This window comes from Telopea speciosissima, unplaced genomic scaffold (genome assembly GCF_018873765.1).
Source record: "Telopea speciosissima isolate NSW1024214 ecotype Mountain lineage unplaced genomic scaffold, Tspe_v1 Tspe_v1.0079, whole genome shotgun sequence".
NCBI classification, from domain to species: domain Eukaryota; kingdom Viridiplantae; phylum Streptophyta; class Magnoliopsida; order Proteales; family Proteaceae; genus Telopea; species Telopea speciosissima.
This window is the reverse complement of record NW_025317415.1, coordinates 22,120-94,208: the sequence shown is the minus strand read 5'-3', so window position 1 is coordinate 94,208 and position 72,089 is coordinate 22,120. Positions and strand designations below refer to the sequence as shown.

General features: G+C 40.8%; 1 protein-coding gene and 5 pseudogenes across 1 annotated transcript; 1 reads left to right on the top strand and 5 right to left on the bottom strand.

Moving 5' to 3' along the window:
• Positions 1-11,473: 11,473 nt before the first annotated feature.
• LOC122647585 lies at positions 11,474-13,790 on the bottom strand (annotated as a pseudogene).
• Positions 13,791-17,298: 3,508 nt separating this feature from the next.
• On the bottom strand, positions 17,299-19,364 carry LOC122647584 (annotated as a pseudogene).
• A 773-nt stretch (positions 19,365-20,137) lies between these two features.
• On the bottom strand, positions 20,138-22,435 carry LOC122647583 (annotated as a pseudogene).
• Positions 22,436-30,031: 7,596 nt separating this feature from the next.
• Positions 30,032-35,110, bottom strand: LOC122647582 (annotated as a pseudogene).
• A 932-nt stretch (positions 35,111-36,042) lies between these two features.
• Positions 36,043-46,479, bottom strand: LOC122647580 (annotated as a pseudogene).
• A 3,960-nt stretch (positions 46,480-50,439) lies between these two features.
• On the top strand, positions 50,440-50,874 carry LOC122647579 (uncharacterized mitochondrial protein AtMg00810-like). The gene has a single exon (XM_043840944.1). It carries the CDS (start codon positions 50,440-50,442, stop codon positions 50,872-50,874), a length of 435 nt encoding a protein of 144 aa, XP_043696879.1.
• Positions 50,875-72,089: the final 21,215 nt, after the last annotated feature.

Below are 72,089 nucleotides of genomic sequence, written 5' to 3'. Positions count from 1 at the left end.
TTTGAATCGTTTTTTGGTAAGGAACAATACTCATCGTTACTCCGTGGTTGTTTGATCAGTTTTTAGGGATTTAAAGGCCTATTTTCAGGCTATTTATCTCTGTTTTTCCTGGTTTTCTATTGCTGTATTTGTGGGACTGTTGTTGTGGTTGAGATATTTGTTATTTGGGCCTATCAAGTGTTTGATTAAAGGTCAAAATGGGTGAAAAAGATGCTGCAACACCCCTGCCTCTCTTGTAGACACAGCCCAAACAGCCCCATTTCTTCCTTGCTCCTTTGAGAGTCCCAATATCCAACTCCCTATTGCCAAACTTGAGAACCACAACTATTTGGATTGGTCCCGGTCCATGAAATTGATTCTCCGGTGTAGGGGAAAGATGGGTTACATCAATGGTAGTATACAGGCCCCTCTTCCGACTGAGCAAGGGTATCCAAAGTGGGACTCTGAGAATTCCCTGGTGATGGCCTGGCTTCTTTTCTCCATGAAGCCTGAGATTGGAAGAAGATTTATGGGCAAGGAGACTGCCAAGGACATTTGGGATAGTGTGGCCCGTATTTTTGATCGGGTTGGGGACTTTACTAAGGTGTACCAACTTCTCCAACAGATTGTCAGCTTGCGCCAGGGTGAGAGAAGTATCTCTGAATACTATAGCTTTGTTGTGGGCCTGTGGGAAGAGTATGACCATTATAGAGATCTCCAGTTATGCCCTACTGATGAGGTCAAGGTGCATCGGTTGTTTGAGAGAGAGAGGGTCTTATTTCTTCTTGGAAGTCTTAATGCTGATTTTGAGCCTCTTAGGGTGCAAATCCTTGGCCGTCCAAGTCTTCCCTCACTGGAGGAGGTGTGTGGATATCTACAGAGTGAGGAGACCCATAGGGGTGCTATGGGGACTGCCCCCACTATTGAGCACTCTGCACTTGTTTCTTCCATCCCTCAGGACTCCACCAAGGGGGCCGATAAGGGGGTTGCTAAGGGAGCTCTGAAGGGTCGATTCCTATGTGACCATTGTGGCAAGAATGGGCATACTAAGGATTTTTGCTGGGATCTCCATGGGAAGCCCCCTGCTGGTTCATTTGGAGGGCCAGGACAGTGGAAGAAAGGGCCTAAGGCTCATGTTCGAGTTGTTGAATCTAATGAATCGTCTCTTTCCAAGGAGGACATTGCTGCATTTCGCTGGATTGTGGCTCATTTGGATGATTCCTCTGCCACTTCCTCAGGTTCCTCTGCCACCGGTTCTTCCACTGCACTGCAGGCTTCCTCCTCCGGCCTCACCTCTTGGGTCATTGACTCAGGTGCCATAGATCATATGACTGGTAGGTCACAGCTATATAATTCCTATTCTGTTTGTTCTGGGAAAGATAAGGTAAAAATTGCTAATGGTACCTTCTCTTCTATTTCTGGTAAGGGAGATATCCAGGTTGCACCTTTTTAACCCTTGAACTCTGTTTTTCATGTTCCCAACTTTGCCACTAACCTTCTTTCTATTAGTCAATTGACTAGATCTTTGAACTGCTTTGTCACCTTCTTTCCTACCCATTGTCTTTTTCAGGATTTGGTGACGAAGAGGGTGATTGGCAGTGGTCGTGAAGCTAATGGCTTGTATGTTTTGGAGACTGGTACTTCCCCTGTTCTGCAAGCTCAGTCCTCTGTTTGTGGGCAAGACGGTGGACGTACTCAGGAGGATATTCTGCTATGGCACCGTCGCTTGGGGCACCCCTCCTTTTCTGTTATGAGGAAACAATTGCCATATTTGTTTACTTCTTTTCCTGTTTCGCATGTTTTTCATTGTGAACCTTGTCTATTTGTCAAAAGTTGTAAAACAGTTTATGCATCTAATGGTAATAGATCTTCACCTTTTCATCTTATCCATACTGATGTTTGGGGGCCCTCCCCTGTTACTTCTTTGCGTGGCTTCCGCTACTTTGTTTCTTTTATTGATGACTTTTCTCGGGTTACTTGGGTTTTTCTTTTGAAACATAAGAGTGATGTCCATGTTGCATTTACAAACTTTTATGAGTTAGTGTATACCCAATTTCAAACTCGGATCCAAATTGTCCGCTCAGACAAAGGTGGGGAGTATATGTATAGTGGTTTGGAAACCTTTTTTTCTGACCATGGCATTATTCATCAGGTGGCTTGTGTTGATACTCCTCAACAAAATGGGGTGGCTGAAAGAAAAAATCGCCATCTCCTTGAAGTGGCTAGATCACTTTGGTTTACCATGCATGTTCCAAAAACTTTTTGGTCTGATGCTTTACTCACTGCTGTCTTTCTTATTAATCACATGCCTTCTAGTGTCTTGAACTTCCAGGTTCCTCTTGATCTCTTGCCTTCAAGGTCCTCTTCTTTTTCTCTCCCTCCAAGGGTGTTTGGGTGTATTTGCTATGTCCATATTAGCAAATCTGCCCACACTAAATTGGATCCTAAGGCCCTAAAATGCATCTTTCTTGGGTATTCCTCCACCTCAAAGGGGTATAAATGCTATCATCCTCCTACCCATCGGTGGCTCCTCTCCAAGGATGTTCATTTCTTTGAAAACATTTCGTATTTTCAGTCCCCTCTTCAGGGGGAGTGTGGTGGTGGTGTTGAAGGTGAAGAGGTTCCCGGGTTTGTGTCATTTCCTTTCTCCTCTCTTGTTCCTATTTCTCCTTTCCAGCTTGACAAAGGGAAGAAAAATTATATGGATATTGTTGTTGAGGGGGAGCTTCCTAGTGCACAGGAAAACAGAGAACAGGGGGAGTTATTGGTGTATACGAAGGATAGGAGAAATCCTGCTTCATGGCTTCCTATAAAGAAGACTTGCCAAAATCCTTCTTCGTCTCCTCATCCTGAGCCTTCATCAGTTGAGACAGGTATACCTTCCTCTAATTCTCCATTCTCAGACTTAGATCTTCTTATTGCTTACCGAAAGGGAACTCGGGCATGCACTAATCCTATTACCAAGTTTGTTTCCTATGATTCTATCTCCTTTACAGGTAAAGCCTTTACTGTGGCTATCTCATCCATCTCTATTCCCAAGAATGTAACAGAGGCTATGGCAGATCCAAAATGGAGCGAAGCAATGAACACAGAGATGTTGGCTCTTGAGAAGAATCACACTTGGGATCTTGTTGAACTCCCTAAAGGGAGAATCCCGGTTGGGTGCAGATGGGTATTCACAGTCAAGTTCAAGTCTGATGGTACTGTGGAAAGGTATAAGGCAAGACTTGTGGCCAAGGGGTATACACAGGTGTATGGCATTGACTATCAGGAAACCTTTGCTCCAGTGGCCAAGCATAACTCCATCCGTGTACTTCTCTCAATGGCTGCAAATCTTGATTGGCCATTGTACCAACTTGATGTGAAGAATGCATTCTTACATGGTGACCTAGAAGAAGTATATATGTACTCTCCTCCTGGGTTCAAGTATCCTGGTGATAATGGGAAAGTGTGTCGACTTAGGAAGGCTCTCTATGGACTCAAACAGTCTCCTAAGGCTTGGTTTGAGAGGTTCAGATAAGCCCTCCTACAGAATGGCTACACTCAAAGTCAAGCTGACCACACATTGTTTATACAGAGGAAGGGCAACACTATTACAGCTCTCATTGTTTATGTTGATGACATTGTGGTCACGGGAAACAGTGAAGCTGAAATCTTAAAGCTTACGCTTTATTTGGCTCGGTAGTTTGAGATCAAAGATCTTGGTCTATTGAAGTATTTTCTAGGGATTGAAGTTTCAAGATCTAAGCAAGGGATCAATGTTTGCCAAAGGAAGTTTGTTCTTGATCTACTTAAGGAGACAGGCTACTTAGGATGCAAACCAATCTCCTCCCCTATTGAGCAAAACCATAAACTAGGGGAAGATTGTGGTGAACCTTTGGTGGATGCTGAAAAGTATCAGAGGCTAGTAGGTAAACTTATCTACCTTTCACTCACCCGACCTGACATCACCTATGCTGTTGGAGTAGTGAGTCAGTTTATGCATGCACCCAAGATGGGACATCTTGATGCAGTTTATAGGATCCTCAGGTATTTGAAGTCATGCCCTGGAAAAGGTCTTCTCTTCTCTAGGAATGGTCACTTGAGAATTGAAGTATATACAGATGCTGATTGGGCTGGGTCTATCGCTAATAGGAGATCCACATCTGGATACTGTACCTTTGTTGGAGGCAATTTGGTCACCTGGAGGAGTAAGAAACAACCAGTGGCAGCCAGGTCAAGTGCTGAAGCAGAGTTTAGAGCCATGGCTCATGGTGTGTGTGAAGTCTTGTGGTTGAAGAAGCTTGTCCAAGAATTGGGGTTTGAGACAACTGAACCTATGAGTCTATATTGCGACAACAAGGCAACCATCAGTATTGCTCACAACCCAGTTCAACATGACAGGACAAAGCATGTTGAGGTTGACAGACACTTTATTAAGGAGAAAATAGACTCTAAGGCTATTTGTACTCCCTTTGTGAAGACGAATGAACAAGTGGCTGATATCTTCACCAAAGGACTTGGCTCCAATCACTTTAGTTTTATGTTAGACAAGCTGGGTATGTATGACATATACCACCCAGTTTAAGGGGGAGTGTTAAGAATGGTTGTATTGTATCAGGGGTATATGTGTAAATATCCCTTTGTATTATTTTCTTATTTTTTGTCATTTGTATAAGGCCAAGGGCCTAGGTGTAATTTATCATTCTTTTCAATATAAGCATGTTAGTCTCTAGGTTAGAGACATAACACTTGAACACCAAAACCGTGGCTGCTCTCTTCTCTTTCTTCTCTTCTCCTTCTTCAACCTAAAATCTAACATCCCGGTAGATATCATCAGGGATGGAATCCAAGCAATTATCTGCAGGAATGTTTACTTGGAAGAGGAAATTTTAGAGCATTGAACTCTGAATACTTCACACAAATGAAGAATTAGAACAACACAGCAAATAAGAAATAAAACTTACATGAGATCCACTCAAAGGAAGTGTTGGTACTCCTGCAGCTTAAGCAATTACTGACGAACCAATGTTATCTCCCAATGCTCCCATTGATGCAGCAGGTGGCCCCAGGAATATCATGCCCTTTGAATTCAGTGCATCTCTGGCAGCTGAGGGTTCTCTGATGCATAGCCCCAACCAGGCCAAACCGCATTACCATGTGTTATCTCTGCCTTTTAAAGATCAGAAAATGCTTAGAGCAAGCATACTAAAATATAAAACAGGTTTACTGAAGTTCAGAATTTAATTTAACCAATTAAACCCTGAAAGGAAGAGAAATCAGATGAGATCAACTGCTACTCAGCTACCTAGCTAGAACCATAGTAAACAAAAACCAGAACTGGGATGGAAAATCATAGATGGTTAATTTTTCCAAATTGTGCTTGTGCGGTAATAGACTGACGTTACTTTTTCTTATTTATGATTTCATCAACCATTTGCTAGTTTAATAATTTAGGTCTTCTAGTTAAAGTTTCCTAGCCATTTGAAGTTCAAATAATAAATAAATATTATCAAAACTTGCCAAATAAGGCAACACCTCAATAAGAGATTCATCACTCTTCAATTTTTCTTGTCTATCAATAAACAGAAAATAAATGCAATATGAATACGCACCTCCACAATGAGCTGCACATTAGCATAGTTGTTATTTTTGGTCCCACCAGGAACTTCCACAAACTGATCAGCAATTCGGATATGCTCAGCTTTGATTCTCATGTCTCTACGGTAGCCATGGCCACCAAAAGGATTGCCTTCTCAGTTTCGAAGGTCTTATAGGCCCATGTCCTGACACTACACATAAACTTTACTGCTGCCATTCCATTGTTTGCGATGCAGATGTTGTGGATGGGATTCTTCGCACCAAGGGCATAACAGAACTCATCAACCTCAGTTGATGCAAGTGGATGCTTGATTGAGACTGTTCCATTTATAACTCCATTCCCACGCAAAACTCCAGCCATTGGAGGACCCTTCTGAGATTTACACATATTGCATAGACAGAAAATTATGACCAAGTTCAATTCCAAGGATAGGAAATTTAGTACTGAACTTAATTACTGGTTTACTTTATCCTCGTTACAATTTTGTGCGACCATCTTCAAGACAAAAAGAAATTCGTTGATTTAAAGACAAAAAAATAATTCTAGAAAGGCAGCAGAGAGATCCTAGCAACAAAGAATGCATTAGAATGGAAATTCGTTGATTTCAAAGGAACATAAGCAACAAAATTAGAATGGAATTTTTTATTTATTTCAAAGGAACTAAGCAACAAAGGTAGAAGAAGTTAAAACCTACCAATTTCGTTGATCACCAAGCAAGCAAATAAAACCTATGAACGAATTAAAATGGAAATTGGTCAAAAACAGATTTATATTAAAAGAAAAAAAGAACATAAAATTGCATGTGTGTGCGGCCATTGGGTTTCAGGATGTCAACCCTAGGATCAAAGAGAAAATGAAAGAGGAAAAGGAAAGCATATAAAAATCCCAAAAGAGATGGTCTTCAAACATCCGTACGACCAGACAAAGATTGTATTTTAGTTGCATTTGTTCAATTAAGTTTCATCGTGAACAAATAATGTGTATTCCAGAAAATGCATCCCCACTTACTTTGTCAAAGGCAACTTCTGAGTGAAGAATTCCTATCTGATTTAGACAAAACCTCTATTTTTTCCTAACCAAAATCACCAATTTTTCCGTGAGAAAAATAACACATGCAATTATAACCCTTCGTAGGAATCTAAATGAAGCAAATCAAGCAATGCCTGAAAAGGTAAAAAAATGAAGAATAAGCAAAGAAACCATCTACCAACCACTGAAATTTACAAACAAGAGTAGAAGGAAAAGCAGAGAGATATTAGAGATAAGTGAAGAAATCCAACTGGAATCAAGACAAAACTCACCCATTGACAATAGTGATTTCTCAATCAATATGTTCAAATCTGCATAACCAAGAAAGAAAAGATAAGGCAAATTTTCCTTTTCATAAAAAAAAACAAAAAAGAAAGAAAGAAAAGATATAATCAACAAAAAAAATTGATAAAAGACAAATTCAAAGAAGGGGAAAAAAGGGTCCACAATACCTTCACTGATTTCAAATGTTTTCTTTAGTTGGGCTCTTTAGGATTCCATTTAATTAGGTCAATGCCTCAGACTGATGAGAAAAGAAAATGTCAAATCCCACCTCTGGAGTTGCAGAGCACAACTCCACAAAGCATGCACACACACACACACACACTCACATTACCTATGTATTTGCAGACTTACCTCTCATCTGATTGCGGTGGGAGTAGGAGAGAAACGTAGACTACCTGCCCAGCTACGCTAACAGGGCGAACATGGATAATAAGTGAGGCTGTCGAAGTGCCCATCGTCTTTATGCTTTGAAATCAGATCCTCGGCGTTGATTGTTTTATTGTTGCTTCCCATTGTCTCCACTGGAAATTTCTCACAATTTTTAGAGCATCAACGCAACCTAAGATGCTTCAAGCTGAGATAATTTCCGCAAAACTCAATATGTGATATAATCGCAATTGTCCCAACCCCGAAAGTTTTGTTCATTCTCTTAAAAAATACCCTTCTCTCACTTATAAAAATGGAAAAAAGAATATAGTTTAAAAAATGCTGTTTTTTAAACTCTTTTTGGAACCCATTCTTATGGAATGGTTTATATCTAGTATGCTGTTTTTTTTAAATTCTGTTTTGACTGCATTTCATGTGTTCATTTAATACACTGTTATGCTGTATTTTAAATTCTGTTTTTGGCTTCATCTCATGTTACCATTTAATGCATCGTTATGCTATGTCTAAAATTCTGTTTTGGGCTACATCTCATGTATCCATTTAATACACTTTTATATTGTTTTAATTTCTGTTTTAGCTTCATTTTCAAGAATCCATTCAATATATTGTTATGTTTCTTTTAAAATTCTGTTTTGGCTTTATTTTCATGTAACTGTTTAATACACTGATATGGTGTTTTTCAAACTCTTTTGGAGTCTATTCCTATGTAACTATTTTGATGACTCTTTGTTGCTTTACTCTATTATGTTTGAGAAAACTTTTGGAGCAGAAAATGGGGCTGGTTTACTAGTCCTTGGGAGTGGCTGCCCAGAAAGATGGATTATGGTCCTATCGGTAGAGTCCCTTTTGTTGCTTCTCACTAGAAACCCCATGTGACGGTATAGGAGGCGAAAGCCTTTTGTCTTTGATTCTGATTTTCTTTGCAAGTCCTATACCACCTTATGACGGGTAAGGAACCGGAATAGGCCGGCATTAGTATTCATACCGTCTTAGTATTGTAGCCTACTGGGCTATACTCGTATCACTAGTTATTTTGATGATCGTAGCCCGTCTCTGTAAGTATAAAAGAAAGATTTACATGCAATTGCTTTTGTTTTGGAAATGGGGTTTTACCTATTTTTGCCGAGTTATATTTTCTATGGCTATTGCTTTTGATAGACAAACTATACGAAATTTAGTATAGTTGTTAATTCGAGATTTGATTTGGATTTTGGTTTGTGTTACATGAGCATTCAAACTATGGTTAATTTATTGGATATGGAATTTCACACTTGTCTATACTATATTTCGTTTCTCCATTAAACCATGAACCATTGTTATCATGTCTTTACAAGCATTACTTTTTAAGGTAGCTTATTGAGTTTCCAAAACTCAGGCAAGATGTGATGTTTTGCAGATGAGGACGTAGGTCTAGCCAAGGATATCGGGAACGTGTAGTCTTGAGCGCGTGTGATCGTGAAGAACCTTCCCAAGGGCATCATCATTTTATTTAGTTTATCTCCTGTTAGTACTTTTAGTTTTCTTTAGTTGGAGAGTTCATGTTGAACTATTTTTCTATTTCAGTTTAGATGGTTTGGACCATTAGTTATGTTACCCTCTTTTGAAGACAAGAATATTTATTTTGGTTTTAATTCAATAATTATTAAGATGGGAATTTTATTTTAGAAGACTAACATGTTACACTGATGGTTAGCCTATGGATATGAGTTAACAGCTCGAAATCCGACTGTTCGGGGTTTTAAGGCGTTACAGAGAGAGAGAGAATTAGAGATACGAGAATAAAGATGTTAATCATCTTGATCCCATTGTGGATTCTCATATGGTTGTAGATGAGGATGATGGCAATCAATATAGAGATTTTATTGCAACAAGGAAAAATGGATTTAAAAGTAATGATGAGGTAGAGATTGAGTTGGGAAAGGACTCTTTATTTTCAAATAAGGATTTTAAAAGTAATGAGGAGGTGGAGATTGAGTTGGGAAAGGAGTCTTTATATTCAAATAAGGAGCGATCTTCTCACGTAGATGGGTCGGATGGAGTGGATTCGGGCCTAAATATGGGTATGGGTTCTGCTTGTGTATCTGGGTCAGAATCGTCAGATGTGGATGGGTCGGATTATGACCAATTTGATCATGAGGAGATGCAAGGTGGGTGGACTCAGGTGTTGGGTTGGAAAAATCGTGATGGCCGTAGGAATGCCCCTCGAGGTGGTCGCATGGGTGGTCGTATGGCAACTCCAGTTATTGGTAGAACTCGTCATCAAAAGAAGGCAAAGCCTGGTGTTAAAGCGGTGGACACGGGAGTAGAACAATCCCTGGTTGAAAAGGAGACTTCATCTCCCTTTTCACCAGAGCAGGTGGCTCTTTTGGCTCGTGTGGCTTTTGATCGACCTGGTGTATATGCTGAGATCCCCCGACGATCAAATAGGACAAGGACCCCCTCGGTGCGCCTCGCAGATCCCCCGTACGCTTGTTTTATTATTTTTCTCGGGTTAGCGAGTGGCTTGAAGCCCTCGCCAATATGGTTTAGGACTACGTTCCCCCTTTTTTAAGCTTTAGCATTCTTTGCCAATATTTTGTCATAGGCTTGTTTGCCTCCTTTTATATATTCAATAAAATTTCTATTTTCAAAAAAAATAAATAAATAAAAATTGATATTGTTGAAATATTTAATTCGAAAGCTTAAGAAAAAAGAATAAAGAGAGATCACTAAGATAGAAAGAGAGAGATGTGGAATGGAAAGGGAATCTCGACTTTCCTAAAACTGAAAGGGAATTGTAAATTTTTATATCGTAAGAAAAATCTAAAACAAATTACGACCAAGGGTATTAAGAATATGAGAAACTAATAAGAAAAGGCATGAAGAATGATAAGGGAAAAAGAGAATTTAAATAAAAAGAATAAGGAGAATGGAAGAAAGGAGGTGGGTTTTTGGACTTAGATCAGAATAGGGTTTTAGGGTTTAGCTCTGATACCATGTTAGCAAGACAGAAATTAGGAGAATGGCTTAAGTGAGTAGTTTGTTCACTCAGCCCCTTCATTTATATCTTTCAATAATAAGGCAAAATTACAAGAATGTCCATGGACAGCCGACGATGCTAATAAAAGGGAATAAACAAGGAAAAAAACCCAAAAATACCCTTATCGGGTTACATAACTCAATAGTTTGTTATGGTTTGAAGATGGAAACTTTCATTTAAGTATCACACATTGAAAATCTTCTGAATCCAAATAAAATTGCTCATTTAGTATGATCATGGGCATTTGTCCTGTCACTTCCTTTTGGATAAAAGAGTTGAACTATTCACTGAGTAGGAGACAGAGTCCTAGAGGCCTTAAGGAGTACTAGTGAATATATGTACTCATTGGTTAGAGGTTATAATTTTCGAATGTTGTTGTTCCTAGACAATTATTTTAGCTACCAAGTAAACTTGGTACAAGTCATACCAGAAGGAAAATGAGAGGGGGACCATACCATTTGTGTTTGTTACCTGCTTATGGGTTTATGCTGTTAAGAGACCGATGCTACCATCCAATAGGCACGATTTGATTTCTTTCCGCTGTTTATATCTTCTCCTGCCCCATTTCTTTTGTTATTGGGCTACCAACTCCTTATAATTATAAAATTTATGCAGTGTTAATTTCAATTATTCGAGGATGCACTTTGATTTTGGGTAATCTAAATGCATGAATAGAGTAACCATAATGACTTACCTAGTAGTGTTGTTTTATCTTACAGTGACGACTTTGCTTGATATGAATGCAGAGAGAAAGAGAGAGAGAGAGTGTGTTCACAAGTTTCTACATGACCTTCACGCCGGTATCCCCACCACCTTGCTTTCTAGTTGGGTTGGAATAGTAATTTAAAAAAACTTCTGCTGCTGAGATCTTTAAAATAAGCGAGGGAATAAAAATTATTGATTGAAGATGGATCGATAGCAATGAATATATAAGTTATCAAAATTATTAAGCAACTGCACATGCTTAATATAAGGTCTTTTCCAAAAGAAAAACTGCAGTTAGTAGCCTGTTCTTACCTCCAAACTCACCTAACCTCTGGTGTTTAAAGACAAAAGGAAAAGGGTTAATAGAAAAAAAGGATCGAGGAAAGCAATATGCATGACTTCAGACTTAAATATTGGTGATATTATCAAGGGATTCGATCTACACTTCAGTTTCCTCCATAACCTTTCAAATGGTTTCAATTCTCAATTCAAAATAAAAAGAGACTTGAAGCATGCATTCTATTAGCTAGTTCACTAAGAGTAGTCTGAGAAATGCAATAATGTAAAGATATGGTCAGAGTAATCACCTCCAAGTTCCACCAACAAAATCTAATCTGCTCTTAAGGGTTCAAAGATATATAGCACAAAAGATGCACTAATTTCTATTGAGAACAGAACACAAAGAACCACTAACCTGTAATCGGGGGTTGAGTTCTAAGAAATACTACTCGCCAGCATCCATACTATATCAATAGCAGCACCAATATAATTCACCCACTTAGCTAGCCTTCTAGCTGCCTGCTCCAGCTCCTTCACTATTTCTAGAGGCCCTACTGTAATCGGACCCTCCTCAATGATCTATTCGACATAAAATATTGTATCAACACATTTTGATGACAGTAAGCTCATAAGGATGCTTGGAATTAAAATAAAACAAACCCCATATTCTTATGAGAGCATGCTTGTACCAATAAATCAAGAAGAAAGTAAGATACTTGTCAAGCATCTAGGGAAGAATTTGCCTTTTGGTGTCGCCTCTGAACACTACAATCATGACTATGTAAAACTGCAACGTTACCATACGTATCACAAAGTAGCTGGACTTCTAAATGCCGGCCCTGAGGAAACCAAAATTATCATCAACATAAAATTTCGATCCAAATTACAGGGGAAAAGAATTCTTTCATTGCTCAGGTGGGAATTGAAGTTGATCTCACCTAGGAAGCAACCTTCGTTATAAATATTGAAGAACCAGGAACTTCACCCTGAACTTGCTTGACCAATGCCTTGACTTCATCATCATTATGAACCTGAATGGTTAAAAGTGAATAAAAAGTGTTAGTTCAAACATGAGAAGAAGGCCCATGTGACCTGAAAAACCTCACATTTGCATTATGATTAACATGATTTTTTTAATATATGGTGCTTGAGCAAGATATCAAGTAGATTCATCCTACATGGAAAGTCCCTATACAAGTATGAAAGAAACCTTTCTTATGCCATTCCCGCCACTACCCCCCAAAATACCTTGATCATTGCAGGGTAACCCACTACCTGGCAGCTAGCCACTGCCTCCTCTGTTGTATATACACATGCTTCCCGGAAGATATTATCAGGGATGGAATCCAAGCAACTCTCTGGAGGAATGTTTACCTCGAAGAGGAAATTTTAGAGCATTGAACTCTGAATACCTCGCAGAAATGAAGAATTAGAACAAAACAGCAAATAAGAAATAAGACGTACATGCGATCCACTCAATGGAAGCATTGGTACTCCTGCTGCTTAAGCAATTATAGACGAACAAATCTTATCTCCCAATGCTCCAATTGATGCAGCAGGTGGCCCCAGGAATATCATGCCCTTTGAATTCAGTGCATCTGTGGCAGCTGGAGGTTCTCTTATGCATGGCCCCAACCAGGCCAAACCACATTAATATGTGTTATCTCTGCCATCGAAAGATCAGAAAATGCTTAGAGCAAGCATACTAAAATATAAAACAGGTTTACTGAAGTTCAGAATTTAATTTAACCAATTAAACCCTGAAAGGAAGAGAAATCAGATGAGATCAAATGCAACCCAGTTGCCTAGCAAGAACCATAGTTTATAAAAACCAGAACTGGGGTGGAAAATCATAGATGGTTAATTTTGCCAGATTGTGCTTGTGCAGTAATGGACTGAAGTTACTTTTTCTTATTTATGATTTCATCAACTTTTTGCTAGTTTAATTCTTTAGGTCTTCTAGTTAGAGTTTCCTAACCATTTGAAGTTCAAATAATAAACAAAATAATATCAAACTTGCCAAATAAGGCATTTACACCTCAATCAGAGATTCATCACTCTTTAATTTTTCATGTCTCCTCATTTATTTTCAACATAATTCAGTAATTATGATATCAATAAACAGAAAATAAATGCAATATGAATACGCACCTCCATAATGAGCTGCACATTAGCATAGTTGTTATTGTTGGTCCCACCAGGAACTTCCACAAACTGATCAGCAATTTGGATATGCTCAGCATTGATTCTCATGTCTCTAAGGTAGCCGTGGCGACCAAAAGGATTGCCTTCTCAGTTTCGAAGGTCTTATCTTATAGGCCCATGTCCTGACACTGCATATAAACTTCACTGCTGCCATTCCATTGCGATTAAGATGTCGTGGATGGAATTCTTCCCACCAAGGGCATAACAGAACTCATCAACTTCAGTTGATGCAGATGGATGCTTGATTGAGACTGTTCCATTTATAACTCCATTCCCATGCAAAACTCTAGCCATTGGAGGACCCTTCTGAGATTTACACATATTGCATAGATAGAAAATTATCACCAAGTTCAATTCCAAGGGTAGGAAATTTAGTACTGAACTTAGTTACAGGTTTACTTTATCCCCACTACAATTTTGTGCGACCATCTTAAAGACAAAAAGAAATTCGTTGATTTAAAGACAAAAAGAAATTCTAGGAAGGAAGCAGAGAGACCCTGGCAACAGAGAATGCATTAGAATGGAAATTTGTTGATTTCAAAAGAACATAAGCAACAGAATTAGAATGGAATTTTTTTTTATTTTAAAGGAACTAAGCAACAAAGGTAGAAGAAGTTTAAACCTACCAATTTAGTTGATCACCAAGCAAGCAAATAAAACCTATGAATGTATTAGAATGGAAATTGGTCAAAAACAGATTTATATTAAAAAAAAAAAAAAGAACATAAAATTGCATGTGTGTGCTGCCATAGGGTTTCAGGATGTAAACCCTAGGATCAAAGAGATATAAAAATCCCAAAAAAGATGGTCTTCAGACATCCGTACGACCAAACAAAGAATGTATTTTAGTTGCATTTGCTCAATAAGTTTCATCGTGAAGAAATAATGTATATTATTCCTTTGCAATAGATTGAAACTTTCCAGAAAATGCATCCCCACTAACTTTGTCAAAGGCAACTTCGGATTGAAGAATTCCCATCTGATTTAGACAAAAACTCTAATCTTTCCTAACCAAAATCACCAAATTTTCCGTGAGAAAAATGACACATGCAATTATAACCCTTCGTAGGAATCCAAATGAAGCAAATCAAGCAATGCCCGGAAATGTAAAAAAAACAGAAGGATAAGCAAAGAAAACATCTACAAACCACTGAAATTTGCAAACAAAAATAGAAGGAAAAGCAGAGAGATCTTTGAGATAAGTGAAGAAATCCAACTGGAATCAAGACAAAACTCAAATCCCATTCAAAATAGTGATTGCTCAATCAATATGTTCGAATCTGCATAACCAAGAAAGAAAAGCTAAGGCAAATTTTCCTTTTCATTAAAAAAACAAAAAAGAAAGAAAGAAAAGTTGATAATCAAAAAAAGAATTGATAAAAGACAAATTCAAAGAAGGGGGAAAAAGGGGTCCACAATACCTTCACTGATTTCAAATGTTTTCTTTAGTTGGGCTCTTTAGGATTCCATTTAATTAGGTCAATCAGACTGATCGGAAAAGAAAATGTCAAATCCCACCTCTGGAGTTGCAGAGCACAACTCCACAAAGCATGCACGCACACACATTACTTATGTATTTGCAGACTTACCTCTCATCTGATTGCGGTGGGTGTAGGAGAGAAACGTAAGCCACCTGCCCAGCTACGCTAACAGGGTGAATAGGGATAATAAGTGAGGCTGTCAAAGTGCCCATCGTCCTTAAGCTTTGAAATCACATCCTCGGTGTTGATTCTTTGATTGTTGCTTTCCATTGTCTCCACTGGAAATTTCTCACAGAATTCTCAGAGCATCAATGCAACCTGAGATGCTTCAAGCTGAGGTAATTTCTGCAAAACTCAATATGTGATATAATCGCAATTGTCCAAAACCCGACAGTTTTGTTCAGTCTCTTAAAAAATACCCTTCTCTCACTTATAAAAATGGAAAAAAGAATATAGTTTCCCATGGAAGGGGATTCATTTTACATTTCTTACTAATTAAGGTTGAGAAGAGAAAAGAGAGAGAGAGAGAGAGAGAGAGAGAGAGAGAGATGTAGAGATACGAGACTAGAAGAGAGATTGCTAAGATAGAGAGAGAGAGAGAGAGATGTGGAATGGAAGGGGAATCTAGGCTTTCCTAAAACTGAAAGGGAATTGTTAATTTCTATATCCTAAGAAAAATCTAAAACAAATTACGACCAAGAGTATTAAGAATATGAGAAACTAATACGAAAAGACATGTAGAATGATAAGGGAAAAAGAGAATTTAAATAAAAAGAATAAGGAGAATGGAAGAAAGGAGGTGGGTTTTTGGACTTAGATCAGAATAGGATTTTAGGGTTTAGCTCTGATACCATGTTAGCAAGACAGAAATTAGGAGAATGGCTTAAGTGAGTAGTTTGTTCACTCAGCCCCTTCATTTATATCTTTCAATAATAAGGCAGAATTACAAGAATGTCCATGTACAGCCGACTATGCTAATAACAGGGAATAAACAAGGAAAAATACCCAAAAATCCCCTTATAGGGTTACATAACTCAACAGTTTGTTATGGTTTGAAGATGGAAACCTTCATTCATTTAAGTATCACACTTTGAAAATCTTCTAAATCCAAATTAAATTGCTCATTTATTCGTATGATCATGGGTATCTGTCCTGTCACTTCCTTTTGGATAGAAGTGTTGAACTATTCTCTGAGTAGGAGACAGAGTCCAAGAGGCCTTAAGGAGTGCTAGTGAATGTATGAACTCACTGCTTAGAGGTTATAATTTTCTAATAATGTTGTTCCTAGAAAATTATTTTGGCTACCAAGTTAACTTGGTTCAGGTTATATACCCGAAGGAAAATGAGAGGGGGACCATACCATTTGTGTTTGCTAACTGTTTATGGGTATATGTTGTTAAGAGACCGATGCTATCATCAAATAGGCACGATTTGATTTCTTCCGCTGTTTATATTTTCTCCTCCCCCATTTCTTTTGTTATTGGGCTACCAACTCCTTATAATTATAAAATTTATGCTGTGTTAATTTCAATTATTCGTGGATGCACTTTGATTATGGGTACTCTAAATGCCTGAATAGAGTAACTAGAATGACTTACCTGGTAGTGTTGCTTTATCTTACAGTAATGACTTTGCTTGATATGAATGCAAAAAGAGAGAGAGAGAGAGAGTGAGTTCACCAGTTTGTACAGAAACTTCATGCCGTTATCCCTACCATCTTGCTTTCTAGTTGGTGTTCACCAGTTTGTACAGGAACTTCATGCCGTTATCCCTACCACCTTGCTTTCTAGTTGGGTTGGAATAATAATTTAAAAAAACATATGCTGCTGAGATCTTTAAAAGAAGCAAGAGAATAAAAATTATCAATTGAAGATGGATCGATAGCAATGAATATATAAGTTCTCAAAATTATTAAGCAACTGCACCTTCTTAATATAAGGTCTTTTTCAAAAGAAAAACTGCCGTTAGTATCTTCTTATTACCCCCACCCCCACCTAAGCTTTGGTGTTTAAAGATAAAAGGAAAAGGGTTAACAGAATAAAAGGATCGAGTAAAGCAAATATGTATGACTTCAGACCTGAATATTGGTGATATTATCAAGGGATTCGATCTACACTTCATTTTCGTACATAATCTTTCGACTGGTTTCAATTCTCAATTCAAAATTGTATTAGCTAGTTTACTAAGAGTAGTATGAGAAATGCAATAATATAAAGATACGGTCCGAGTAATCACTTCCAAGTTCCACCAAAAAAATCTAATCTGCTCTTATTGTTTCAAAGATATATAGCACAAAAGATGCACTAATTTCTATTGAAAACAGAACACAAAGAACCACTAACCTATAATCAAGGGTTGAGTTCTAAGAAATAGTACTCGCTATTGTCCATACTATATAGATACTCAACAATAGCAGCACCAATATAATTCACGCACTTAGCTAGCCTTCTAGCTGCCTGCTCCAGCCCCTTCACTGTTTCTTGAGGTGCTACTATAATCGGATCCTCCCCAATGATCTATTCGACATAAAATACTGTATCAACAAATTTCAATGATAGTAAGCTCATAAGGATGCTTGGAATGAAAATAAAACAAACCCCATATTCTTATGAGAGCATGCTTGTACCAATAAATCAAGAAGAAAGTAAGATACTTGGCAAGCATCTAGGGAAGAATTTACCTTTTGGTGTCGCCTCTGAACACTACCATCACGACTATGTAAACTGCAACATTGCCATTTGATCACAAAGTAGCTGGACTTCTAAATGTCGGCCCTGAGGAAACCAAAATTATCATCAACATAGAATTCCCATCCAAATTACAGGAGAAAAGAATCCTTTCATTGCTCAGGTGGGAATTGAAGTTGATCTCACCTAGGAAGCGACCTTCATTATAAATATTGGAGAACCAAGAACCTCACCCTGAACTTGCTTGACCAATGCCTTGACTTCATCATCATTATGAACCTGAATGGTTAAAAGTGAGTAAAAAGTGTTAGTTCAAACATGAGAAGTAGGCCCTTGTGCCCTGGAAAACTTACATTTGCATTACGATTACCATGATTCCTATAATATATGGTGCTTGAGCAAGATATCAAGTAGATTCATCCTCCATGAAAAGTCAACAATACAAGTATGAAAGAAACCTTTCTTATGCCATTACCGCCACCACCCCAAGATGCCTTGATCATTGCAGGGTAACCCACTACCTGGCAGCTAGCCACTGCCTCCTCTGTTATATATACACAGGCTTCCCGGAAGATATCATCAGGGATGGAATCTAAGCAACTCTCTGGAGGAATGTTTACCTGGAAGAGGAAATTTTAGAGCATTGAACTCTGAATACCTCGCACAAATTAGGAATTAGAACAAAACAACAAATAAGAAATAAGACTTAAATGAGACCCACTCACTGGTAGTGTTGGTACTCCTGCTGCTTAAGCAATTAGTGGCGAACCAATCTTATGTCCCAATGCTCCCATTGATGCAGCAGGTGGCTCTGGGAATATCATACCCTTTTAATTCAGCGCATCTCTGGCAGTCGGGGGTTCTCTGATGCATGGCCCCAACCAGACCAAACCGCATTAACATGTGTTATCTCTGCCATCTAAAGATCAGAAAATGCTTAGAGCAAGCATACTAAAATATAAAACTGGTTTACTGAAGTTCAGAATTTAATTTAACCAATTAAACCCTGAAAGGAAGAGAAATCAGATGAGATCAAATGCTACTCAGCTACCTAGCAAGAAACATAGTTAACAAAAACTAGACCTGGGGTGGAAAATCATAGATGGTTAATTTAGCCAGATTGTGCTTGTGGAGCAATGGACTAAAGTTACTTTTTTTTATTTATGATTTCATCAACCTTTTGCTAGTTTAATTCTTTAGGTCTTCTAGTTAGAGTTTCCTAACCATTTCAAATAAATATTATCAAAACTTGCCCAATAAGGCCTCAATAAGAGATTCATCACTCTTCAATTTTTCTTGTCTCCTCATTTTTTTCAACATAATTCAGCAATTATGATATCAATAAACAGAAAATAAATGCAATATGAATATGCACCTCCACAATAAGCTGCACATTAGCATAGTTGTTATTGTTGGTCACACCAGGAACTTCCACAAACTGATCAGCAATTCGGATATGCTCAGCATTGATTCTCATGTCTCTAGGGAAGCAAAGGCCACCAAAAGGATTGCCTTCTCAGTTCGAAGGTCTTATCTTATAGGCCCATGTCCTGACACTGCACATAAACTTCACTGCTGCCATTCCATTGTTTGCGATTAAGATGTTTGTGGATGGGGTTCTTCCCACCAAGGGCATAACAGAACTCATCAACCTCAGTTGATGCGGATGGAGGCTTGATTGAGACTGTTCCATTTATAACTCCATTCCCATGCAAAATTTTAGCCATTGGAGGACCCTTCTAAGATTTACACATGTTGCATAGATAGAAAATTATCACCAAGTTCAATTCCAAGGATAGGAAATTTAGTAATGAACTTAATTACTGGTTTAATTTATCCCCGTTACAATTTTGTGCTACCATCTTAAAGACAAAAAGAAATTTGTTGATTTAAAGACAAAAAGAAATTCTAGGAAGGAAGCAGACCCTCGAAACAGAGAATGCATTAGAATGGAAATTCGTTGATTTCAAAGGAACATAAGCAACAGAATTAGAAGGGATTTTTTTTTTTTAATTTCAAAGGAACTAAGCAACAAAGGTAGAAGAAGTTAAAACCTACCAATTTCATTGATCACCAAGCAAGCAAATAAAACCTATGAATGTATTAGAATAGAAATTGGTCAAAAACGGATTTATATTTAAAAAAGTACATAAAATTACATGTGTTCTGCCATAAGGTTTCAGGATGTAAATCCTAGGATTAAAGAGATAATGAAAGAGGAAAAGGAGAGCATATAAACATCCCAAAAAAGATGGTCTTCAGACATCCGTATGACCAGACAAAGAATGTATTTTAGGTGCATTTGCTCAATAAGTTTCATTGTGAACAAATAATGTATATTATTCCTTTGCAATAGAGTGAAACATTCCAGAAAATGCATCCCCACTTACTTTGTCAAAGGCAACTTCTGATTGAAGAATTTCCATCAGATTTAGAGAAAAACTCTATTCTTTCCTAACCAAAATTACCAATTTTTCCATGAGAAAAAAAACACATGCAATTATAGCCCTTCGTAGGAATCCAAATGAAGCAAATCAAGCAATGCCTGAAAAGGTAAAAAAAATGAAGGATAAGCAAAAACCATCTACCAACCACTGAAATTTACAAACAAGAGTAGAAGGAAAAGCAGAGAGATATTTGAGATAAGTGAAGAAATCCAACTGGAATCAAGACAAAACTCAAATCCCAATCACAATACTGATTGCTCAATCAATATGTTCGAATCTGCATAACCAAGAAAGAAAAAATAAGGCAAATTTTCCTTTTCATAAGAAAAAAACAAAAACAAAAACAAAAAAAGAAAAAGAAAGAAAGAAAAGATGATAATCAAAAAAAGAATTGATAAGACAAATTCAAAGAAGGGGAAAAAAGGGGTCCACAATACCTTCACTGATTTGAGATGTTTTCTTTAGTTGGGCTCTTTAGGATTCCATTTAATTAGGTCAATGTCTCAGACTGATGAGCAAAGAAAATGTCAAATCCCACCTCTGGATTTGCAGAGCACAACTCCACAGCATGCGTGCAAACACATTAACTATGTATTTGCAGACTTATTTCTTATCTGATTGCGGTGGATGTAGGAGAGAAAAGTAGGCCATATGCCCAGCTATGCTAACAGGGCGAACAGAGATAATAAGTGAGGTTGTCGAAGTGCCCATCATCCTTAAGCTTTGAAATCACATCCTCGGCGTTGATTCTTTGATTGTTGCTTCCCATTGTCTCCATTGGAAATTTCTAAAAGAATTCTCAAAGCGTCAACGCAATCTGAGATGCTTCAAGCTGAGGTAATTTCCGCAAAACTCAATATGTGATATAATCGCTACCATCCAATCCCCGAAAATTTTGTTCATTCTCTTAAAAAATACCCTTTTCTCACTTATAAAAATGGAAAAAAAGAATATAGTTTCCCATGGAAGGGGATTCAATTTACATTTCTTACTAATTAAGGTTGAGAAGAGAAGATAGATAGAGAGAGAGAGAGAGAGAGAGAGTGAATTAGAGATACGAGAATAGAAGAGAGATTGCTAAGATAGAAAGAGAGAGATGTGGAATGGAAGGGGAATCTAGACTTTCCTAAAACTGAAAGGAAACTGTTAATTTTTATATCCTAAGAAAAATCTAAAACAAATTACGACCAACGGTATTAAGAATATGAGAAACTAATAAGAAAAGACAATGAGAATTATAAGGTAAAAAGAGAATTTAAATAAAAAGAATAAGGAGCATGGAAGGAAGGATGTAGGTTTTTGGACTTGGATCAAAATAGGGTTTTAGGGTTTAGCTCTGATACCATGTTTGCAAGACAGAAATTAGGAGAATGGCTTAAGTAAGTAGTTTGTTCACTCAGCCACTTCATTTATATCTTTCAATAATAAGGCAGAATTACAAGAATGCCCTTGCATCCTCTTATTAAAGCTGCAACGTTGCCATACTGATCACAAAGTAGCTAGACTTCTAAATGTCGGCTTTGAGGAAACCAAAATTATCATCAACATAAAATTTCCATCCAAATTACAGGGGAAAAGAATTCTTTCATTGCTCAGGTGGGAATTGAAGTTGATCTCACCTAGGAAGCAACCTTCATTATAAATATTGGAGAACCAGGAACCTCACCCTGAACTTGCTTGACCAATGCCTTGACTTCATCATCATTATGAACCTGAATGGTTAAAAGTGAATAAAAAGTGTTAGTTCAAACATGAGAAGAAGGCCCATGTGACCTGAAAAACTCACATTTGCATTACGAATAACATGATTTTTTTAATATATGGTGCTTGAGGAAGATATCAAGTAGATTCATCCTACATGGAAAGTCCCTATACAAGTATGAAAGAAACCTTTCTTATGCCAATACCGCCACCACCCCCAAGATGCCTTTATCATTGCAGGGTAACCCACTACCTGGCAGCTAGCCACTGCCTCCTCTGTTATATATACACAGGCTTCCCGGAAGATATCATCAGGGATGGAATCTAAGCAACTCTCTGGAGGAATGTTTACCTGGAAGAGGAAATTTTAGAGCATTGAACTCTTAATACCTCGCACAAATGAAAAATTAGAACGAAACAGAAAATAAGAAATAAGACATACATGAGATCCACTCAATGGAAGTGTTGGTACTCCTGCTGCTTAAGCAATTAGTGATGAACCAATCTTATCTCCAATGCTCCCATTGATGCAGCAGGTGGCCCTAGGAATATCATGCCCTTTGAATTCAGTGCATCTCTAGCAGCTGGGGGATCTCTGACGCATGGCCCCAACCAGACCAAACCGCATTAACATGTGTTATCTCTGCCATCTAAAGATCAGAAAATGCTTAGAGCAAGCATGCTAAAATATAAAATAGGTTTACTGAAGTTCAGAATTTAATTTAACCAATTAATCCCCGAAACAAAGAGAAATCAGATGAGATCAAATGCTACTCAGCTACCTAGCAAGAACCATAGTTGACAAAAAGCAGAACTGGGTAGAAAATCATAGATGGTTAATTTTGCCAGATTGTCCTTGTGCAGTAATGGACTGAAGGTTTTTTTTTGGGTGAATAAAAAATTTTCATTACCAAAGAGAGAGAAGAAAATGTACAAGGGCCCCCCTAGGGGGAAGAAACAATCAGCCAACTCAAAGAAGAGGGCCAGAATCTACAAGAGAGACAGAAGAGAGACCCCAGGATACAACAATGTGCCTTTTCCTTGGGGAGTCAATACAAGAAGGAGGAGCAGACGATAATTTCGCTTTAATTTCAAAGGAAATGGAATCCCAAATCTGATTGTAGGACCGAGAGTTGGAGGTCCATTTCCTGATATTAAGCTCCATCCAAATATGGTTCAGAGTTGCACAAAAATCTATCTTGCCAACCGAGTCACAGATAGAAGAGCCACCAAAAATCTATCTTGTCATATCCATCCAAATCCACTCTCTAGAGAAAGGAAGGATTCTTCTAGATAGATGAAGGCCAGCATTTGGCCAAGATTCCTTTCCAAATGGTAGTAGCAGTAGGGCACACAAAGTAGAGATGGTGCAAGTCTTCAAAACTGTTCCAACAGAGGCAGCAAGAGGAGGAGACTAAAATCTGGTGGCTGCGAAGAAAGGCCTGAGTAGGAAGGCAGTTAGAGAAGATCCTCCAGGCTGTGAAGCAGTGGCTGGGGATATGATATTTGAACCAAAAAAGCTTCCTCCAAGGGACTAAAGGGCCTTTCAGTCGGACTAAATTCCAGGTTGCTTTAGCGGAGAAGGAGGTAGAATTGTTTGAGGACCAAGAAACACAATCACCTCTGTCCGGTGGTCTTCTGGAGATGAGATGAAGGTCATTCCAAAGAAAATTCAGCACAGGAATGGAAGGAGGAGGAGACCAACCAGCCTGGCCAATGATATCAGCAACCAAAGAGAGCTTGTGGAGGCCAAAAGCATAAATGATTCTGGGAGTGGCTGAGTGAAGGAGGATCTCTTTTGGGTGCCAGTGGTCCAACCAAAAGAACGAAGATAGACCATCCCCAATCTGAGAATGAATGGAATGAATCACCAAATGATGGGTAGCAAGGATCTTACGCCAAATCCCAAAAAGCATCTGACAAGTCTGAAGAAGTCCAAATACAGTCTTGATGGGGAGGCCCCGAGTAAATCCAATCAACCCAGATGCTTTTCTTTTTTGTAGCGATCTTCCAGATTAGCTTGATAATACCTGCAGTGTTCACATCTTTGATCCTTCTGATTCCCAAGCCACCTTCCTACTTAGGTAAGCAAACGACAGCCCAACTCAGAGGATGAAGGAAATCTAGAAGAATCATTGCCCTTCCAAAGAAAAGAAGTCAGGAGAGATTCCAATGACTTGATAGTGGATTGCGGGAGACCATAGATACCAGACCAGGAGATATAAGAAGCCTCCAGAATTGATTTGATAAGAACCAATCTGCCTGGACTGAAGTTACTTTTACTTATTTATGATTTCATCAACCTTTTGCTAGTTTAATTCTTTAGGTCTTCTAGTTAGAGTTTCCTAACCATTTGAAGTTCAAATAATAAATAAATTATTATCAAAATTTGCCGAATAAGGCATTTACACCTCAATTAGAGATTCATCACTCTTCATTTTTCTTGTCTTATCTAGAATTTGTGGACACAATGTAGTCCAGAAGAGTGCTCACCGGACTGAGTTGTCCACAATACAGATCCTTGCCACATACTGTCTCTATACAGGATACCAGATCTGCCTTCTTGATGCCATCATGCGTACCATGGCACACCTGCATGATAACCCTGGGCGTGGAAATCTGTTACTGGGGAGGCTACTCACCAAGGTATTTCCCAGCTTTAGTGTAAACCTATTGAATGAGGTGGCTTCGGGGGTGAAGTCTTCGAAGATCAATCGGATTACCCCAATGAAGATGGGTATAGAACTTCAACCTTTTTCTCCAGAACTTGGTCATCCTGACTGCACCGACAGAGGACATACAGACTGCACGCGAGGATGCTACAGAGAGAGGACATACAGAGGCACGCAAAGATCCACTTCCTCCTCCTCGACACCCTTCACATGGTCATGCGGGTGCTTCTTCCTCGTCTGTTGCGGCTGTTCCTGCAGATGGTACTCCCTGGGGACAGCTCTTTAGCCGGTTTGAGGGCTTAGAGAGATCCATGGCATAGGGATTTGATGGCATGAGGAAAGACTTCACTCATGTTAGCAGCCGTGTCTAGGTAGTGGAGACTGGGCCAGTGGAGATCCTGGGACCTGTGGGTTATGGGCCCACCACCACCACAGTAGTGATGACTTATGCATCCCAGTCTAGCTTTTACTTTACTTTCCTCAGTTGTTCTTTGTTGAACCTTGTACTTAAAGTCTGTAAAAACTTGTAACCATTGTACTGAAGACTCAGCTTATTTATAAAGTTTTTAATTTCTATTTAATATCTCTTGTGTTGTATAATAATTTTTTTTTTTTATTTAATTAATATATTTATTTACTTTTTAGTTGTAGCTTTTAGTTGAAGCTTTTATTTATCCTAAGTAGACTCACCTTCAGATCAATGAGTCTAAGAGCTGCTGTACTGTGAACTTGATTGTAAATAGGAGTAGAGCACAAAGGCTCTGATACCACTTAAATGTCACACCCCGGCCCGGTTATTAAGGGCCAAGTGTGGCGGGATGTCTCTGACATCCAACCAATCCCCAAGGATCACAAGTGCAGTACCCTATTCACAATCATTGCTCACGATCTGATGTCGAGGCAAAACAATTTAATTAATAGAGATAACATCATTAGTAAGAGAAGTCTAAATGATATTTCATTTATATAAATGATAAGGCTTGTGATACAACTATACGATTCTCAAAGGTAGCACAGAGTAAAAGTATACAAGAAACTATTCTATAAATATATAAAGCATAAAAGAGTGGGGAGGTTGCCCAATCATCACGTGCGCACGAAGTATCGTGCACTTCAAACTCCAGCGCCGCAAATCCAACATTAAGTAACTAAATCACTGAAAAATAAGGATATCCACAGTGAGCTCAACCGAGCCCGTAGGGGGGTCAAGCATACAAACACAATAAATCCACGATCGTATGCTAAACTAAGCGTGTTCTAGACAGATACTAAGTCTCATGGGTATAAGATCGCTACTAGTGGTAGATGCTAACCTCGGTCCCGAACTAACCCTTCGGTCACCCGAGCGAAACCATTCTACCACGAGGACCCGCCAGTTCCGAAAATAACACATCGGACCCCGACAGACCCCTAAATGACCAACCCTGTCTGTTTATTCCCATAGCGGAATTAGGGACCCGCTAACATGGGACAGAAGATGGCATCCCGGAACTAACACATCGGTCTCTGCCACGGGTTGTCCAACACCTTTCCCCCTGTTGGTAAGGGGCGCAGTACTGGGTAATGAATATCAACCTAACCTAGTGCAGTCTAATTATGATGATACAAGCATGGATTGAGTTATAGAGTACTGATTTCCGCCTTCAACAATTTCCACATAATAAAAATATCAATGCAGTGCAATGCGGTATGCCAATGTGCAGCCTAATTCACATGCATTCTAATGCATTAAATCATAAGCTAGAAAACTATATGCATCAGTATATTTGTAATGATGCATGACATGGCATTTAGCATAACAGTGAAATTAAAATCATAAACACACTTAAATTAAGGTCAAGGTCCCCTTACTTGTAGTTGTAGCTAGCCTAGGTGAATAAACTCCAATAGGCAGGCAAGAACAAACCAAGACAGTCCTAAATATGAGACAAGAATATTATAGATTAGTTATAGAAGGAATCCTAGGTCAGTTACCCACCAACAATCCAACAAACCGACTAGAAAACAGTAGAAACAACCCTAAACAACCTACCAAACACCATGCAATAGGTTCTGGGATGGGCCAAGGTCAAGTCCTAAGGGGTCTAGGTCATAAGGGCACAAAAATGGGGGAGCCGGATGCAGACTTCAGGGAGCCGGTCAACCGCCCCGGCTGCGGCAAGATCCGGTCGATGTCCGAATTTGGGGGTTTTGCTTCAATTGGTCAGATCTTTGCATGTATGGCCTAAATTAGGAGTTTTAACATTAATTCAAGGTGGGTCAATCTATTTTGGGTTCCAATTTCATAATTAGTTAGTTAATTTAGAAATTTCTTCAATTAAACCTAAATTTCTTAGCTAGGGTTCATGGACTAGTTACTGGGAGCAGAAATTGGGCTTATTAGAGGTACTGCCATGGAGATTCAGGCATAACTGAACCTAGATGGCAGCAGGACAACATTATAAATAGTAAAATCTATAAAAGTCAAGCTCAAATTAGAGCTTTAATGGCAGGTATTTACTTGGACAGCACCTAGGCTATACTAGGATGAACTTAGGGTAGATTTAGAAGAAATTTTAAGGAAAAGAAGGTAATTACAGCAAGGGATTCACCAAGGCTTACCTGAAATTGTAATTGCAGCCTTCTAATGGAAGCTTTAAGCCCGAAATTAGGTGCAAGAGATAAGCCTTCAAGAACAGCCTCTAATCCCTCTTCTTCTCTTCTCTTTTCCCTTTTCTTTCTTCCTTCTCCAAGCTGGAACGATTCTGGTTCCTCTTCTCTTTGTTGGTGAATAATGAATAGTGTAAAGAGGGTTATATTTATAGAAACTTAAGCACTAAGGGGCAGAATGGTCATTTGATCATAAATTATTTCTAAAATTGATTCTTTTGTATTTATTACCTTATTCCAGCTACAGAATGATGTCATGCGACATCAGGGATGATCCGGATACGGGTAACTGTCCGGAATTACATTCCCCACTGGGGAACTGGGTCCCACAAAGGCAATTTTACTAAAATACCCTTCTAACTCTATTTGGTTGTACAAAACGTTATATAAATATATTTTAAATTATACTTACATTGAGTTTAACTAAGGGGGAGGTCCTGCAGCCTGTCCAGCTAGCAGACCCGACACAGGTAGCTCTGGTGCGGGGTCCCACAAGGTAAAAATTACTATTCTGCCCCTAATACACTAATTAATTAAAAATACAACATATATACATATAAAATGGGATTCTTACCTGGGATTCGGCCTAAGACAAAGAGAGGCTTCGCAGGCCATCAAACCAGCATGCCAAGCACAGGAAAAAGATGTGATGCTGCCCATAGCTTGAGGTTAGCATGGGAAATATTGAACCAAAATCTGAAATCACTCGGGTTCCAAAAGTTAAAATTTTTTTTTTTTTTTTTTTTGCGGGTTTTCACACTCTCACTTATAAAAATAGAAAAAAGAATATAGTTTCCCATGGAAGGAGATTCATTTTACATTTCTTACTAATTAAGGTTGAGAAGAGAAGAGAAGAGAGAGAGAATTAGAAATACGAGAATAAAAGAGAGATAGCTAAGATAGAGAGAGAGAGATGTGGAATGGAAGGGCAATCAACACTTTCCTAAAACAGAAAGGGAATTTTTAATTTTTATATCCTAAGAAAAATCTAAAACAAATTACAACCAAGGGTATTAAGAATATGAGAAACTAATAAGAAAAGACATGAAAAATGATAAGGGAAAAGGAGAATTTAAATGAAAAGAATAAGGAGAATGGAAGGAAGGAGGTGGGTTTTTGGACTAAGATCAGAATACGGTTTTAGGGTTTAGCTCTGATACCATGTTAGCAAGACAGAATCTAGGAGAATGGCTCAAGTGACTAGTTTGTTCACTCAGCCACTTCATTTATATCTTTCAATATTAAGGCAGAATTACAAGAATGTCCATGTACAGCCAACTATGTTAATAAGAAGGAATAAACAAGGGAAAAAACCCAAAAATACCCTTATCGGGTTACATAACTCAACAGTTTGTTATGGTTTGAAGATGGAAACCTTCATTTAAGTATCACACATTGAAAATCTTCTAAATCCAAATTAAGTTGCTCATTTAGTCGTATAATCATGAGCATCTGTCCTGTTACTTCCTTTTGGACAGAAGTGTTGAACTATTCACTGAGTAGGAGCAGAGGCCTTAAGGAGTGCTAGTGAATGTAAGAACTCACTGCCTAAAGGCTATAATTTTTTAATATTGTTGTTCCTAGACAATTATTTTAGCTACCAAGTAAACTTGGTACAGGTCATACCGGAAGGAAAATGAGAGGGGGGACCATACCATTTGAATTTGCTACCTGTTTATGGGTATATGCTGTTAAGGGACCGAAGCTTCCACCCAATTGGCACGATTTAATTTCTTTCCGCTGTTTATATCTTCTCCTACCCCATTTCTTTTGTTATTGGGCTACCAACTCCTTATTATTATAAAATTTATGCAGTGTTAATTTCAATTATTCGAGGATGCACTTTGATTATGGGTACTCTAAATGCATGAATAGAGTAACCATAATGACTTATGTAGTAGTGTTGTTTTATCTTACAGTAATGACCTTGCTTGATATGAATGCAAAAAGAAAGCGAGAGAGAGTGTGTTCACCAGTTTGTACAGGAACTTCATGCCGTTGTCCCTACCACCTTGCTTTCTAGTTGGGTTGGAATAATAATTTAAAAAAACATATGCTGCTGAGATCTTTTAAAAGAAGTAAGAGAATAAAAATTATCAATTGAAGATGGATTGATAGATAAGGTCTTTACCAAAAGAAAAACTGCTGTTAATATCCTCTTATTACCCCCGCCCCCACCTAACCTCTGGTGTTTAAAGATAAAAGGAAAAGGGTTAACAGAATAAAAGGACCAAGGAAAGCAATATGCATGACTTCAGACCTGAATATTGGTGATATTATCAATGGATTCGATCTACTCTTCATTTTCCCACATAACCTTTCAACTGGTTTCAATTCTCAATTCAAAATAAAAAGGGACTTGAAGCATGCATTGTATTAGCTAGTTCACTAAGTGTAGTCTGAGAAATGTAATAATGTAAAGATATGGTCAGAGTAATCACTTCCAAGTTCCACCAACAAAATGTAATCTGCTCTTATTGTTTCAAAGATATATAGCACAAAAGATGGACTAATTTTTATTGAAAACAGAACACAAAGAACCATTAACCTGTAATCGATGGTTGAGTTCTAAGAAATAGTGCTCGCCAGTGTCCATACTATATAGATACTCAACAATAGCAGCACAAATATAATTCACGCACTTAGCTTGCCTTCTATCTGCCTGCTCCAGCTCCTTCACTGTTTCTAGAGGCGCTACTCTAATCGGACCCTCCTCAATGACCTATTCGACATAAAATACTGTATCAACACATTTCAATGACAGTAAGCTCATAAGGATGCTTGGAATTAAAATAAAACAAACCCCATATTCTTATGAGAGCATGTTTGTACCAATAAATCAAGAAGAAAGTCACTTGGCAAGTATCTAGGGAAGAAGGCTCTAAGGAAACCAAAATTATCATCAACATAAAATTTCCATCCAAATTACAGGGGAAAAGAATTCTTTCATTGCTCAGGTGGGAATTGAAGTTGATCTCACCTGGGAAGCAACCTTCATTATAAATATTAGAGAACCAGGAACCTCACCCTGAACTTGCTTGACCAATGCCTTGACTTCATCATTATTATGAACCTGAATGGTTAAAAGTGAATAAAAAGTGTTAGTTCAAAAATGAGTAGTAGGCCCATGTGCCCTGGAAAACTCACATTTGCATTACAATTAACATGATTCTTTTAATATATGGTGCTTGATCAAGATATCAAGTAGATTCATCCTACATGGAAAGTCCCTATATAAGTATGAGAGAAACCTTTCTTATGCCATTACTGCCACCTCCCCAAGATGCCTTGATCATTGCAGGGTAACCCACTACCTGGCAGCTAGCCACTGCCTCCTCTGTTGTATATACACATGCTTCCCGGTAGATATCATCAGGGATGGAATCCAAGCAACTCTCTAGAGGAATGTTTACCTCGAAGAGGAAATTTTAGAGCATTGAACTCTTAATACCTTGTACGAATGAAGAATTAGAACAAAACAGCAAATAAGAAATAAGACATACATGAGATCCACTCAATGGAAGTGTTGGTACTCCTGCTGCTTAAGCAATTAGTGACGAACCAATCTTCTCTCCCAATGCTCCCATTGATGCAGCAGGTGGCCCCAGGAATATCATGCCCTTTGAATTCGGTGCATCTCTGGCAGCCAGGGGTTCTCTGATGCATGGCCCCAACCAGGCTAAACCGCATTAACATGTGTTATCTCTGCCATCTAAAGATCAGAAAATGCTTAAAGCAAGCATACTAAAATATAAAACAGGTTTACTGAAGTTCAGAATTTAATTTAACCAATTAAACCCTGAAAGGAAGAGAAATCAAATGAGAACAAATGCTACTCAGCAACCTAGCAAGAACCATAGTTAACAAAAACCAGAACTGAGGTGGAAAATCATAGATGGTTAATTTTGCCAGATTGTGCTTGTGCACTAATGGACTGAAGTTTTTTCTACTACCAAAAGGAGAAAGAGAGGGGGGGGGGGAAGGATACAAGCAAAGCCGACACTAATCACTACCAAGAGCAAGGACAAGACAAAGGCCAAAGCACAACCCAAATAAAAACTCAAAAATATAAAATTTGGAAGATAAGACAGGGAACCAAAGAACCAAGGCCAGCTCGCAAAGAGCAATAGTTGGGCAATTCCAAGCACTAGATAACCCGGGTCAATCGGCTCACCACTTAGAGCAAAGTTTCTGAAATCTGAATTGAGCGGCGAATGCAACTCCGGGGCAGGCAGGGAGTAAGAAAGGTAGGGACGCTTCTTAGGGAAAGGAGGGGAGTTGGGGTTTCAACGACCGAAAACGAGGGGATAAAGGGAGACAGCAAGGAGGGGAGGCTGGGTAGAAATAATGGTTGAGAGAGGAGGGGGGACTGGCCCATTAGAACTAGATGGGCCAGGGAGAGAGGAGCAAGGGGTTGGCTGGGTCGAAGAGGAAAAGGGAATGGAAGAGGGAGCTAGCCCATTAGCACCTGATGGGCTGACCCGACAAGGACCAGTAGTGGGATGGGCTATAGAGGGGATCAAAACCGGGAAGCCCACCACGAAGGAGGGGAGAATCAAGGAGATAGAAGGCAAAAGGGGGGTAAAACTCTTAGTTACCGATTTGAGAAAAGAGGATATCCCAAGGTGAGAGGGGAGTGATTTTAGGGAAGGGATCAGAGGAGCGACAGGCTGAGGCATAGCATGGGCAACAGAAGCAGGGACAGTGGAGACTGACATAGGCAGAGAGGCCAGCTCACCGGGGGAGGGGAAAGCTGCATCACATAGGAGAGAGAAATGATTGGAACAAGCGATGTCAGGGGGGACCATTTGTTCAACATGGTAAGGATGGCGGGGAGATGTCGATGCTGGGAGATCCCTCTGGCAATTTCTCGAATGGCGGTTTCTTCTCCGGCCACGACTGGGGCTCCTCAGCTCAGAGGCTGCCTGAAGAGAAGCGGCGGCTTCAACTGGATAGCAATGATCAGAGACTTTGGCTAGGCTGCACTGCTTAGGGACTTCCGTAAGAGAGACAGGGTTTCGACTGGGTTGCGTTGATCAGGGGCTGCCGTAGGAGAAACATGGACTTCGACTGGGGGGTTGCTTAGATCCAAGTTAGGGCTGAGACCTTCGATGGCAGATGGCATAGCAGAGGAAACATCATCTAAGGCTTCTCTCCTAGCAGGAGGGCATTCTTTGGTCAGATGGCCAAAGACCATGCAAGAAAAGCACTGAGGAGGGGTCCAATCGTAGCAGACAGCCTGGTGGAAGGAGAACCCTTCGTCATCAACAACAAGAATGGAAGCTGGCAGGGGGGAATCTGAAACTTCCACGCAGATTCTGGCGAAGGCGAGACGATCTTGGACCTTTGTTTTGCCATCAAAGTATAGTGGATTTCCAAGGACTGAGCCAATCACGCTCAGACCTTCCTTAAACCAAAAATGCAAGGGGAGCCCAGGGAAAGAGATCCAGAGAGGAAGAGAACTGAGATCGAGCCTATGCATCTGAAGATATCGGTGCCAATGCCGTAAAAAGAGAGGTTTTCTTCCAACATTCCAGGGGCCACTAGCCAAAACTCTACCTTTGTCTTCGACTTCAGCAAACATAAAGATAAAAAGGCCATTGTCGAGCAGGTAAGTTTCGAAGGAGCCCTTTGTTTTCCATTGCTTGGTAAGAGAGGCTTTCATAAGGGGGAAGTGGGGTCGGGTTCCCATAAAGTGCCCCACTAAGCAATTGTCCCATTTCTTAGCTTCATGGAGAAGGAGATCAGCTTCGTAATAGGCTGCCTTGGAGCCACTAATGAAGGTGGGAGGGACAAAATGTAGGGGGAAGCCATCGCGAGATTGGGGGTTTTGGGAAGGGAAGAGAGAGGTCCAAGGTCGAGGTTCAGGGGTGGGGAGGAGGGAATCCCTGGTTGGCTACGGTCGGCACCACCCCTGGAAAGTCGGACATGGAGGTTCTCTCAAGGAAGATCGGACATTTTTTATGACTTGATGTGACCTAATGTGGCTTAATGTAATGGACTGAAGTTACTTTTTCTTATTTATGATTTCATCAACCTTTTGCTAATTTAATTCTTTAGGTCTTCTAGTGAGAGTTTCCTAACCATTTGAAGTTCAAATAGCAAATAAATTATTATCAAAATTTGCCAAACAAGACATTTACACCTCAGTTAGAGATTCATCACTCTTCAATTTTTCTTGTCTCCTCATTTATTTTCAACATAATTCAGTAATTATGATATTAATAAACAGAAAATAAACGCAATATGAATACACACCACCATAATGAGTTGCTCATTAGCATAGTTGTTATTGTTGGTCCAACCAGGAACTTCCAAAAACTGATCAGCAATTCGGATGTGCTCAGCATTGGTTCTCATGACTTTGGGGTAGCCGTGGCCACCAAAAGGATTGCCTTCTCAGTTTCGAAGGGCTTATAGGCTCATGTCCTGACACTGCACATAAACTTCACCGCTGCCATTCCATTGTTTGCGATTAAAATTTTGTGGATGGGATTCTTCCCACGAAGGGCATAACAGAACTCATCAACCTCAGTTGATGCGGATGGAGGCCTGATTGAGACTGTTCCATTTAAAACTCCATTCCCACGCAAAACTCCAGCCATTGGAGGACCCTTCTGAGATTTACAAATGCTGCACAGACAGAAAATTATCACCAAGTTCAATTCCAAGGATAGGAAATTTAGTACTGAACTTAATTACTGGTTTACTTTATCCCCGTTACAATTGTGTGCGACCATCTTAAAGACAAAAAGAAATTCGTTGATTTAAAGACAAAAAGAAATACTAGGAAGGAAGTAGAGAGACCCCAGCAACAGAGAATGCATTAAAATGGAAATTCATTGATTTCAAAGGAACATAAGTACCAGAATTAGAATGGAGTTCTTTTTATTTCAAAGGAACTAAGCACAAAGGTAGAAGAAGTTAAAACTACCAATTTCGTTGATCACCAAGCAAGCAAATAAAACCTATGAATGTATTAGAATGAAAATTGGTCAAAAATGGATTTACATAAAATTGCATGTGTGTGCTGCCATAGGGTTTCAGGATCTACACCCTAGGATCAAAGAGAAAATGAAAGAGGAAAAGGAGAGCATATAAAAATCCCCAAAAAGATGGTTTTCAGACATCCATACAACCAGACAAAGAATGTATTTTACTTGCATTGGTTCAATTAAGTTTCTCGTGAACAAATAATGTGTATTATTCCTTTGCAATAGAGTGAAACATTCCAGAAAATGCATCCCCACTTACTTTGTCAAAGGCAACTTCTGATTGAAGAATTCCCATCTGATTTAGACAAAAACTCTGTTCTTTCCTAACCAAAATCACCAATTTTTCCGGGAGAAAAATAACACATGCAATTATAATCCTTCTTGGGAATCCAAATCAAGCAAATCAAGCAATGCCCAAAAAGGTAAAAAAATGAAGGATAAGCAAAGAAACCATCTACCAACCACTAAAATTTACAAACAAGAGTAGAAGGAAAAGTAGAGAGATATTTGAGATAAGTGAAGAAATCCAACTGGAATCAAGACAAAACTCAAATCCCATTCACAATAGTGATTGCTCAATCAATATGTTCGAATCTGCATAACCAAGAAAGAAAAGATAAGGCAAATTTTCCTTTTCATCAATAAAGAAAAAAGAAAGAAAGAAAAGATGATAATAAAAAAAAGAATTGATAAAAAACAAATTCAAAGAAGGGGAAAAAAGGGGGTCCACAATACCTTCACTGATTTGAGATGTTTTCTTTAGTTGGGCACTTTAGGATTCCATTTAATTAGGTCAATGTCTAAGACTGATGAGAAAAGAAAATGTCAAAACCCACCTCTGGAGTTGCAGAGCATAACTCCACAAAGCATGCGCGCACACACATTACCTATGTATTTGCAGACTTACCTCGTATCTTATTGCGGTGGGTGCAGGAGAAACGTAGGCTACCTGCCCAGCCACGCTAACAGGGCAAATAGTGATAATAAGTGAAGCAGTCGAAGTCCCCATCATCCTTAAGCTTTGAAATAACATCCTCGGCGTTGATTCTTTGACTGTTGCTTCCCATTGTCTCCAATGGAAATTTCTCGCAGAATTCTCAGTGCATCAACACAACGTGAGATGCTTCAAGCTGAGGTAATTTCCGCAAAACTCAATATGAGATATAATCCCAATTGTCCAAACCCCGAAAGTTTTGTTCATTCTCTTAAAAAATACCCTTCTCTCACATATAAAAATGGAAAAAAGAATATAGTTTCCCATGGAAGGGGATTTATCTTAATGACTTACCTGGTTGTGTTGCTTTATCTTACAGTAATGACTTTGCTTGATATGAATGCAGAGAGAAAGAGAGAGAGTGTGTTCACCAGTTTGTACACGAACTTCATGCCAGTATCCCCACCACCTTGCTTTCTAGTTGGGTTGGAATAATAAATTAAGAAAACGTATGCTGCTGAGATCTTTAAAAGAAGCATGAGAATAAAAATTATCAATTGAAGATGGATCGATAGCAATGACTATATAAGTTCTTTTAAGCAACTGCACATGCCTAATATAAGCTCTTTTCCAAAAAAAATCTGCTGTTAGTATCCTCTTATTACCCCCACCCCCACCTAACCTCTGGTGTTTAAAGATAAAAGGAAAAGGGTTAATAGAATAAAGGATCAAGGAAAGCAATATGCATGACTTCAGACCTGAATATTGGTGATATTATAAAGGGATTCGATCTAAACTTCATTTTCCTAAATAACCTTACAACTGGTTTCAATTCTCAATTCAAAATAAAAAGGGACTTGAAGCATGCATTTTAATAGCTAGTTCACTAAGAGTAGTCCGAGAAATGCAATAATGTAAAGATATGGTCAGATCAATCACTTCCAAGTTCCACCAACAAAATGTAATCTGCTCTTTTTGTTTCAAAGATACATAGCACAAAAGATGGACTAATTTCTATTGAAAACAGAACACAAAGAACCATTAACCTGTAATCGAGGGTTGAGTTCTAAGAAATAGTGCTCGCCAGTGTCCATACTATATAGATACTCAACAATAGCAGCACAAATATAATTCACGCACTTAGCTTGCCTTCTAGCTACCAGCTCCAGCTCCTTAACTGTTTCTAGAGGTGCTACTGTAATCGGACTCTCCTAGTCTCCTCAATGACCTATTTGACATAAAATATTGTATCAACACATTTCAATGACAGTAAGCTCATAAGGATGCTTGGAATTAAAATAAAAGAAACCATATATTCTTATGACAGCATGCTTGTACCAATAAATCAAGAAGAAAGTCACTTGGCAAGAATCGAGGGAAGAATTTACCTGTTGGTGTCGCCTCTAAACACTACAATCACGACAATGTAAAGCTGCAATGTTGCCATATTGATCACAAAGTAACCGGACTTCTAAATGCTGGCTCTGAGGGAACCAGTTATCATCAACATAAAATTTCCATCCAAATTACAGGGGAAAAGAATTCTTTCATTGCTCAGGTGGGAATTGAAGTTGGTCTCACCTGGGAAGCAACCTTCATTATAAATATTGGAGAACCAGGAACCTCACCCGGAACTTGCTTGACCAATGCTTTGACTTCATCATCATTATGAACCTGAATGGTTAAAAGTGAATAAAAAGTGTTAGTTCAAAGATGAGTAGTAGGCCCATGTGCCCTGGAAAACTCACATTTGCATTACAATTAACATGATTTAATATATGGTACTTGAGCATGATTTCAAGTAGATTCATCCTACATGGAAAGTCCCTATATAAGTATGAGAGAAACCTTTCTTATGCCATTACCGCCACCACCCCAATATGCCTTGATCATTGCAGAGTAACCCACTACCTGGCAGCTAGGCACTGCCTCCTCTGTTGTATATACACATGCTTCCCAGTAGATATCATCAGGGATGGAACCCAAGCAACTCTCTAGAGGAATGTTCACCTGGAAGAAGAAATTTTAAAGAATTGAACTCTGAATACCTCGCATAAATGAAGAATTAGAACAAAACAGCAAATAAGAAATAAGACTTACATGAGATCCACTAAATGGAAGTGTTAGTACTCCTACTGCTTAAGCAATTAGTGACGAACCAATCTTATCTCCCAATGCTCCCATTGATGCAGCAGGTGGCCCCAGGAATATCATGCCCTTTGAATTCTGTGCATCTCTTGCAGCTCGGGGTTCTCTGATGCATGGCCCCAACCAGGCCAAACCGCATTAACATGTGTTATCTCTGCCATCTAAAGAAAATGCATAGAGCAAGCAAACTAAAATATAAAACAGGTTTACTGGACCAGAACTGGGGTGGAAAATCATAGATGGGTTAATTTTGCCAGATTGTGCTTGTGCAGTAATGGACTGAAGTTTTTTTTTTTTGGATGAATAAAAATTTAAATTACGAAGAAAGGAGGGGGGGAATATACAAGCCCGAGGGCCAACAAACCGAAGCCAAAGACTAGCTAGGGCGAAGAATGGCGGTAGGGAGACCCCAGGAGACAACAATCAACCTGTTCCTTGGGGTATCCAAAACACTACCCAGGGGGAGGGAATGAGCTTTAGAAGAAACATCAAAGAAGATGGCCTTCCTAATCTTGTCGTAAGAACGGGAGTTGGATGTCCATCTTCTAAGGTTATGTTCCATCCAAATGTGGGAAATAGTAGCACAAAAGGCAAGCTTGCCAACCATGTCACAAATCGAATTACCACCAAAAGTCATATCAATCCAAACCCATTCATGAGGAAGGGAGAGGGGAGTTCTCCGAGCAGGCCAGCAGTAACGAAGAACCCGGTTCCAGATGGAGGCATCAAAGGGGCAAGAGAAGAACAGATGGTCTGTATCTTCATGCCCATTCCAACAAAGGCAGCAGCTGGTGGAGACTTGCATGTGACGATGGATGAGAAAAGCTTGGGTTGGAAGGCAATTACCTAGGGCACGCCAAGTGGTGAAGCTCTGCTAAGGGATGTGCCCTTTGAACCAAACCACTTTGTGCCAAGGACAAGGTGTCCCTCTTTGTCTAACCAAGTCCCAAGCGGAGTGGGAGCTGAAAGTGCCAGAGGTGGAGGGGAGCCACAAGATGGTGTCACCTCTTCCTCTGTGCCCGGGGGGGATAGGGGGGAGGGAGCTCCACAGATCTGCAAGGGGCGGGGGGGAGGGAGGGGGGGACCACGAGCCACTGGTGATAATGGAAGCCACAAGGGTAAATCTGTCCAGGCCGGAAGCAGATATGGCACGGGGGCTGACAATGGAGGCAAGGACACCTGAAGGATGCCAGTTGTCGAGCCAAAGGTAGGTCTGGGACCCATCATCTATCCTGTAAGAAATAGCTCCCCTGACTAATGGACTGAAGTTACTTTTTCTAATTTATGATTTCATCAACCTTTTGCTAGTTTAATTCTTTAGATCTTCTAGTTTGAGTTTCCTAACCATTTAAAGTTCAAATAATAAACAAATTATTATCAAAATTTGCTAAATAAGGCATTTACACCTCAATTAATAGTGGAAGTTGAGATGAGGAGGGGTGCGCAGGTTTGGCTCTGATGGCGCAGGTTTAGCTTCGACTTTCCCGTGGGTTTGGCGATGGAGGATCCCACCAGGGATATCCTGCCCCCCGATCCCCAACAACGCCATGGGATTACTGGTGGTGGGGCACCCTCTTTTGCTGCTGTCGTGTCTCGCTCTTTGTCGCTTCCAACAGTGGAGGTGGAGATTAAGAAGGCTTCTTCTCATTATGGTTGTCCTGCGATCTTCTTCTCCAAAGAAGAACTTGTTCGATCGAAAATGACGTTTGCGACTTCTCTCATCGCGAAGTACAACTACGGCAAGCCGTCGCTATTTGTCATCAAGGAGAGCATTCGAAAGGTGTTGCACCTGCAAGGGGACGTGGTGGTGTCGACGTTGGGCCCTCGACATGTCCTGTTGCGCTTCGCTGTTCCGGCAAACTTCGTCAAGGTGTGGATGAAAGAGCAGATGCATATTCAAGGGTTTCTGTTCTGTTTTATGAAGTGGACATCAGACTTTGTTTCTGGTTGGGAATCCCCCTTTGTGCCTGTATGGATTTCGCTGCCGGGGCTGCCGGTGAACTTGTATCAGGGGAACTACTTATTGTCGATCGTAGGGGCTGTAGGCAGGGTTTTAAAGGTGGATGGCGAGACTGCTAATTGCACTTGCACAATGGCAGCTCGTGTTTGTATTGAGGTTGACCTGCGTGTGCAGTTGTCGGCGAAGATTTGGGTAGGCTGTGTGGCGACAGTGGCTTCCACCAGTCTATGGTGTATGAGAAGTTGCCCCTTTATTGCAGCCAGTGTTCGAAGATTGGCCATTCGAAGGAGTTGTGCAGGAAGTCGCAGCGTCGGAGGTCGGATGTTGCAGCGGCATCGATTCCAATAGGGGCTGAGCAATGACGGTCGTAAAGGAGGGGAGAAATGGCAATGGTGTCTTCATTCCTCGTGGAGAAGGCACGTCTGCTGGTGCTGGCCGTAAGGATGTGGGAAGCCCAGGACGGCAGCAAAGCAGGCCCTCGCGCAAGGGGACGGGTTGTTGGAGGCCTTTGGCAGCAGGCTCAGTGGAAACCCAGGCACCTGAAAATGTTGATGGTGGAGGAGTGGGGGCACCTCTTGATGAACAAGTGGGCCTTACAGGTGGGGAGGCAGGCGATGCCATTCCTAGTGTTGATACAGCTTTAACAGAGCCTAATGTCCCGGCGGTAGGGCCGCAGGCGATGGCTGTCGTGGAGAGTAGAGCGGTGGTGCCTTTGGATGCTCCGGAAGAGGCTGGCGGTGGGGGCGAGGTGTCTAGCCAAGAATGGAGGTAGCCAAGAGCGGCCTCGGTGGTGGGTGACAGGCCAGCCTTTTTTGTTAATAGTGCTGCCCCAGCAGGTTCGAAAGATGACTGACAGGTACCAAGCGCTACACCAGTAGTGGCAAATCGTATGGAGATGATGGAAAGCCTTAGGGCGTTTAACGCCTCTCTTACAAGGAGGGTGAACAGGTTGGTGGAGAGACTGGCTGAATCGCGTTTGGCCGTTATTCCAAGCCCAGTGATAGTGCCAGACTGCCAGTGGCTCAAGCAGGGGCTGTTCAGGGGGGTCATCGTGGCAGAAGGCGTTTGTAGCCGAGGGCCCCTTGCCTTGGTGCAGCCTTGGTCCATAAGCACAAGAAAATGAAGAAGGCTGCAGCGGGAAGGAGGAACAGAGATGGGTCGTAAAGAAGGGTCACGAGATCGATGAGATCGGCAGTAGCAGCGTTAAACTTTGAACAATGAATTGCATATATTGGAATGCAAGGGGGGTTGGAAATAAGCCTACATATAGGTAATTGAAAGCTCTTGTTAGAGCTAATAAGGTGGATTTGGTGGCGGTGGCTGAACCAAAGGCTCAAGCTGCAAAGGCGCATGTGGTTAGGAGGAGGATCGGTTTGGACTCTATACTCTGTTCGAACAGGCCTTGGGTTTTTTGGAGGGCTTCGGTGCAGGCTTGTATGGTGGAAGAAGGCGACCAGTTTGTGACCTTGGAGTGTGTGGGGGCAGCGCAGGTTTCTTTCTCATTTCTTTTGTGCATGGATTTTGTGAGAGGATGGAGAGGAGGGTCCTGTGGGAGAGGCTTGAGGAGTTCTCCCGGTCTGTTTCCACTCCTTGGGCGGTAGGGAGTGACTTTAATGTTGTTGTGGCACTGCTAGAAATGGTGGGTGGGAGGCCAGCTTGCTCTCTCTCGTTGGAGGACTTTGGAGGCTTCGTTAATAGGGCGGCTCTTATAGATGCAGGGTATGTTGAAAATATGTTCACCTGGTCCAACAACCAGAATGGTGCAGGTAGGGTGATGGCTCGGCTGGACAGATTTTTGGTGAATGCAGAGTGGGCGAATGTGTTTACCAGGTGCTCAGTGACTCACTTTAGCAGGATTTGCTCTGACCATGCGCCTCTTAGCCTCTCATTTGGTGTGGAAGGGCGCCGTCCTTCGTCAAGATTCAAGTTCCAACAGATGTGGCTCCAACACCCTGAGTTTCTTTCGTTTGTGAAGGAGCATTGGGATAAGCCGGTGCTGGGGTCTGCCTTGAATGTACTTTTCTTGAAGCTTAAAGGGCTTCGCTCTGCCCTCTGTAGCTGGAACAGGGAGTTGTTTGGCAACATACATCAACATGTTAGGGATGCAGAGGATGCGGTGTGTAGAGCTGAAACTGACTTTGACTCGCGGGATGATGCGACGACCAGGGCAGCTCTGGGGATGGCTAGGGATACTCTCCAGGAGGTGCTGTTGCAGGAGGAGATCTTCTAGAGGCAGAAGTCCAGGGTTTACTGGCTTAGGGAGGGGGACCGCAATACAAAGTTCTTCCATTCGATGGTCAATGTTAAGAGGAGGATTGCTTGTGTGGAGCACATCAGAGGGGCCAATGGCGAGTGGATCTCCGATGTGGAGGGGGTACAAGAAGAGGCCGTGCGATATTTTTCAGGCATTTTTTACCTCACAGGGCTGTATGGTGGATGAGTGGTTGTTATCGGTGATCCCTGCAGTGGTGTCCGAGGCTGATAATGTGGCTCTGCTGGAGGCCCGGTCCTTGGAGGAAGTTAAGGGTGTTGTCTTTGCTTTGTCTGCAGACAGTACACCTGGGCCTGATGGGTTCTCGGGCTATTTCTTCACGGCCTGCTGGGAGGTGGTGGGAGCTGATGTGTAGGCTGCGGTACAAGAATTTTTTGCAGGTGGATCTCTCCCTAAGAGCAACACTGCTGCCAACTTGGTCCTGATTCCAAAAAAGGACAACCCTGAGGTGATGGCTGATTTGAGGCCTATTAGCCTGTGCAACTTCTCCTATAAAGTAATTGCGAAGATTATGACTTCTATAGACTCGCAGGTCTGCTGCCTACCCTGGTAGCGGAGGAGCAGGGTGCTTTTGTGCAGGGGAGATGTATTCATGATAACATTTCTTTGGTGCAAGAGGTTACACACGAGTTAAATAGGAAGGCGAGGGGGGGAAATGTGATCCTTAAGTTGGATATGGCCAAGGCCTATGACCGGCTTGAGTGGGAGTTTCTGTGGAGTGTGCTCTTGAAGTTTGGGTTCTGTAGGGAGTGGGTCAATTTGGTCAGGAGGACAGTCGAGAATTATTGGTTCTCGGTGGTGCTTGGGGGCAGGCAGTCAGGCTTCTTCAAATCTTCCAGGGGGGTGCGACAAGGGGATCCTTTGTCGCCTACGTTGTTCATTTTGGCAGAGGAGGTGCTTAGCAGGGGAATCAAGGAGTTATTTGTTGAGGGTCATGCCTCCTGCTTCAGGTTGCCGAAAGGGTGCCCAGGGATCTCTTATAGCCTATTTGCTGACGACACCATCATCTTCTCCAGGGGTCTCAAGAGCTCTCTTAAGCAGATCATGGGGTTCCTCAACAGATATGAAGGTTTTTTCCGGCCAGCTTGTCAATAAACAGAAGAGCTGTTTTGTGGTTGGACACAAGGCTACGCCGGCCCAAGCTAGGGTGGTGGAAGCGGTCACTGACTTTAATCAGAAGGCTCTTCCACTCATTTATTTAGGGGCCCCTCTTCACTGTGGTAGGCTCAAGATTAGCTTCTTTGATGGTCTAGTTGATAAAATCAGCAACAAGGTGGCAAGATGGAAGGGTAAGCTCCTCTTTGCTGGGGGCCGGGTTACTCTGCTGAAGCATGTCCTCTCCTCTATCCCTATCCATGTCCTGGCCACGCTGGATCCTCCTAAAGCTGTGTTGCGAAGGCTGTATGGCATCTTTGCTGATTTTCTCTGGGGAACCTCGGAATGGGGGAAGCGGAGGCACTGGGTTAGCTGGCAGAAGGCGTGTAAGCCGCAGGAGGAAGGTGGCCTTGGTGTTAGGCTGCTAGAAGAGGTTGGGCTCTCGTTGAGGCTTAAGGGGCTTTGGCAGGTGCTGACGGAGCATTCCTTATGGAGCAGCTTTTTCAAGGCCAAGTTCTTCAAGGGTCTCCATGTGGTACTGATTGAGCCACAGGGGGTGAGCTCTAGGTCTTGGAGGAATGTGCTGGCGTTTAGGGGAATGATCCTGGAGAGGTCTCGGTGGCTGGTTGGCACTGGGGAGGTCTTATTTTGGCTGGATAACTGGTCTGGGGCGGGTCCTTTGATTGATGCAGTGGACAATGCCCTCCTGGTTGATGTAGAACTGCGGGTGAAAGATGTCATTGAGGGGGATGGCTCTTGGAGGCAAGACATCTTGGATCACATTGATGATGAGGACATCCAGCAGGCGATTGCCTTTGGAAAGTTTCACATCTCTGACAGGCTTGATGTACTAGTGTGGACACCGACAAGTGATGGCTGTTTTTCGACCAAATTGGTTTGGAATGAGATCAGGGCGGTGGGGCCAGTAGCTCCCTATGCAAAGTGGATATGGAACCCCTCTCTCCCAACCAAGGTGGCTTTCTTCTCTTGGCAGCTGCTGAATGGCAAGATTCCTACGGAGGTTACCTTAATGACTGTAGGGATTCCTTTGGCTTCTCGATGTTACTGCTGCCGAAGCCCCCAGAGCGAAACTACAGATCACAGCCTAGTTGATGGTGTTACTGCAGCAAAGGTGTGGGGTTTCTTTTCTCGCCTATTTGACATGGTGCCTCACCCAGGTCAGGACGTTAGGAGTCAGATAGCGCTTTGGCATGGGTTGGCGAGCTTCCGGTGCATAACTGATTACATAGCTGGGCTGCTGCCTGCTCTGATAGTGTGGGAGCTATGGAAAGAAAAGAACAGCAGGAGGCATGGGGAGTCTAGGCGTACTGCTGCCACAATCATTGAATGCATTAGAAGGTGGGTGAAAGAGCTCCCGCTCCCTTCAAAGGTTGGCAGACGGGGGTCTGCAAGGGATGGGCTGATTCAGCAGTGGTTTGAGCTAGTGGTAGCTCCGGTCAAAGGCACACGGCCCTTCCCTGTCTATTGGTGTCCCCCCTCAGTCGCTGTTTCGGGGGAGGGGGGTCATCCGAAACAATAAGGGAGCAGTCCTGGCAGCCTTTTCTAACAGCTATGGGAGGTGCACTAATGCTATTGCAGAGCTGAGAGCCTTTTTTTGGACGGCCTTCGCTTATGCCATGACCTGGGGTACAAGGATGTGATTGTTCACTCAGACTCGGATACCACGGTTAGACAGATAAATCATAAGAGGTGTAGCCTGTGGCAGGGATGGTACTGGTTCGATGAGATCCTCCAGCTGATTGAAGCAACGAGGGCGATGGTGGCTTTTGCTTACAGGGAGAGCAATAGGGCTGCTGATTGGTTGGCCAAGCAGGCGTGTTCCTTCCATAACCTTCCAGCCAGATAACTTGCCGCTAGGCGGCTTTCGATGTATAGTGAGGGAGGATAGAGAGGGCCTGCCGGTCCTTAAAGCTTAGGGCTTAGTTTTGTTTGTGTGAGCTGATTTGCTTTGGGCTGGGGTAAGGCGGGACGTCCCCCCCTGTATTCTTTATTCTTTTTTGTCGTAATAAAATTTAGGGGCTGGCCCGGGTCCCAGAGAAGTTCGGGTTAAAAAAAAAAAAAAAAAAGGCATTTACACCTCAATTAGAGATTCATCACTCTTCAATTTTTCTTGTCTCCTCATTTATTTTCAACATAATTCAGTAATTATGATATCAATAAACAAAAAATAAACGCAATATGAATACTCACCTCCACAATGAGCTCCAAGTTAGCATAGTTGTTATTGTTGGTCCCACCAGGAACTGCCACAAACTAATCAGCAATTCGGATACGCTCAGCATTGATTCTCATGACTCTGGGTACCAATGGCCACTAAAAGGATTGCCTTCTCAGTTTCGAAGGTCTTATAGGCCCCTGTCCTGACACTGCACATAAAACTTCATTTCTGCCTTTCCATTGTTTACGATTAAAATTTTGTGGAAGGGATTCTTCCCACCAAGGGCATAACAGAACTCATCAACCTCAGTTGATGCGGATGGATGCCTGATTGAGACTGTTCCATTTGTAACTCCATTCCCAAGCAAAACTCCAGCCTTTGGAGGACCCTTCTAAGATTTACACATGCTGCATAGATAGAAAATTATCACCAAGTTCAATTCCAAGCATAGGAAATTTAGTACTGAACTTAATTACTGGTTTACTTTATCCCTGTTACAATTTTGTGCGACCATCTTAAAGACAAAAAGAAATTCGTTGATTTAAAGGCAAAAAGAAATTCTAGGAAGGAAGCAGAGAGACCCTAGCAACAGAGAACACATTAGAATGGAAATTCGTTGATTTCAAAGAAAATAAGTAACAAAATTAGAATGGAATTCTTTTTATTTCAAAGGAACTAAGCAACAAAGGTAGAAGAAGTTAAAACCTACCAATTTCGTTCATCACCAAGCAAGCAAATAAAACCAATGAATGTATTAGAATGAAAATTGGTTGAAAACAGATTTATATTATAAAAAACAAAACAACATAAAATTGTATGTGTGTGCTGCCATAGGGTTTTAGGATGTAAACCCTAGGATCAAAGAGAAAATGAAAGAGGAAAAGGAGAGCATATAAAAATCCCAAAAAAGATGGTCTTCAGACATCCGTACGACCAGACAAAGAATGTATTTTAGTTGCATTTGTTCAATTAAGTTTCATCGTGAACAAATAATGTATATTATTCCTTTCAAATAGAGTGAAACATTCCAGAGTTGCATCCCCACTTACTTTGTCAAAGGCAACTTCTGATTGAAGAATTCCCATCAGATTTAGACAAAAACTCTAATCTTTCCTAACCAAAACTACCAATTTTTCCGTGAGAAAAAAAACACATGCAATTATAACCCTTCGTGGGAATCCAAATCAAGCAAATCAAGCAATGCCCTAAAAGGTAAAAAAATGAAGGATAAGCAAAGAAACCATCTACCAACTACCAAAATTTACATACAATAGTAGAAGGAAAAGCAGAGAGATATTTGAGATAAGTAAAGAAATCCAACTGGAATCAAGACAAAATTCAAATCCCATTCACAACAGTGATTGCTCAATCAATATCTTTGAATCTGCATAACCAAGAAAGAAAAGATAAGGCAAATTTTCCTTTTCATCAAAAAAGAAAGAAAAGATGATAATCAAAAAAAGAATTGATAAAAAACAAATTCAAAGTTGGGGAAAAAAGGGGTCCACAATACCTTCACTGATTTGAGATGTTTTCTTTAGTTGGGCTCTTTTAGGATTCCATTTAATTAGGTCAATGTCTCAGACTGATGAGAAAAGATAATATCAAAACCCACCTCTGGAGTTTCAGAGCACAACTCCACAAAGCATGCACGCACACACATTACCTATGTATTTGCAGACTTACCTCTTATCTGATTGCGGTGGGTGTAGGAGAGAAACGTAGGCCACCTGCCCAGCTACGTTAACAGGGCGAATAGTGATAATAAGTGAGGCTGACGAAGTCCCCATCGTCCTTAAGCTTTGAAATCACATCCTCGGCATTGATTCTTTGACTGTTGCTTCCCATTGTCTCCACTGGAAATTTCTCGCAGAATTCTCAGAGAGCATCAACGCAACCTGAGATGCTTCAAGCTGAGGTAATTTCCGCACAACTCAATATGTGATATAATCGCAATTGTCCAAACCCCGAAAGTTTTGTTCATTCTCTTAAAAAATACCCTTCTCCGACTTATAAAATGGAAAAAAGAATATAATTTCCCATGGAAGGGGATTCATTTTGTTAAGGAATTAGATAGGAATTCAAATTTTAAATTAAGCTTTGACCACTTCAAAGCTTATCCAATAATTCTGTTGTAACTTCCTTTTAAATTCAAATTGTAAAACAGATAATACTTATCTTATTGTAACAGAATTATATTATAAAAGAAATCACAATCCAACCTGAAGGGTAAGCGAGATTCCTCTCTACTCTCGTATTCTCTCATGGTATCATCTGACCATTAAGTTTCCTGGACGAAATGTCTTCCTCATTATCCTCTTCCGCTATCTCATCATCCACCACCAATCCACCCAGCACGCATCAACACCTCAGTCTTAAACTCAGTAGTGATAACTTCCTTCTCTGGAAGACACAACTGATTCCCCTACTTCGAAGCCAGGACCTAATCGGCTTCATCGATGGTAGCCTTGTCTGCCCCTCCCCTACAACCACTCAGACGGGAAACACCGCAACAGCAACAGCTGCTGCTCCTATTATTGTTACAAACCCATGCTTCTCTGATTGGGTTCGTAAAGACCAGCTGGTACTCAGCTGGATTATCTCCTCTCTTACGCCGGAGGTTCTGCCCTATGTTGTCAGATTAGGTACCACTGCTGATGTATGGAATGCCCTCCAAACGGCATTCGGAACTCTATCCCGCACAAGTATCCTTCAACTTCACATGCAGTTGCAGAATACTTCTAAAGGAAACAACTCGATCTCTACATATCTGCGTGAGGTGAAAATTATCTCTGACCAGCTTGCTGCTGCAAACCAGCCACTGGCCATTGAGGAACTCAACGCTGTAGGTTTTCGCAATCTGGGATCAGACTATAGCGACATCGTGGCAGCTTTGGCTACAAAATCAGAGGCTGTATCATTTCATGACCTTCATCATCTATTACTAAGCCACGAGCATGCTTGAAGAGTGCAGCACAATCCCCACTTGAAGCGAATCTCACACACATTCCTCAACAGCAACTTCAAGTGCCACAGCAGCCTCAATCTACCCAGCAGCCTCATGCCACATCTTACCCATCTGCGAATGGCACCACCACAAATAATCGAGGGTTCAATCAAAAATCTCTCCGGCAGACCCGTTGCCAGATCCGCAATAAATACAATCATACAGCGAGTCGATGCTATTTTTGATACTCGAATTCCTCCAATGCTGCTCCTTCCGCCACTGCAAACATGGCTGGAATCTTACCCACTCCACCATCCTCTATGACCGAGTGGTTCCCTGACACTGCAGCAACGCACCATTTTACTCCCGATCTCTTCAATTTACAGATATCATCTGGGTACAATGGTAATAATTTATTGCATGTAGGAAACGGTGTTGGTTTGCCTATTAGGAGAGTTGGTTCCTCTAAGCTTCTTTCTCCATCTAATAAATCCTTTAATTTCTGCAATATTCTCCATGTTCCAAAAATCACCAAGAATTTATTGTCTGTTCATCATTTTACCAAAGACAATAATTGTTTCTTTGAGTTTCACCCGTTTCATTTTGTTGTGAAGGATCAGGTAACAAAGGCGCCACTGCTTCAAGGATCCCTTAAAGACGGTCTCTATCAGTTATCTAGCTTCCATTTTTCTTCTCCTCCTTCGGCCAACACTGCTCATTGTAATGTTCAACCGAATGCTGAGGCCTGTCATGCTCGTTTAGGCCATCCTCAACATCGGACTGTTCGCAAAGTGCTTTCCTCTCACTCATTGCCATGTTCATCTACTTCTTCAAATAAATGTTCATCATGTTTCATTAGGAAATTACATAAAATTTCTTTACCACTTACTGGGAGTCTAAGTACTGTACCTCTTGACTTGGTATTTAGTGATAGTTGGGGGTCCTGCACCAATCACTTCCACAACTGCACATACTTATTTTATAATTTTTATTGATGATTATTCCAAGTTTACATGGTACTATCCTCTCTCTTGTCGATCTCAACTTCACATCATTTTCGAACAATTCAAAGTAATGGTAGAAAAGCAATTCTCAGGCCCCATAAAAGCTTTCCAATCTGACTGGGGTGGGGAGTTTCGCAAACTAAACCAGTTTCTCAATAAATGTGGCATTGTTCATAGAGTAGCTTGTCCACATACGCATGAACAAAATGGCGCTGCAGAGCGCAAAATACGCTATATAGTTGACACTGGGCTCACCCTCCTATCTCATGCCTCTCTACCATTACAGTTTTGGAACTATGCTTTTGAGACAGCAACTTATCTCATTAACAGGTTACCCACACCAGTTCTACAAATGTCTCTACTTTCAGATCCTGTACAAATGTTTACCCAATTATGGAGTTCTAAAAGTATTCGGCTGTGCAGCATATCCTCTCCTAAGACCTTATAATTTCCATAAGTTTGCACCCAGGACCACTACATGTATTTTTCTAGGGTACAGCCGAATGCACCTTGGTTATCGATGCTTAGATATCAAAACAGGGAGGATATATATTGCACGCCATGTGCAATTCATTGAAGATTCAATTCCATTCAACTCCATTAAAAATAATTCACCTACTCCAACTGCTTCATCATCCCCATGGCTGACTATTTCTTCCACTCTAACCGTCTCTACAAGGGTTCTTGATCCAGCTGGTATGTCTATCACTACACCCTCCACATCACCCACCCCATTATCTCCCACTATACCACCACCTCCTAGTCCCACCGACCATGCTAATGCACCACATTTGTTACCTAATGTCTCTGTTTCAGATGATGTGCATATGACAGGTGTTGCTAATGAAGAACAAAGGGAAGGTAATGCTAATGCTGCTGATGTCTCACCAATTGACCAAAGGTCTGCCCCATCTCAAATGCCCATGTTGCGTACTCACCATATCCAGCTACGCTCTAATCCTCGGCCATCCACAAAGTATCCATTACCATCTGCTGATTTATCTCAATATCACACTGAAACCGAGCCTACTTCATTCACAGAAGCAAATAAGCAAGCTCATTGGCGTGAAGCAATGCTATTGGAATTCAACGCACTGCTCAAAAATGGAACTTGGTCTTTAATTCCATCCTCTCCAAATAAAAATGTTGTTGGTTCGAAATGGGTATTCCGTATTAAATGGAAAGCAGACGGCACCATAGAGTGATACAAAGCTCAGTTAGTGGCTAAAGGATATACTCAGCAAGAGGGAATCGATTATACAAAGACATTCAGCCCGGTTGTTAAACCAACCACTGTTCATACAGTTCTATCAGTAGCCACTGCCAATAACTGGTCGTTGCATCAACTTGATGTAAGCAACGCGTTTCTTCATGGAACACTCAACGAAGAAGTGTACATGTCCCAACCAGCGGGATTTGTTGATCCAGAACAGCCCCATCATATTTGTTGCCTTCATTATTCCTTGTATGCTTTGAAACAGGCGCCACGTGCCTGGTTCCATAAATTGAGCTCATTCCTTCAGTCATTGAGGTTCGAAGGTTCAAAGACAGATACTTCTTTGTTCATTCTCAAGCATGGCTCTCAATATGTATATATTCTAGTGTATATCGACGACATTGTCATCACCGGCTCAGACTACACTCTCTTACAAAATACTATTGCAGCCTTGAGTCGGGAGTTTGCTATTCGCGATTTGGGGAACCTACACTACTTTCTCGGTGTAGAAGTATTACCACATGTGGCTGGATTATTGCTTTCATAACAAAATTATATAAGAGATCTTTTACAATGAACCGGCATGGATGGGGTCAAACCAGTGCAAACACCAATGGCCACTTCGGCTCAACTATCTCAATCCACCGGCAAACCACATGAGGATGCTACTCTATACCGCAGTACTGTTGGAGCATTGCAGTACGCTACCCTAACAAGGCCGGACATCTCTTACTTAGTAAACAAAGTATGCATATTTTTAAAAGCCCCAACAGATGACCATTGGCAGGCAGTCAAGAGCATTCTGCGATATCTCAAAGCCACTGTGTCGCATGGTTTGCTTCTCTCTCGCAGTTCATCCAATCGCCTAATGGCCTACAGTGATGTAGATTGGGCCGGATGCATTGATGATCGGAAATCAACAGGTGGGTTCGCCATTTTCATGGGCGAAAATCTAATATCATGGTCTGCTCGAAAGCAACCTACCATAGCTCAGTCTTCAACTGAGTTCAAGTATTGAGCATTAACTAATGCCACTGCCAAACTAATATGGCTAAAATCCTTGCTTCAAGAACTGGGCATCCCCATTTCTAATCCACCAGTGTTATGGTGTGATAACCTTGGAGCAACATACCTCACAGCAAATCCTCTATTTCATGCCCGAACCAAGCATATCGAAGTCGACTTTCACTTTGTACGATACTTGGTAGCACAGAAACAGCTAGAGGTGAAGTTTATTTCCACACGAGATCAGCTGACAGACATTTTAACAAAGCCCCTATCAACAACTCGTTTTGTTCAACTCCGTGACAAGTCAAAGATTCGCCCATCTTCCACTTGCAGGGGGGGGTTAAGAAATTAGTTAGGAATTCAAATTTTAAATTAAGCTTTGACCACTTCAAAGCTTATCCGATAATTCTGCTATAACTTCCTTTTAAATTCAAATTGTAAAACAGATAATACTTATCTGATTGTAACAGAATTATATTATAAAAGAAATTGCAACCCAACCTGAAGGGTAAGCGAGATTCCTCTCAACTCTCGTATTCTCACACGTTTTACATTGCTTACCAATTAAGGTTGAGAAGAGAAGAGAAGAGAGAGAGAATTAGAGATACGAGAATAGAAGAGAGATCACTAAGATAGAGAGAGAGATGTGGAATGGAAGGGGAATCTAGACTTTCCTAAAACTGAAAGGGAATTGTTAATTTTTATATCCTAATAAAAATCTAGAACAAATTACGACCAAGGGTATTAAGAATAAGAGAAACTAATAAGAAAAGACATGAAGAATGATAAGGGAAAAAGAGAATTTAAATAAAAAGAATAAGGAGAATGGAAGGAAGGAGGTGGGTTTTTGGACTTAGATCCATAGTTATCAAGGCGTTGCCATGGGCCATGGCGACGCCAAGGCGTCCAGGCTCCTTGGTAGCCTTGGATGCCTTGGGCGACTTGCCACCATGGCAGTGTCACCTTGATTTTTGCCACTCTCAAACGCCATGGTTGCCTTCCCGCCTTGATAACTATGCTTAGATAAGAATAGGGTTTTAGGGTTTAGCTCTGATACCATGTTAGCAAGAAAGAAATTAGGAGAATGGCTAAGTGAGTAGTTTGTTCACTCAGCCACTTCATTTATATCTTTCAATAATAAGGCAGAATTACAAGAATGTCCCTCTACAGTCGACTATGTTAATAACAGGGAACAAACAAGGGGAAAAAACCCTAAGCTACCCTTATTGGGTTACATAACTCAACAGTTTGTTATGGTTTGAAGATGGAAACCATCATTTAAGTATCACACATTGAAAATCTTCTAAATCCAAATTAAATTGCTCATTTAGTCGTATGATCATGAGCATCTGTCCTGTCACTTCCTTTCGGATAGAAGTGTTGAACTATTCACTGAGTAGGAGACAGAGGCCTTAAGGAGTGCTAGTGAATGTAAGAACTCACTGCCTAGAGGTTATAATGTCTGAAAATTGTTGTTCCTAGACAATTATTTTTGCTACCAAGTTAACTTGGTACAGGTCATACCGAAAGGAAAATGAGAGGGGGAGCAAACCATTTGTGTTTGCTACCTGTTTATGGGTATATGCTGTTAAGAGACCGATGCTACCATCCAATTGGCACGATGTGATTTCTTTCTGCTGTTTATATCTTCTCCTGCCCCATTTATTTTGTTATTGGGCGACCAACTCCTTATATTTATAAAATTTATGCAGTGTTATTAATTTCAATTATTCTAGGGTGCACTTTGATTATGGGTATTCTAAATGCATGAATAGAGTAACCATAATGACTTACCTGGTAGTGTTGCTTTATCGTACAGTAATGACTTTGCTTGATATCAATGCAGAGAGAAAGAGAGAGAGTGTGTTCAAAACCAGTTGGTACGGGAACTTCTTGCCGGTATCTCCACCACCTTACTTTCTAGTTGGGTTGGAATAATAAATTCAAAAAAAATCTGCCGCTGAGATCTTTAAAAGAAGCATGTGAATAAAAATTATCAATTGAAGATGGATCGATAGCAATGAATACATAAGTACTTAAAATTATTAAGCAACTGCACATGCTAAATATAAGGTCTTTTCCAAAAGAAAAACTGCTGTTAGTATCCTCTTATTAACCCCATCCCCACCTAACCTCTGGAGTTTAAAGATAAAAGGAAAAGCGTTAACAGAATAAAAGGATCGAGGAAAGCAATATGCATGACTTCAGACCTGAATATTGGTGATATTTTCAAGGGATTCGATCTACTCTTCATTTTCCTACATAACCTTTCAACAGGTTTCAATTCTCAATTCAAAATAAAAAGGGACTTGAAGCATGCATTGTATTGGCTAGTTCACTAAGTCTGAGAAATGCAATAATGCACAGATATGGTCAGATTAATCACTTCCAAGTTCCACCAACAAAATCTAATCTGCTCTTATTGTTTCAAGGTATATAGCACAAAAGATGCACTAATTTTTATCCAAAACAGAACACAAAGAACCACTACTTGTAATCGAGGGTTGAGTTCTAAGAAATAGTACTCGCCAGAGTCCATACTATATAGATACTCAACAATAGCAGGATCAATATAATTCATGCACTTAGCTAGCCTCCTAGCTGGCTGCTCCAGCTCCTTCACTGTTTCTAGAGGCGCTACTGTAATTGGACCCTCTTCAATGACCAATTCGACATAAAATATTGTATCAACACATTTCAATGACAGTAAGCTCATAAGGAGGCTTAGAATTAAAATAAAACAAACCCCATATTCTTATGAGAGCATGCTTGTACCAATAAATCAAGAAGAAAATAAGATACTTGGCAAGCAACTAGGGAAGAATTTACCTTTTGGTGTCGCCTTTGAACGCTACAATCACGACTATGTAAAGCTGTAATGTTGCCATATTGATCACAAAGTAGCTGGACTTCTAAATGCCGGCTCTGAGGAAACCAAAATTATCATCAACATAAAATTTCCATCCAAATTACAGGGGAAAAGAATTCTTTCATTGCTCAGGTGGGAATTGAAGTTGATCTTACCTAGGGAGCAACCTTTATTATAAATATTGAAGAACCAGGAACCTCACCCTGAACTTGCTTGACCAAAGCCTTGACTTCATCATCATTAAGAACCTGAATGTTTAAAAGTGAATAAAAAGTGTTAGTTCAAACATGAGTAGTAGGCCCATGTGCCCTGGAAAACTCACATATGCATTACGATTAACATGATTCTTTTAATATATGGTACTTGAGCAAGATGTCAAGTAGATTCATCCTACATGGAAAGTTCCTATATAAGTTGGATGGCAAAGAAGAAGTTGTCCTCCTTTCGTGGGATGCAAAGTTTTAGGTGCAAGGGTTAACAGTTATTTTCAAGTAATTCCTTCTCATCCTGCATTTTTAACCAAAGCAAAAGACAGGAAATTTTCTGTTAGAAAATGTAAACATAACTTCATTAAATTATCCAAGGGAAGATTTAGAAGAACTAAGTGTTTATAAGGTAGTATGACATATTCCAGAAAATGCTGAAAGTGGTTATTCTCTATACTGAATTCAATCACAAAATCAATGCCAATAGAAAAGATATATAGTGGACACAATATTCAACCTCCCTGAGGTCTAGAATGAAATAAAATAACATATATAACAGTATATACAAATAGAAATAATAGTTAACAGTTAGACAATGAGGACAGCCCACATACAGCATATCAATACATATGGTACAAATGCAGGGGAAAGGGCCAATAATTGATTGGCTTCCACCAGGGAACGATCCTCCACCAAATATATGATTGTAGCATCCCCCCATCCATTATATTCTTAATGATGGCTATAAACCTATATGGCACAATATGTACTCGAAAGAAATCAATTCTATGTCTGTCATATCTACAAAAAATAATTGTGTGATCAACATTACACATTTCATAGGGTCACATTTTTTTATTCATACTAGAATTGCTGGTTGGTCAAATGGTGAGTCACATCTCTACATGTGCTAGGGCGCAGATGGCAGAGCCTCTGCATGTCTATACGTAGGAGTTTTTAAACTTCATACATGGCACATATTGGTAAAAGAGCTGATAAAGCCACAAAAATTTCCTAAGATGAAAGACGGGTACCACCTTATACTCCTCACAGTTGATACAACAAAGGCCTTCATAATCAGCCCGGTAAATGTCACCATTTGCAAGAACTCTCAAGTAAAATTCCTTCACAATTGATTCATGGTTTGGATCGGTTGCTCGAATAAACTTGTCAAAGAAATGTCTAGCCTCAATTATCAAAAAAAAAAAAATTTTAAACTATGACCACTGTTTTAAAGTGTGATAGAAAAAAGAAGCCAACAAAAACTTTCAAACTGAAAATTTTAACATGTCCCTTTCCCACACTGTGCTCCTTTCTTCTTCCCGGCCATCTGCCAACATTTAGCTGTTGTCCCAACTGGAAGTGGTGTACACAAATCATCCATAAAAGTAAAGCCAAAATAAGCACTTCTAAAGTTCTGAAAGTTTGCATTTGGTAACTCTAACAATAATAGTATCCATGGTAAAGCAAGCATGTTGAAAATTATCTAATTCCCATTCCCAATCATAATAATAGTATCCAACACAGGAACAACAGTTTGCACCTAACCTGAGTTAAGAGTTATCTAATAAACATTGCTAATCATAAGACAGACAGGAAACTCCAATGTAAAACGTTGAACCAGCCCAAATTTGAGCCTGCCTTAAGCTTGGATTTAAGCTAAATAAAGACTATCATTTCCTAACATTAAGCAGAGCTGATCGTAAATCCATAAAAGTTCACCTTCAGATTGAACGGAATACAGCCATCAAATAATACTCCCAAAGTTCCTCCTCCGCATCTGCCCAGTTAAAATTCCAATTGAAATACCATCACCTCTCTCTCTCACTCTCATGTTGTTTATGACTGATGAACCAACACATAAAAATGGCTATTAAGAGTTGAAACTCAAAGGTAGATCGAATCTGGTAAGAGAAGAGTATACAGCAAGAAGAAGAAGAAGGAGAGAAGAGATGAGAAGAAGAGAAGAGAATGGGAGAATCGATTGTGTGTGTTGAGAGTGATTCTCAACACACATATTAGCTTCATTCATTAAGTCTTCCAAATTACACAAGCCTCCCTAGGGAGGTAAGGAGAAATAAGACAATAAAGTAAAAATACAACTTAGTCATGTCTTATAACTAGACAATGACAGAACTACCCCTATACAAGATATTCTAACAACTCTAACACTCCCCCTCAAGCTGGAGAATAAATGTCATACATTCCCAGCTTGCACAATAGAGTACTAAATAGACTAGAAGAGAGACCCTTGGTGAAGATATCCTGCTACTGATCACTGTTTTCACAAAGGGAGTACAAATGCACCAAATCCAACTTCTCTTTGATGAAGTGACGATCGACCTCAATATGCTTGGTTCAATCATGTTGAACCGGATTATGGGCAATGCTTATGGCAGCTTTGTTGTCACAATAAAGTCTCATTGGCCCTTCGCCAAAGCTCAAATCGTGAAGAAGTCGTTTTAGCCATATAAGCTCACATACTCCATGGGCCACGGCCCTCAACTCGCTCGGACTAGATCGAGCAACAACCGGTTAGTTTCTTGCTCCTCCAGGTAACTAGATTACCACCCAAGAAGGTACAATACCAAGTAGATCTCCTGTCGAGACCGAACCAGCCCAATCAAGCATTCGTAGCCTTCAATCGTAAATGGTCATGCCTGCAAATAAAAGGCCCTTTCCTGGACAGATTTCAAGTATTTGATGATGCGATATACGCATCCGATGTCCACCCCGGGAGCATGCATGAACCGACTCACCACTCCAACGCATAAGAGATGTCCGGTCGAGTTAGGGAGAGATAGATTAGTTTCCCAACTAACCTCCGGTACTTGCTTGCATCTATAAGAGAAGAACCACATTCATCACCAAGTTTATGATTCGGATCAATGGGGAAGTAGCTGGTTTGCACCCCATCATCCCCGTCTCTTTCGTAAGATCCAAGACAAATTTCCTTTGGCAAATGTTGATCCCTTTCCTTGATCTAGATACCTCAATACCCAAGAAGTATTTTAAGATTCCAAGGTCTTTGATCTCAAACTGTTTAGCCGATAAGACTTCAATCTATCTATCTCAAGAACATCATTCCCATGCCACAATGTCATCAACATAGACAATGAGAGGTAATCGTACCATTACCTCTCCGATAAACAAGGTGTGGTCACTTGACTGGGAATACCCATTCTTCGAATGGCTTGTCTAAATCTCTCAAACCAGGCCTTAGGAGACTACTTTAGGCCATAAAGAGCTTTCTTCAACAAACACACTTTCCCTTCAACAGGGACACTTAAAACCAAAGGAGGCTGCATGTACACAACTTCGCTAAATCTCCATGAAGAAATGCATTCTTCACATCTATTTGGTACATAGGCCAATCTTTATTGGCTGCTCTTGAAAGAAGAACCCTGATGGAGTTATGCTTGGCTACAGGGGCAAAAGTCTCCTGGTAGTCAATGCCATACACCTGACTATACCCTTTAGCAACCAGCCGAGCTTTGTACCTTTCCACTGTACCATCGGATCTATACTTGATTGTATAAACCCATCTACATCCAATCGAGTTCTCCCCGGGAAGATCAACAAGTGTCCAAGTATTGTTCTTCTCTAGAGCCACCATTTCCTCGTCATTGCTTGCATCCATTTTGGATTGGATAAGGCCTCTGTGACATTTTTGGGAATAGAAGAAGACTCAAGAGCAGTGGAAAAAGCAACACCTGTAGGAGAAATGGAGTTATAGGAAACAAACTGGGCTATGGGATTAGTACAGGTTCTCTTCCCCTTTCTAATAGCAATGGGAAGATCTAATTCAGAAGGAGAGGAATTACCTGACTGAAGAGGATGAGACTGAGGATGTGGATCCAAAGAGGGGTTTTGGCAGGGTCGCTTGTACCATGGTTGCTTCCCTTTTTCCTTCAACAAGCATTCACCTCTTGTGAATACACCATCTTCTTTAAATCTTATCCCCTTGTATTCCTTTTGTCTGCTAGCATCATCATCACCAATACCATCAACATCAGCATCATCCACAACATCCACTTCTTTATACTTTCCAATATCAAATAGAAATGGGGAAGTAGAGGTAGGTAAAGGAGATAGGAAGGGAATGACATCCGCATTCTGCTTCATCGCTAATACTCTCCCCCGCAATGTAATGGCGAGGGGAAGAAGAAAAAAAGGAATAGACTCAAAAAAGGTGACATCTTTGGAGAGAAATCGCCTTCGGGAAGAAGGATGGTAGCACTTATACCCTTTAGTGGAATCAGAGTAGCCTAAGAAGATGCACTTGAGAGCTTTGGGATCAAGCTTGGTGCGGGCTGATTTGTTGACATGTACATAACAAACACAACCAAAGACGCGTGGAGACAAGGAAAAAACTGAGGATTGAGGAGAAAGAAGAGCCAAGGGGGATTTGGAGCCAAGGAGTGGACTTGGCATCCGGTTAATAAGAAAGGCAGCGGTAAGAAGGGCATCAGACCAGAAGGTCTTAGGCACGTGCATACCAAAGAGAAGGCCCCTAGTGATTTCCAGCAAATGGCGGTTTTTGCGTTCAGCCACCCCATTTTGCTGTGGGGTGTCAACACAAGCCAGTTGATGGATGATGCCCTTATCAGAAAAGAATTGTTGGAGCCCCCCATACATGTACTCACCCCCCTTATCAGATCTAACAATTTTGATGTGAGTACCAAACTGAGTACTGATAAAGTGATAAAACTCCTTAAAAGCATCACAAACATCACTCTTTTGTTTTAACAAAATAGTCCAAGTAGACCGAGAATAGTCATCCACAAATGAAACAAAATAACGAAAATCAGATAAGGAAGTAGTAGGAGAAGGCCCCCAAACATCAGTATGAACAAGGGAAAAAGGTGCAGTAGATCTATTACCACGATAAGGATAAGATGTGCGACAATGTTTAGCAAAAATACAAGATTCACACTGAAAAACATAAGATGCAGGAAAGGAAGTAAACAAGTGGGGTAAGTGTCTCCTCATAACAACAAAAGAGGGATGACCCAAACATTGATGCCAAAGCATAAACGACTCCAAAGCACTCCGGTCGTGCCGACCACAAACATAAGCTGCAGCAGAGATTGAGCAGCGATCGTGGCTCAAGAAGATGAGTCCTCCTTTCTCAGTCCCACTGCCAATAACCCTCTTTGTCTCCAAATCCTGAAAGACACAATAAGAAGGAAAGAAAGTGACACAACAATGTAAGGATTTGGTTAGGTGACTCACTGATAATAGGTTAGTAGCAAAGTCGGGAACATGAAGGACAGACTCAAGGGAAATAGAAGGAGTAACCCGCACATTACCCTTACCAGAGACAGAGGAAAGGGAACCATCAGCAACCCTTACCTTGTCCTGGCCAGAACAAATGGAATAGGAATCATAGAACTGGGACATACCAGTCATGTGATCGGAAGCTCCAGAGTCAATGATCCAAGTGGATGCAGTAGGGGTAGCAGATGAGACCTGCAGAGCTGAGGCAGAAGTAGTCAACCCTCCAGAGCTAGAACCAGTAGCTGACCCTCCAAGGTGAGACATCAACCGACGTAGGGCTGCAATATCATCCTGTGAGAGGGAATCGGAGCAGTGCGGTCCAGGTGGCTCGGACTCAAATGTCACGGAATGAGCCTTAGCTCCCCCTCGCTTGCCTCCACGGGCATGAGATGAACTACCACGCATACCAGGGGCTGCCCACTGAAGATCCCAAGACCGGTCCTCGGTATGTCCAAGCTTGCCACAATGGTCACATTTGTATCTCTCACGGCCTTTCCCCCACTTTTCCAGTCTTTTTGGGAACCTGAAACAAGAGCGAACCTCTCTATTGATGGTACAATATCCATAGTGGTCCTCCGGGTTTCCTCACTTTGCAAATAATCGCACACATCATCCAGAGATGGAAATGGAGACCTCCCTAAGATTTCTTGGCGAAGGGGCTCATATTCGAGTTAAGACCACCAAGCAAAATAAGGATCCTTTCCTTTTCTTGCTCCTCAGACTTTGCCGATCCTCGGATTGGACAACTGGAGATTGGTATAATGATCATACTCCTCCCACAAGCTAATAACAGAGTTGTAGTACTCAGATATACTCCTATCACCCTGTTTCATATGAATGATTTTTTGGAGAATTTGATACACTTTCGTGGAATCTCCAACTCTATCAAAAATTCTGGATACACCATCCCAAATATCTTTAGCAGTCTCCTTACTCATAAATCTCCGACCTATCTCAAGTTTCATGGAAAAGATCAGCCAAGTCACGACAAAGGAGTTTTCGCCTCCCACTGAGATAACCTCGCATCGAGTAGCAGGAGCCGCGATGAGACCCGAATGTACCCCAACTTCCCCCTACTACGTAGAGACAACTTCACGGAACGGGACCAATCCAAATAGTTGGTATTGTCCAACTTCACAACTGAGATCTGGGTGTTGGGGTTATCAAAGGAAGCCATGGTTGGGAAACCACCACTGGGCTGCCGGCTGTAATCGGTCCACCGACCTCGAATCTTGTCCGCATACGTGGACATAATAGGCAAATACTTCAACAATCAATATAAATTGTTTGCAAGTGGGGAGTAGACTCAACCCAAAACAAGGAGACAGACCAATACAAAATATGGTCCCAAATCAACCAAACCACAAGGCTGAGGCCAAGCCTAAAAAACAGCAAGCATATGAAGAGCAAAAAACTTGTATAACTCAAACCAAATTCTCGCTAGTAGCCAAGAACCTTTAGTCCATAATACCCAATAAGTGTATCAAGATGTAATACTATCACATTCAGCCATCCAATACAAGAGACTCGTAGAAGACAAAAACAGAGCATGATACCGTAGCGTAGAAAAAAAGATGCCCCTCTCGACCCTCCACCTTCAAGGGCGTGCTCTTAGGGCTTCAAAAAGCACTCCCATACGACACAAATGGGACAAGTTCCAAGGTCATCCAAGCTGCCAAAGGCAGAATCGAAACTCGAGACACTCCTAGGCTGGCGGAAAACAGAGCCTGGTTTCAAGTCTTCAAAAACATCTAGCAAAGAAGGCAGCATTTCTTTTCAACAACCAAGAGCTTTGGGGTCCAAACAACACCCCTAGGCGATGCAACTCCAATAGGTCTCATGCCAAGATGTGGAGAAGAGAAGGAGAACCAAGAAGAAGCTTCACAAGTCAAGCGTAACTTGCGCCTTCCTCCATTGCTTCAAGTCACCTTCAGCAGCTCAAACTCTCTCCAACTTAGGGAATACCACTCCCAAGACCGTAAGGAGTATAGGTTTCACATATACAGCCTCCAATGGAACCCCCTTTACATTTATAGGGTTCCAAAGAGAGAAGATGAGATGAGGATCGAGCTCACCACTCTCAAACCGTAGATGTTGGCTCGATACCAAGTTGAAACTCAAAGGTAGATCGAATCTAGTAAGAGAAGAGTATACAAAGAAGAAGAAGAAGAGAGAAGAGATGAGATGAGAAGAAGAGAAGAGAATGGGAGAATCGATTGTGTGTGTTGAGAGTGATTCTCAACACACATATTAGCTTCATTCATTAAGTCTTCCAAATTACACAAGCCTCCCTAGGGAGGTAAGGAGAAATAAGACAATAAAGTAAAAATACAACTTAGTCATGTCTTATAACTAGACAATGACAGAACTACCCCTATACAAGATATTCTAACAACTCTAACATTAAGTCCAGCAATACACTTTATCTGGGGAAGTCAGTGTTTCTCCCTCCCTTCCTCTAACAGTATTTGTTTAAGATTGAATCAATATAGAAAAATAGGTATTCAATCAAAATAATTCAACTTAAAATACACTTTATCGGGGAAAATCAGTGTTTCTATCACAAAATCATATGGTAGCTTTCAATTTGGAAGAGCTCAGAAGGAACCTTCCTCAGCCACTTACCTGCAGATGTTTCAACCTTGCCTCAGCTATCTCATTAGTTAATTAATCATCCTACATCATTGGAAAAGGAAAGTATATATATAAGAGGAAAGTGAGATTTCTTTTTTTCTTTTTTTTGTAAAAGAATGTCAGAATCACTTGTGTCTTGTTTGTAATTCAGATTCTTGGTCCATTTGGCCAAGCAAACACGAAGTCCTACAGAAAGAGATAATGTGCACATATGAAGGTTCAACCCAGTTACTTGATTCACAATATGATCTACCTGGCTTCAAGCTCTGAAATTTTCACAAGCAATAACTGCTTCCTTACAGACACAGCTGTTTCAACCTGTCAATTGATAAAATATAGAACAATTTGCACTTAACTTGCCCTCAAATGAGACATACATAAAGAGAAATGTAGCACAGAATTATTATCAGAAAGAAAAAATTGAACAGTTCCATCATGCTTTAGAGCTTATAGAGAGCATTGGAAAATAACATTCGCAAATAGAGCTGCTATTGAGACCTAATAGAATAGGCAAACATAAAGCATAATTCTTTTAATAAGAAAGAATACTGAGTAACAGTGATCGGCTGTTGCTTTAAAGTACTAGTGAGTTTATTAAAGAAGAGGAAACAGGCTGATAAGAGCAGTTTTTCTGATAGGAATAACAATGAAAACTCAGATCATAACAAAAAATAATAATAATAATAAAACCCATCCTAGCCGTCTACCCCCCTGGTTTCTCTAAAATGTCACATATTGTCAAGGAATCTCTTACCCATGACCTCCAGCCTAAAACATTGTTAGAATCAACCTAGCTTACCACATGAATAGAATTAAGCTTCATCATTATTCTAGCTAAATAGATGTTAATCATTGTTATACGGACACAGCTCCAGCCTTATTTTGGTCATGAGGTGCCTGTTAAGAATAGGAGTTTAAGGGTATTCTTGTATATAACCACATGTATTTTATATTTCTTCTGTTATTTGTATAAGGCCAGGGGCCCCTGTGTAATTAGTTATTCTTTTTCAATATAAGGAAGTTTGTCTCTAGTTTGAGACAGGAGAGATTAAACACAACCGTATGTGCTCTTCTCTTTCCCTCTCTTTTCCTTCTTCTCCTTCCTCTCTAAAACTGAACATGGTATCAAAGCGTACTCTTCCTGGAGTTTGAAGGTGTTAGAAGGGTGTTTAGTGGACCAAGAGGTGGTTTCCTCTCTTGGTTGTTGCTGGAGTTTGAGCTCCAACCTGCGGTTCTTCACAGATCTGTTTTCTCTCTCGGTTCTCATCCAAATGGAGAGCAACCAAGTGCTCTAGCTTCGTTTGGAGGTTACCTTTCTTCCCATTGTGTCATCTCAAGCCAGTTGGGAGCATCCAAGGGACAGGAGTGAATCTCGGCCAGGACTGTTCTGCCCTGTTTTCCGCCAGCCAGAGTGTGGGATTGGCAATAGCTCTTCACTAGAGCTTTGTTTGGGAGCTGTTTTGGACTACCCACTGTCGTTTCTTGGTAAGGAAGACTTTTCTTTTCTACTCCGCTGCTGTTTTCTGTTTGTGTGAGGCTCTACAAGTTTTTTCAAGCTTTGTGGTCTAGGTTACCTCTGTTTTCTCTGTATTATGGGAATCTATTGTTCTTGCTTGAAGTGCCGTTGATTGCTCCTCTCAAGTGTTTGTTTTAAAACCACAATGGGTGAAAAACTGTTGAGACATCCGAACTTCCCATCACAAGAGCCTTGCCAATCCCTCTATCATATGAGAATCCAAATGTTCAGCTCCCCATTGTTAAGCTTGATAGTAACAATTACTTGGATTGGTCACGGTCAATGAAGCTTATCCTTCGAAGTAGGGGGAAGTTGGGATATATATCTGGGAGCTTTAAGGCCCCTTCCATTGATGATCCGGGTTACTCTAAATGGGAAACCGAGAACTCCCTTGTGATGACTTGGCTCATTTTTTCAATGAAGCCGGAGATTGGAAGAAGGTTTATGAGCAAGGAGACAGCCAAAGATATTTGGGATAGTGTTGCTCGTATTTTTGATAGAGTGGGGACTCTACAAAGGTTTATCAACTTCTTCAACAGATTGTTAGCTCTCAAGTCGGGTGACAAAAGTATCTCTGAGTACTATAGCCTTGTTGTGGGACTTTGGGAGGAGTATGATCACTACAGAGATCTCCACGTGTCCGTTGATGAGCCTAAAGTGCATCGCTTATTTGAGAAGGAGAGGGTCCTGTTCCTTCGAGGTCTTAACTCGAGTTTGAACCCATACGGGTACGATACTGGCCGACCAAGTCTTCCCTCCCTGGAGGAGGTGTGTGGTTATTTACAGAGCGAGGAGACGCGTAGAAGTGCTATGGAGACCACTCCCACCGTTGAGCGCTCGCTCTTGTTTCATCCACTCCACAGACCGTCCTCCTTCACTAAGGGGCCGGTAGAGGCCGATTCTCCCGTGACTATTGTGGCAAGTCCGGGCATAAAAAGGAGTTTTGTTGGGATCTTCGCGGAAACCACCCTCTACGCATCCGGAGGACAGAAAGGACCGAAGAAGAATGGGCCTAAAGCCCATGTTGGGGTTCATGAGTCTGATTCATCCTCCCTCTCCAAAGAAGACATAGCAGCTTTTCGTCGGATTGTAGCACACTTGGATGGATCCTCCTCTACTGCACCCACTACTTCCACTGCTCTACAGGTCTCTACTTCATCTGCCACTACACCCTGGGTAATTGACTCAGGGGCCACGGATCACATGACTGGTAGGTCTCAGCTTTTTAACTCCTACTCAGTTTGTTCTGGAAAAGATAAGGTAAAAATTGCTGATGGTTCCCTTTCTTCCATCTCGGGTAAGGGAGATGTCCAAGTTACTCCACTTATCCCTTTGAAGTCTGTCTTTCATGTTCCCAACTTTGCCACTAATCTTCTTTCCATTAGCCAATTGACTAAATCTTTGAACTGCTTTGTCACATTTTTTCCTACCCATTGTCTTTTTCAGGATTTGGTGACGAAGAGAGTGATTGGCAGTGGACGTGAGACTGATGGATTATATGTTCTGGACACTTGTGCTTCCCCTGTGACGATAGCTCAATCTTATGTGTGTGGGCAACATGGCGGACGTACACAGGAGGACATTTTGCTTTGGCACCGGCGTTTGGGACATCCTTCCTTTTCGGTTATGAGAAAAATGTTGCCACATTTATTTACCTCTTTTCCTGTCAATCATGTTTTTCATTGTGAACCTTGTCTTTTTGCAAAAAGTTGTAAGACAGTTTATCCATCTTCTAGCAATAGATCTATTTCACCTTTTCACATTGTTCATACTGATGTTTGGGGCCCTTCCCCTGTTACTTCTTTACGTGGCTTCCGCTACTTTGTCTCCTTTATTGATGACTTCTCTCGAGTTACTTGGGTTTATCTCTTGAAACAAAAGAGTGATGTCTATGTTGCATTTAAAAACTTTTATGAGTTGGTTTACACTCGCAAACTCGTATTCGATTGTCCGTTCGATAAAGGTGGAGAGTATATGTATGGTGGTTTGGAGTCCTTTTTTCTGACCGTGGCATTATCCACCAGGTGGCTTGTGTTGATACCCCTCAACAAAATGGGGTTGCTGAAAGAAAAAACCGCCACCTGCTGGAAGTAGCCCGGTCTCTTTGGTTTACAATGCATGTTCCAAAAACCTTTTGGTCCGATGCCTTACTCACTGCAGTCTTTCTTATCAATCATATGCCCTCCAGTGTCTTGAACTTCAAAGTACCTCTTGCGGTCTTACCCTTACTTTCTTCTTCTTTTTCACTTCCCCCACAGGTCTTTGGTTGCATCTGCTATGTCCATCTTAGCAAATCTGCCCACACTAAATTGGATCCTAAGTCCTCGAAGTGCATCTTTCTTGGGTATTCCTCTACCTCTAAAGGCTACACATGTTATCACCCTCCTACCCGTCGGTGGCTTCTCTCCAAAGATGTTTCTTTCTTTGAACATCTCCCGTATTTTCAGTCACCTCTTCAGGGGGAGTGTCGTGGTAGTGAGGTTGAAGAGGCTCCTGAGTTTCTATCATTTCCTTCCCCCTCTCTCGTCCCTATTTCCCCATTTCAAATTGACAAGGGAAAGAAAAGGTCCGAGGATACTGTTGTTGAGGGGGAGTCTCCGAGTGCAGAGGTGAACAGAGAGCAGGGGGAGCTACTTGTGTACACAAAGGACAAGAGAAATCCTCCTTCATGGCTCCCTATACAGAAGACCTGCCAAAATCCTCCTTCGTCTCCTCATCCTGAGACAGGTATACCTTCCTCTACTCCTACACCCTCAGACTTAGATCTTCCTATTGCTCACCGCAAAGGAACTCGAGCTTGTACTAATCCCATTGCCAAGTTTGTCTCCTATGATTCTGTCTCCCCTACAGGTATTGCTTTCACAGTGGCTATCTCCTCCATCTCTATTCCTAAGAATGTAGTAGAGGCCATGGCTGATCCAAAATGGAGAGAAGCAATGAATACCGAGATGGTGGCCCTTGAGAAGAACCACACTTGGGATCTTGTTGAACTCCCAAAGGGGAGAGTTCCTGTTGGATGCAGATGGGTATTCACAGTCAAGTTCAAGTCTGATGGTACTGTAGAGAGATATAAGGCAAGACTGGTTGCTAAGGGCTATACCCAGGTGTATGGCACTGATTATCAGGAAACCTTTGCTCCAGTGGCCAAGCATAACTCCATTCGGGTACTCCTCTCAATGGCTGCAAACCTTGATTGGCCATTATACCAGCTTGATGTAAAGAATGCTTTCTTACATGGTGACTTAGAAGAAGAAGTCTACATGCACTCTCCCCCTGGGTTCAAGCATCCTAGTGGCAATGGAAAAGTGTGTCGTCTCAGGAAAGCGCTTTATGGCCTTAAACAATCTCCTAAGGCTTGGTTTGAGAGGTTTAGGCAAGCTATTCTACAGAATGGATACATCCAAAGTCAAGCTGATCACACTTTGTTTATACAAAGGAAGGGCAACACTATTACAGCTCTTATTGTATATGTTGATGACATTGTGGTCACGGGGAACAGCGAAACTGAAATCACAAAGCTTAAACTTTACTTGGCTCGGCAGTTTGAGATCAAAGATCTTGGTCCATTGAAGTATTTTCTGGGGATTGAAGTTTCAAGATCCAAGCAAGGGATCAGTGTTTGTCAGAGGAAGTTTGTCCTTGATCTACTTACAGAGACAGGGTACTTAGGGTGTAAACCAACCTTCTCTCCTATTGATCAGAATCACAAACTAGGAGAAGATTGTGGTGAGCCCCTTGTAGATGCTGAAAAATATCAGAGATTAGTAGGCAAGCTAATCTATCTTTCCTTTACCCGACCGGACATAGCCTATGCTGTTGGCGTGGTAAGTCAGTTTATGCATGCACCCAAAATGGGACATCTTGATGCAAGTGTATAGGATCCTCGGATACTTAAAGTCATGCCCTGGAAAAGGTCTTCTTCTCTAGAAATGGTCACTGAGGATCGAAGCATACACGATGTCGATGGCTGGATCTATTTCGATCGAAGATCCACTTCGGATACTGTACTTTTGTTGGTGGGAATTTGGTTACTTGGAGAAGTAAGAAGCAACCTGTGGTGGCTAGGTCAAGTGCTGAGGCAGAATTTAGAGCTATGGCTCACGGAGTGTGTGAAGTCTTGTGGCTGAAGAGACTTGTTCAGGAATTGGGATTTGAGACTGTCAAACCTATGAGTTTATATTGTGACAACAAGGCAGCCATAAGTATTGCCCACAACCCAGTGCAACATGATAGGACCAAGCATGTTGAGGTTGATAGACATTTTATCAAGGAAAAGATTGAGTCAAAGACCATCTGTACCCCTTTTGTGAAGACGAATGAACAAGTGGCCGACATCTTCACCAAAGGACTTAGCACTCATCACTTTGACTGTTTATTGAACAAGCTGGGTATGTATGACATATACCACCCAGCTTGAGGGGGAGTGTTAAGAATAGGAGTTTAAGGGTATTCTTGTATATAACCACATGTATTTTATATTTCTTCTGTTATTTGTATAAGGCCAGGGGCCCCTGTGTAATTAGTTATTCTTTTTCAATATAAGGAAGTTTGTCTCTAGTTTGAGACAGGAGAGATTAAACACAACCGTATGTGCTCTTCTCTTTCCCTCTCTTTTCCTTCTTCTCCTTCCTCTCTAAAACTGAACAGTGCCAAGCATCGAGAAGGAAATAAAAAGAATACCAAAAAATTAAAAACAAATAAAAAAATAGTGATGAGTTCGAGTTACAGTGAAGCAGGGAATGAAATGAAAATGGTGGTGGCTAGAGATGCAGGTCCAACTGAAATAGAGAGCTACAATGAGAAAACCACGGCGTTTCGACGACGATGATGATGGCTTCCCCGTCTGAAAATTTTTTGCAGTGCAGGGCTGCAGCTGGAAGATTTGATTTCTTAAATAAGGTGGAGCCGACTGTTAGGGTTGGGTTTGGGCCTGTTAAAAATTCAACAAAAAAACCTGGGTATTTGAACAACCTGATGGGTGGACAAGAGTCGTTCCTATCCTTTGGCGATTTTGCAAGAAGTGTCTAAAATGCTTAGTTAAACTAGAAACAACGTCGAGCTAACAAGTCCTACCTTCTCTCTAAGGTACCACTCTTCGATATCTCTTCGATTTCCTCTTTACAAGGTGGTTCTGCTATGACTAGAAGAGACTTTGAAAGCCCTTTAAGCACCCAACAAGTGGCTGCTATCATTTTGCACACAGGTGTGTTAACTACAATGAACAACAAAGTGATTAAGCCTAAACAGAAAAAGCAATGATTACTTCCAAAGATAAATTTGGGGAAGAAGAGTGCTGGGCGGAGACACCCGTGCTCGTTGAAGGCTCTGCGACACACCTGCGCTGCTGCATTGAATGAAACCCTCTGTAACCCACAACCCACCCTCCGCTACTGCAACCTCCCATCCCACTGCACCCCTGCAATATTGACATAAGGCGCCAGCTTCCCAATCTCATATCAGAGCAACAATGCTGCCACAACGTCATCGCCTGACCCAAGCACGACCTCCGACCATCCCTGCCGCAGAACCCAAGCAGTAACCCTTTTTTCCTTGGGTTCCATCGCAACCTGAATCGAGACATCTCCAACACAATCAAAGTCCTGGTGTACTTTTCCAACGATTAATTTAAAGCAAATTAGGGCATCGATTAGGGAATTGAGAGAGAGAAGCGGGTGTGTATCATTCTCCCCTCCCCCACACACACATTTCATCTTCTACTCCTTTCTCTCTCGCCTTCCCTTTCAACATCAAGATACAGGAAAGTGAAAAATTAGACAAAAACAAAGCGATCATCTGCAAATCGATAGACTCCTTCCATATAGCAGAATTTGTACAAGACTTAACTTAATTTTCTAAAAATAATTTTGAAAAACTCAGATTAAGAAAAAGACTAAGATTTAAAACCCCAAATACAAAGCCGAACAGGAAGATTAAGCCCAACATTTTAAATTACATTTTCTGCCGCTAAATACAATAATGATAAAAAAAAAATGAAATCCTAAACTTATCTACCTTCCATATTTTTCTGTAACCTTCTATCCCATGGAAGTTTCATCCTCTGAGGAAACAGTCATTTTGGCCTCAAGAAATTGATTCACTCTTATTTTTCCTGCTCCACACAACCTTCTTAAACAAAACAATCACCTAGTATGCTTTAAAAATAATACAGATGACTGGTTGCTAATGCAAAAAAGTATGTCTTGTAAGGTCATCTTGTAAAAAAACTATTCATTATTCTTTACATAAGATTCCTGTAATATTTATGATTACTTCCAAAACAATGGTATACCCCCAAACCTCACCTCCCCGCCCCCCAATAAAAAAAAAAGAATAATCTAGTAAATAAAGGAATGGGGGAAAAATGTTACCCAATCAACTGCTGAAAACCGTTATCTAAATTTCATGCTAGGGAGGACACAGAGACAGGGAAAAGTGAACAATATAATCCCAATCAATCAATCAAAACAAAGGGGGAAGGTTATCATCCTCACCTCATTCAAACGAAAAGAAGGCTGCACAAAGTTTGAATTTTGACTTAGAATCTCTTCCAAGGATTTTTTTGATACTTCGACAAGGCAATGAAGAAGTTGTCCTGCTTTCGTGGGATGCAAGGCTTTAGGTGCAAGGGTTAACAGTTGTTTTCAAGTAATTCCTTCTCACCCTGCATTTTTAACCAAAGCAAAAGACAGAAAATTTTCTGTTATAAAATATAAAGACTTCATCAAAGTATCCAAGGGAATATTTAGAAGAATTAAGTCTTTACAAGGTAGTATATCATATTCCAGAAAATACCCAAAGTGGTTATTCACTATACTGAATTCAATCACAGAATCAATGCCAATAGAAAAGATATATAGTGGACACAATATTCATCCTCCCTGAGGTCTAGAATGAAATAAAAGATCATAAATAACAGTATATGCAAATAGAAGTAATAGTTAACAGTTAGAAAATGAGGACAGCCCACATACTGCATATTAATACATATGGTACAAATGCAGGGGAAAGGGCCAATAATTGATTGGCTTCCACCAGGGAACGATCCTCCATTAAATATATGATTATAGCATCCCCATCCATTATATTCTTAATGATGGCCATAAACCTCTATGGCACAAGATGTACAAGAAAGAAATCAATTCTTTGTCTGTCATATCTACAAAAAAAAATTGTGTCATCAACATTACACATTTCATAGGGTCACATTTTTTGTTCGTAAAAGAATTGCTGGTTGGTCGAATGGTGAATCTAATCTCTACATGTGCTTGGGCGCAGTTGGCAAAGCCTATGCATGTGTATATCTAGGAGTTTTTACACCTCATACATGGTACATATTGGTAAAAGAGTTGATACAGCAACAAAGATTTCCTAAGATCAAAGACAGGTACCCCCTTGGCCCCTTATACTCCTTACAGTTGATACAATAAAGACCTTTAAAATCAGCCCAGTAAATGTCACTATTTGCAAAAACTGTCAAGTAAAATTCTTTCACAATTGATTCATGGTTTGGATCGGTTGTTCGAATAAACTTGTCATAAGAAATGTCTAGCTGCAATTATCAGAAAAAAAAATTAAAACTATGACCACTGTTGTAAAGTGTGATAGAAAATAGAAGCCAACCAAAACTTTCAAACTGAAAAGTCTAACCTGTCTCTTTCCCCCACTGTGCTCCTTTCTTCTTCCTGGCCATATGCCAACATTTAGCTGCTGTTGAAACTGGAAGTGGTGTATAAAAATCATCCATAAAAGTAAAGCCAAATTAAGCACTATTGAAGTTCTGAAAGTTTGCATGTGGTAACTCTAATATTAATAGTATCCACGGTAAAGCACGTTGAAAATTATCTAATTCACATTCCCAATCTTAATAATAGTATCCAACATAGGAACAACAGTTTGCACCTAACTTGAGTCGAGAATTATCTAATTCACATTGCCAATCATAAGATAGACAGGAAACTCCAATGTAAAAACGTTGAACCAGCCCAAATTTGAGCCTGCCAGGTAAACTTAAATTTGGATTTAAGCTAAATAAAGAAGCACTATCAATCCCAATCTTGCCCAATCATCCATGTTTCTTTTTTCATCTCCTAACATTAAGCTCCGAAGATCAGTGTTGATCGTAAATCCATAAAAGTTCACCTTCAGCTTGAACGGAATACAGCCATCAAATAATACCCCAAGGTTCCTCCTTTGCACCTGCCCAGTTCAAATTCCCATTAAACACCATCACCTCTCTCTCTCTCTCTCTCTCTCTCTCTCTCTCATGTTGTTTATGACTGATGAACCAACACAGAAAAATAGCTATTAAGTCAAGCAATACACTTTATCTGGGGAAGTCAGTGTTTCTCCCTCCCTCCCTCTCACGTTATTTGTTTGACTGAATCAATATAGAAAAATCGGTATTCAATCAAAATATTTCAACTTAAAATACACTGTCTGGGAAAGTTAGTGTTTTTATCAAAAAATCATGCGGTAGCTTTCAATTAAGAAGAGCTCAGAAGGAACCTTCCTCAGCCACTTACCTGCACATGTTTCAACCTCGCCTCAGCTCTCTCATCAGTTAAATTAATCATCCTACATCAAAGGAAAAGGAAAGTAAATATATAAGAGGAAAGAGAGATTCCTTTTTTTTTTGTAAAAGAATGTCAAAATCACTTTTATGTCTTGTGTGTAATTCAGATTCTTGGTCCATTTGGCCAAGCAAACACGAAGTCCTACAG

What these genes read in the sequence shown, in the direction of transcription:
- LOC122647579 (XM_043840944.1), top strand. Translation starts at nt 50,440, where the DNA reads ATGGATGGGGTCAAACCAGTGCAAACACCAATGGCCACTTCGGCTCAA.